Genomic DNA, 72,089 nt, shown 5'->3' with positions numbered 1-72,089 from the left:
TGTACATTCATCTTCAAATAGGATACTGTGGTCAAGAGAGATGGAACACAAGTTCCTTGATTTTCTACATAAGCAAGTCCAACTTGGTCAAAAAGGTGAAGGCAGATTCAAAAAAGAAGGTTGGAGTACCATTGGGCAACTCTTCAATGAAGATTTGAACCAAACTTTGAGAAAAGATGATTTAAACAATAAATTAAAAACATGGAAGGTAAGATTTAGAATCATGAAAGATATAAGAAATACTAGTGTTTTTGCTTGGAATGAAGCCACACAATCTATGGATGTTGAACATAGTGTTTGGAATGACCTTTTGAATGTAAAATGCTATTTGAAGTTCATTTGAGTTTACATAAAATTTTTTCATGTAAAGTTAGTATTGAAAGTGAAATAACCATTTCATTCATCGTGCCAAAATTTAGAGGAAGGAACTCAAAAATGAAAAAGTGTATAAAAGGCAACCATTCCAATACTACAATGACTTAGCCTTTATTGTGGGAAATGACATGGCAGAAGGTACTACAACTGCCACACTGCAAGAAATGGAAGACAGACACATGATGGATGAGGCTATCGATCTAGATGATGGTGGGGATTTCCACATACCAATTGATGATAATTTGGACGATGATTTTTCATAATACCACCAAATCAACGACAACTACTAGACAAAGAATATCACCATCCTCATCAAGGAAGGAAAAGAGAAAGAAGGCGAGCATATCTAGTTCCATGGATACCATTTCCAAAGCCTTGAACAAGATCCACGAGAGCATGTCAAAGCCTTACATTATCAAAGTGGATCAAGAGGATTCTGATTCAGTTGAAGAGAAAATGCATGATTTCCTCAAAGCCATTCCTTGGCTTACTAAAGATACAATGATAAGGGAATATGATGTATTTTTAGTTGAAACAACAAGAGCAAAAGGATTTCTAAGAATGACTATCCTAGAGAGAATCAAATATATATTACTTAAGTATGGAGGACTCTACAGTCTAGAAACAACACAATATATGAATGATTTTTCTTAAAACTATTTCAATTATACTATAACTACCAATTTTGTAATGCTTGATTATATTACAACCACCTTTAAATATAGCTAATTGATAGCATGTATTGCAATAATTTTATATTACAGTCACCTTTAACAATGGCTGCTTGATCATCTTTATAGCAATGCCTTATGACATTTTTATATAATTTTAATCATCTTTAAATACATCTTCCTTTCTTACTTCATGATTGTATACATTATGAATTGGCTTTACATATGGTTTCCTTCAAAATGTGGTTTATTAAACTATTTTGTATATTTGTTATATTATATGAGTTGAATGCCTTATGTGATTGGTGGTATTACAAGTTGAATAGGTGGCATCATTGAAATCCCCACTAGTTTGGGAACATGTATTTCATAAAATAGTACATCATACAATCACACTTCATCAACTCATCCCTTCAACCATGGACCCTTGCAATTGAATGCTCCTATCCTTAAATGATCTTCATTTTGCATTTGGGGTTTTAGAAAATTTTGAACGTGTTTGAGCTACTATGGTTGTAGCAGCTCCTATCAGAATCCATGTTGATGTAGTAAGACACATGTACCCAAGTCAAAATAGTTTTCTACTTTTTTTTTTCAACTTGCAAACATATTTTGAATATCTTAAATCTAAATTATCTTAGCATGGATTTTATTTTTATACGTGTACCCAAATCAAATCAATTTTCCACTAAATTATTTTGTTTTTGTTTTTGAAAAAATGTTCATTGGGTGGTGAAGCATGTTTTAAACTTTAACAACTTCTCATTAATTGATTGTTTTGAATCTCTATGGTGTCCATTTGACTTGTCTATAGAATAGAATTAAACAAAATACATTATCTTAAAACACTAAAAAGTTATATTCCAATATTTTATACTCAATACAATATTGTTTCCTAAATAATGACCACTATCCTAGGGGTACACAAGCTAGAACTAATTTCTACATTTCCATATGATTTCAATGATTTATATGTACTGGTTGTTTCTATTTATTGTTGCTAGAGGGTATGATTAACAAGAATGAATCTATAAAATAGATATCCCCAAGGAAAAATCATTTGACTATAAGATCGTTAGATTTTTGATATATTTTCTAACAACTAACGGAGTTGTTTAGTAATCATTACCTAATAATAATAAACAATTGGTTTAGTAGAAGCTTTTTGGAGAAAGAAGCCTCTCTAAATGTCATCCTTATGAGATGACAACCTTTGTTCCCACAAATTAGGATTCAATTTTGGAAAAGAGTTGGTATCTAGATGCAACTCTAGAGTAGCCTCAATAGTCATAGAGGCATGACTATTGGCATATAAAAGTTATATTATCATATATATAGTGTTTTAAAATATTTTTTAGGGAATATCTTATTAAATATTTCTAGCCTGTTACTTTTATAGACTTGAAACAACCCAATTGATAGATGTGGAAGAGCTAAGTTTATAGCTCAATTCATATGAGATTATGTTGTGGCCTCACAACGCACACCCCATTTTGAGTCACAAAATGGGGACCCCCTAGTTTCAAAATTCCCTATGAGGCATCTAGTCCAAAGCCTTGGTCATTTTGGACCCTCCCCTAGGTCTAGGTCAAACCCCGACCTTTGATCGGGAAGGGTCAAGCAGTCAGACATAGGTAAAAAGATTAAGTTTAAAACTTAGATGGGCTAAGTTTAAAACTTAGATGGGCTTGTGCACATGCGCAGGTGCGCCAAGTGCACACATGCACACTTCACCATCACTCCGAGGATGCACACATGCAGATATGCGCATGTGCACACCCTTGGAGGTGTGCACTTCGGTCCCCCTGGGTGCCTATATAAGACCACCCTTTGCTTGCACAATGCATAATGCACATGTGCATAGTTGCACACATGCGCACCATGTACACCTTATCAAGGTGCGTATGTGCACTAGTGTGCAACTGCACACTTTGCTATTTCCAAGGAAAATTAGCACACTAACACAACTTGGAAGGTGTGCTAGTGCGCAAAATTGGGTTTTGGAGAAAAAAATCCACTATCTTGTCTATTTTGACTAGTGTTGACCCAGTTTTTTGTCAGTCTGAGTCTTGTGGAGTCCTCTTTTGGGCTTTTCAACATAAGATAACTAATGTTTGCTTCTTTATGCAGATAACTTGACATCCTCATTATCCATAACACAAAAAATATCCATGATATTGCATGTGCATGGTATTGGATAACTTGTCAAGGTCATAACTTTTGACCTAGAGCTCAGAATTCAAAACCATTTACACTGTTGGAAAGAACTAAAAATCTAATTTTTGTCCTTAAAACAATGAACCTTTGGCTTCACAGTTTTAAGGATTGATGAAAGTTTCAACTTTAAATTTTTAGCAGAAGACCTTTGAAATATCCAGTTAAAAATGCCTAGAAAAACTTGTTAAAAAAGATATGAAAAAGTTTCCAAAATTTGATTGTTTTGGATAATCTGGATCACCTAGTCTCTGACCAGGAAGGATCGGGCAGTTGGAGAGGAGAAAGAAAAAGGAATAGACTTTACAGTTCATAAAATATGCATAACACGAAGGTGTGGCGCATAACACGCAAGTGCACATATTATCATAACACCTTCATTATCAGTAGCAATAGAGATCTCACTTAAGCTAGTGAAATAACCCTGACAGGTTATTGCTTTCTCCAGCACCAAAAAATACTAAAACTTCAAGGGTTTGACATTTCGTCAAACAATTAGCAATCGAGCTCTGGAATTACTGTGATAACCCTGACTATATGGATCACTCAAAAATAAAATTGAACTGGGACAATTTGACAAACACTTGTTATGCAACCTTCAGTTTGATATTATTTCCAATAAGTTTTATCAAGTGATATAGATGCAACAATAGGTAACATTACCATACTTATTCAAGGAGGTATTTGTAAATTCAAGCTTTTCAGTGTCTGATCACAGTTGAATAACAGACCTGAATTGGAGGGATATTAAAAACCTCAAATTTGCCGCCCTCTATGGAATTCGCTGATACTGTTCAAGTTGTTTATACCCGGTGAATTCAACTCGCACCTCTCAATTCCTGCGATGTCAACTGGTCCTTAAATGCCTGGTCTTGCCGCCGTTTCTCTTCAGCTTCCAGCTTCCTTAACCCTTTGGAACCGGCATTCATTTCTTTGAAATTTCTTTTGGGTTGCAATTGACTGTTTTCTTGACCCGCGTTCCTCTCCAACTGCCGCACAGGTTCTTTGTTCTGTTAACCCATCCTCACCAAGATCGCGCCTTCCACAAACTGCAATGAAGATTCAATACATGACGCCGTCCTCTGGTCTTAATTCGGCAAACCTTATAAGCCGCCTCCCGCCCTTGATTGGTTTCAGCGCCTGCACAAGAATGGATGCCGTAGTTAATGACAACACCCAAACAATGTTGCTGCTTCCGCCGTTGTGGAGTCCCGACAGGGTGCAAAAGTGCTGCGGATTTGCCTACGCTGGTCACCCAATTGGGATTTCTATAGTAGCTGTCAGCTACTACATGTAGATTGCTAGATCCGATAACTCCAGAGATAATGCATCCTCAGTAACAATGGATCAACCAATATATATATATACGTTTAAGTGTGGCAAACTTCGATGTGATGACAGGAGCTCATCAACCATACAAAATCATCAATCCTGCGATATCTGGATATGTTGACCACAATCGGATTCTTGTCTTTAACTCTCTTCCCGACTCCCCTTCGACTTTCCACTCAATACTGCAATAGTTTGTCTAAATGACAATTAATTCCGCTCTAGCTAACCTTCCAATAATCACTGATCCTCAGATTTGACCTTAGGCCACAGATTTGTCCCTGATGAAATGACTGAAACGTCACCTCCAATTTGCAATAATTCAGATGATATTTCACACCCTCAAAATTGCGTACCAATTGAGAGTTATCGTTCTCAATGGCCAACTGTGACAATTGCCGAAACCCTAGGTTTCCACAATGCACCCATGATTGAATCACAATCTGAAAATCAAAGAAAGATAATCAACTGCCTCCCTCGAATGGAGCCCCGTGGTGCCTATTTATTCTTTTCTCTCCATCCTCTCCAGAGACTTCCAGAACATTTTTGATCTTATCCCTCAAGTGACTTTATTAAATATTTCCCAAGTCACTTTATTAAATATAAAGTTATCTTTTAATAACTATTTATTTAATTAAAATAACTAATTAGTCATCCTTGGACAACCATTAATTAAATTAATTAAATCGAACTGTCACCAAAAATTGGGGACATGACAGTCCGCCCTTCCTGAAATCGCTTGTCCCCAAGCAATGGCTGAACCATGAACCAATCAGTATGCCTGGGTCCCAAATGTAAATCTGTATGTCACCCAATCCTCATCATACTCTCGTGGAGAAATCATCAATACCAGTAACTGAGAAACTGTACTCAACATCCAAACAACTAACACTTCTGATGAGATCATCTGAAAACCAACTGTAGATGTCAGTGGAAGAAACCATTCTGCGGAACTCAAGCCAACTGAAACATCAACTCTATCAAAACTCAAGCCCCTGTCAGAATGACACTTGCACCCAACTGCACTGTAGATATGACAACAGCTATAGGTACCTGAATTACTGCCATCAAATTCAATCTCTGAAAAACTGCTCCGAGTGTGTCAATGCTGCAGGCTAAATAACTTGCTACTACCACTTCTTTTTTCGAAAGAAAGTGCCAATCTATCCCCTAATGGATGGTAAGAAATTGGAGCCAATCTACATCTGCGTGAAATAAAATCTTCTATCTCTATGTCAAAAGGAAAATGATGAGCGTACCCTACCGCATAACGCTGATAAGAACCTCCAAAATCTGCTGCTGGCTCATCATCACTGAACTGGGAATCAACAGATGGCTCCAATTTCTGACTCCAAGTGACTGTAGGTCGGATAGGATCCCGTGCATTCTGCTCAACAAACCCTTCCTCGAGATCCCTGTGAGGTAGCATAGTAGAAAGGACCCCTATAATCTTCTCAACCAATCTGCAAATAACACTAGTATCGTGGATGAGAACACCTTCTGTCACTTCATGCGAGTCCAAATGAACACATGCACTGTCTAGCAAATACTCCATAAACGATTCAGTGCAGTAAAAATTATATGAGGAAACATTTACATACTCCCCTTTACACCACATCGGGTCCTCCTGTAAGGATGGCGTACTCAACTGTACCACACTATCAACTATCTGAGTAGAATCAATCTGGAGACTTGACTCAACTGGTATCCCAAATTCATTAGAACCAGCTACTACCAAATCTTGAATATATGTGTCGGCCTTAACAATATGCTCCTTAGTAGTAACTACGGAAGTGTACTTACCATCATCCACCTCAGTAGTCAAATGAACTGGGTCTAGGGCTAGTTTTGACCGCAAATGCTCCAACTCCACGGTCACCTCCTTCAACTGAAACTGTGACTTCTGTAGATCTCGCCTGTGTGTCCTCTAATGCCTCAGTAGTCGCTATGAGCTCTTGGGAAAGCTCACTCACCTCCTCTTCATGATCCAAGAGTGCCCCATAGGCTGTACTCCCCCACTCAACCAAGTGATCACGGTCGGCTACCAATCGTAAATAATCCTGCTTCAAAATTCGAACAGCTTCATGCAAGGCATGAATCTCTGCCAAAGAAAAGTAACCACCGCTGGACTCATCTGTCATAGAAGTACCCCAACCAGTAACAGCCAACAACTGACGAGCAGTATCAAAATGCTCACAAGCGATAGCAATGTCTCGCTCACTAACTTTCAACTGGCTAATCACATGATGGCTTTGGCTAGATTGTCTTCTATAAACTCCCTCTGACCCATTGTCTAAAGGAGTATCTTCAAAGATACTGGTCTCTGGATTATTACCATCCATATTTTTCGAATCAACTCCAAAACTCATATCAACATCCAGAGTGTCAAAATCTGTAGTTCTGCTGTCAAGCTCTTCTGTACCTAAAGAATCTGTCAAGGAAGCTGAATCTTCAAAACTGTTCACTTCATTCTCCCGGATGTCATCAAGGTCAAAACGATCCTGGGACTCATCTGTACATGCTTCCAAATATGAAAAACCTCTGACACCCTTCAGCAAGAATGGTCGACTGGAAATATGAACCAAACCCAACAACGGTGCATAAAGACTAATACCAACATTGGACAAACTGCTGGTACAAGGAAAGACAACACCGTGTATTCTGCTAATCAAATCCATGATAGCACTCAAACAAACATTGCTACTATTAAGAGTTAAAGATCTCCAGTTAACTGAACCCCAAATGCCCCTGAAACATTCTTGAGTCCATATCCGTGAACAAGGAACAGCTGGTAACTCAAGCAAACTCCTTACCTGAGTAATGTGACCAATACCAACTAACTTCACATACATGTCTGCCATTGTCCTTGTATCCTGGATGTGAATGCAAGATGAACTCGTAACATTATCAGCTACCATATATGATCCATCTGCTGCAAGGAGCTGAATGTCAGGCATGTAAGATGAAACTAAGCCCAGCTCCATGCCATGCTTATTTCCATGTCTCTCCCAATCCTGTAATGCCAAAGTTGCTCGAGTGTCCTCAAGCTCGCAAGAAAGCTTGACAACTTCCTCCTCCTTCCTCCTCAAGGCATCTGAATAATCTTTGGTAAGGCTAAGTAGATGGTCACGGTCTGATAGAAGATGCAAATAGCTCAACTTCGTTGTTCCCATTCCTTCACCAATTGCATGTAAGTCACAACAAGAAGATTTTGCTTGAACTCCCTTATGTCTTCCTTGTAACTGAATCATCTGGATGTGCTCTTCTAACATCTCCCGCATCCTGTCATGATGAGATAAAGAAGCCACAATACTATCTTTGCTTACCTTCAGCTGGCTGGTCAAATCATGTGAAGTACTACCAGTTTCATCCTTATGTGACGAAGCATCTAACTGAGCCTGGTACTCTCTCTCAGCAAAATCATAAAAGCTCGATGTCTGCTCATTTTCACCAGGTATCTCATCACCATGCACAATGACATCTTCATCATCATCTGAACTCACTTCACTGAAATCATTGCTTGTCGGAACCAAACTACCCTGAGTACATGAGACATCACCTTTGGGAAACTCGTATTCAACTGTCTCAACTTGAGTGTCAAGTTGACAGTTACTATCCATCAGCATAATATCCTTCACCACTTCTTCCTGTGACCGAACTGAAGCCTCTGACTGGTTGCACACTTGTTTCTCGAACTCCTCATTAAGGTTCCTAGTAACATCTCTCATTGTATCAGTCAACGCTTTGTGAGAAGGTTTGACAAAACGAAGTCCAGTTGATTTATTCACCTTAGCTGGGACGGACAGCCTGTCAAGCATACGGTGGTGTTTAACCAACAGTTCAGACATGTTATGTTTGATTTTTCTGAGCTCATCCTGAATCCCTGAATAGTCCTCCTTTCCACATTTCCAACTCTGAATACTGTGTCTATTACTTGTCCGAGATTGTGTCCTTGGAGACTTTGTGTTGTACCTGTACATCTTGGTTGAAGTCGAGTGCTGATTACTCATGTAATTCGGTTCTCACCTCACAGGATGGCAAGAAAACCGCTCTGATACCACTGAAATAACCCTGACAGGTTATTGCTTTCTCCAGCACCAAAAAATACTAAAACTTCAAGGGTTTGACATTTCGTCAAACAATTAGCAATCGAGCTCTGGAATTACTGTGATAACCCTGACTATATGGATCACTCAAAAATAAAATTGAACTGGGACAATTTGACAAACACTTGTTATGCAACCTTCAATTTGATATTATTTCCAATAAGTTTCATCAAGTGATATAGATGCAATAATAGGTAACATTACCATACTTATTCAAGGAGGCATTTGTAAATTCAAGCTTTTCAGTGTCTGATCACAAATACAATAGTTGAATAACAGACCTGAATTGGAGGGATATTAAAAACCTCAAATTTGCCGCCCTCTATGGAATTCACTGATACTGTTCAAGTTGTTTATACCCGGTGAATTCAACTCGCACCTCTCAATTCCTGCGATGTCAACTGGTCCTTAAATGCATGGTCTTGCCACCGTTTCTCTTCAGCTTCCAGCTTCCTTAACCCTTTGGAACCGGCATTCATTTCTTTGAAATTTCTTTTGGGTTGCAATTGACTGTTTTCTTGACCCGCGTTCCTCTCCAACTGTCGCACGGGTTCTTTGTTCTGTTAACCCGTCCTCACCAAGATCGCACCTTCCACAAACTGCAATGAAGATTCAATACATGACGCCGTCCTCTGGTCTTAATTCGGCAGACCTTATAAGCCGCCTCCCGCCCTTGATTGGTTTCAGCGCCTGCACAAGAATGGATGCCGTAGTTAATGACAACACCCAAACAATGTTGCTGCTGCCGTCGTTGTGGAGTCCCGACAGGGTGCGAAAGTGCTGCGGATTTGCCTACGCTGGTCACCCAATTGGGATTTCTGTAGTAGCTGCCGGCTACTACATGTAGATTGCTAGATCCGATAACTCTAGAGATAATGCGTCCTCAGTAACAATGGATCAACCAATATATATATATACGTTTAAGTGTGGCAAACTTCGATGTGATGACAGGAGCTCATCAACCATACAAAATCATCAATCCTGTGATATCTGGATATGTTGACCATAATCGGATTCTTGTCTTTAACTCTCTTCCCGACTCCCCTTCGACTTTCCACTCAATACTGCAATAGTTTGTCTAAATGACAATTAATTCCGCTCTAGCTAACCTTCCAATAATCACTGATCCTCAGATTTGACCTTAGGCCACAGATTTGTCCCTGATGAAATGACTGAAACGTCACCTCCAATCTGCAATAATTCAAATGATATTTCACACCCTCAAAATTGCGTACCAATTGAGAGTTATCGTTCTCAATGGCCAACTGTGACAATTGCCGAAACCCTAGGTTTCCACAATGCACTCGTGATTGAATCACAATTTGAAAATCAAAGAAAGATAATCAACTGCCTCCCTCGAATGGAGCCCCGGGGTGCCTATTTATTCTTTTCCCTCCATCCTCTCCAGAGACTTCCAGAACATTTTTGATCTTATCCCTCAAGTGACTTTATTAAATATAAAGTTATCTTTTAATAACTATTTATTTAATTAAAATAACTAATTAGTCGTCCTTGGACAACCATTAATTAAATTAATTAAATCGAACTGTCACCAAAAATTGGGGACATGACAGCTAGTAACCTTCACCTTCAAAGGAGTCACATGTAAGTTTTGATTCATGAATTTACACTGAAGACCAAACATACAAAGGTTAGAAACATGAACTAGAACAAGTTCCTCATCTTACGAAACTACTAATGATAAGATTCAACACATGTACTTTGGGAGTTCAGATAGAAGAAGCAGAAGAAGTTCAAGTCTATGACAATGTTGGGCTATAAAGAGAGCATAAATCACCAAAAAGGGAAAAATAAGTACACAAGAGTACTCCTAGACCTCATCTGAGAAAAACTCAGAAACAATTTTTAAAATAGAGAACTTTGATTTTTTGGTGAGTTGAGCAACTTGCACAAATTCTTTGAAGGTGTGCAAGGTGCGCCAATAGTTAATTGTCAGCTCCTAATTTAGAGCTTTTCATGCATCGAAAACACATTCTAATGATAGTTGAACTCCTAGAAACAACCCGAGAAGGTCAACCTTCCATTTTTAGAGCTTCTAGTGACTTGTAGGTCCTCTTGCAACTTCCTTCTTCTTATCTACTTCTTCTTTTATTGTTTTAAGTCATGTAAAGGCTCATGCACCTATTAATTGATATAAACAAGGGTGGACACCTACTTAGCACCATTTAGAGAGTCAGTTTGTATATAATTAGATTTGTTTTATTAGTTTTTAGCATGTGTTTGCATTTTAAGAGCTCTCACTCTTAACACAAAAAGAGGAGATGATTTCTTATAAATACATGGATGTAATATTATTTTTTTGAATTCTTATTCATAATAATAATGGAGCCAATAGTTTTGGTGTGTTGATCTGATTGTCTAATCTTTTAGTTTTGGTGTTTGCCACATGTTGACGAATTCTGCTAATGTACTACATTGGAGAAGAGATCACCCTATTGTGTCTACATAGCTTCTTGTCTTGTATCAGCGCACTTTTCATGGCCTTACATTTCAATGAGAAGTGAAACATCTTTCAGTTTTTACTAAGTTTCCATTGACGATTGCATCAATGAATTTGACAAAGCACTGCTCCTATTTTTATTGGTTTCCTACCCAATCTTTTGACAATTTAACTTGCAGATGTGTTGTTATTGTGGTTTATGTTCATTGGGAATTTTCTTTTCATGCTTTTTTCTTTCATCTCTTGTTACCTTATCTTCGTTATTTGCTTTACTAACACTTGGTTAAATTAGGAATTCATATAGTTGCATGGTTAGATTGTATTCATTAAAAAAGTAGAAAATACCAAAAACATATCTCTTTTGTGGTTACTTTTGAAACAATGAGCAAATTGAACATCTTATCTGAAATTAGTCAGAACCATCAAAGGCCCCCCTATGAACAAACACATTTATCTTTAACTGAGCAGATTCTAGTAGGTTGTAACATCACTCGCAACCTTGGAGTTGATCCTAGATTAGCTTTTCAAGAGAGGAATTCGAAAGGATTCCTGCCATTAAGCATCACGCAAAATGATAGCTCAACAAATTATAAGATCCATTTTACCAAGTATCAAAATATAAACAAACCATCTCTTGATGATAGTGTTTTCTAATTGCTTTCATCGTAAACAATATATAATAGTGGGAAGCTTGCTCAATCATTATAGATAGTTTTGGACATCCATAATTCTTACTCTTAAATGTATATTAGATTGAATAATTTTTTGTTGTTTATTTAATTTGTTTATAGCTATTATTATATCTTTTGGATTATAATGAGAAATGTTATGAGATTTATTATGCACATAAGGACCGATTTTTTTATTGGATACCTACTTTCACGGGGCTCTAATAATCATACACTGCACTCCAAAAAATGATCAATATTTTTCTTTTGATAATTAAGGAACTAGCACAATGCAATTTGAGAAAAAAATGAAGGAATTATTTGTATTGAATTTAAGTTATGATTTAGAAATTAGATTTTACTAATTCGTACTTGAATAATTGCTTTATTTTTTAACTGGATTTGAGTATTATTGATATTGATTCCATGAAGTAAAGAGAAAGTACGATTTATAAACATTGATTTATACTAATATATTTGATGTTTTGTAGGGTGTATTTTCATATAACAAATGTACTTTTGATGTTGTAGGGTTGATGGCTTTAATGAATGTGCCAACATATCGCTGTGGTGTTGACCCATGTTTGTTAAAGACCTCGAATACACAAAAAAATCCTAAACATAAATTTTGGTGTTGCTCGAATAGGAAAAAGGTGGTTATTACAATTAATTTTCTAAAAAATTAGCGTAATGAACAATTAATTATTATGCTAAGATCCAATAAAGATTTTCTATTGTAACGACATGATGGGTGTAGATTCTATGGTTGAGTTAGTGATGCGCACACAACAAGTACAATGCGTGATGAAGGAACAACAAGTACAATGCATGATCAAGGAATATAGTGCAAGTGTTGCAAGGCTCAGAAGCTAAAATATGAAAAAAAAGTTCCATAATTAGAACTTGTATAGGATTTTTATAAAATGATAAAAAAGACTCATATTAGATTTGATGTCTTTTATCAACTTTGATAAAATTATCTTTACAAATAAATCTTGTGTCTAGTTTTTAATTAAAATCACGTTGAAAGATCATTTAAATATAAATTATTTATATTTTAAAAAATATTTAAGTTTTGATTTATATTATTTTAATTTAAACTAAGTTGAATGTCATGTTTTGATTAAGTAAAATAGGTTTTAAAAGACCCGAAACCTTTTACATAAAGTCTAGAGAGAAACAAAGAAGAAAGCAATAGAGAGAGCTACCCAGAGCAAACATGAAAAAAACCTCCAAAAAATACATCCAAGAGGTTGCTCAAAGAATTGTTGGAAAAGACAGCAAAAAGATAGCAAAAAGCCAGCCAACAAGACTTGATCAGGTCAAGCGCCTAGTCCGCAAGGATGTGCATATTTTCAACCATGACCTTCACCTCATATGTTTTGCTCATGTCCTCAATCTTTTTTGAGTGAGCCCTGGTATGCTTACTGGGACCCTGAATCTCAACAACCTAAGGGGAGTCCTGACCTTTCGCATTCTCCAATTTCTTCAGCAGAGTGCCCACATTTTCAACAATCTATTTGAACAGTTTTTCCAAATTGCTCATCTTGGTTTCCAACTTTGAGATCTTCCCCTAGTTGACATTAAACTCTTTGTCTATCGCCCTATTCTTTGCCTCTAGCTGCGGGATCTTCTGCATGAGGTTTTTAACTTCTTTTGCGTTCTCGATCACCTTCGATAGTCTATCAATATGTTGTCCAAGTGTGCGTTCACCACGAGCCATTTTTCTAGCTTGCCCTACATCTTTCCAAAGTACTTGCATATCCCTTCCAAACACTTGCATTTGTTTTTTCATAGCCCCAATCTCCTTTAGTATTGTGCCAGGGTCACCATACAAGTTGAATGTCATGTTAATGCTATCAAAACATTACATTTTAAAATATTAATTTTTTGATTTTTTTAAAAATAATAAATAAAAATATTTAAAAATCAAGTTATATAATACATTGAATATAATTTTAAAGAATTCCAAAGGTTGTGTTATACATTAAACTATAAAGTCAATTTATTTTAAAAAGAGGATACTTGACTTGTAAAATAATTAACCCAAAAAATTAGTTTTTAAAAATAATCTTTGTTATATTCAAAATATTATTAGACCTAAAAAAATAAAATAATTAAAATTTAAAAAAAAAATTATTCCAATTCTTATTTTAATTGTTCCAACCAAATACAAAATATACATCTTCTAACTATCTTCCACGGCAACCAAACATGTTCAAATGATATTCTAGAACTTATTTTAAGAATTTTAGAAAAGAATTTATTTGACCATTGATGAATGTCGCATTCGGCATTGCATAGGCTCTTATTAAGGGGCTTCACTCACCTACCGAAGTACACTAAAAAAATCAGCAAAATCAGAATTAATGTATAAGAATTCGGTGCACTAATTTAACCTAAGCAACTAATAGGTCTTTTCGCTGGTACAAAACATAAATGATAAAGGCACGGGCTAATCTCGAGTGACATTGTATTTTCAATAATTTAAAATTTGGTTAAAATACAATTTGTATGAAAGATAGCCACTCGTATGTTGGGGAGAGATGGATTAGACTCATTCGAAACAACACTTGTGTAAATAATCGAAGAGTTACTAGTTCTGCAGTGCTCTTATAGGGCCTACCTGTACATCAATACCATTGAGTCTTATATACTAGAGTATGCAGATGCAAGCTACAGAGCTGGTTGTGCATTCCATAGGGCTTGGAGTGCAAAACTGTACGCTATTTTAATACGAAATTCCTAGGGATAAACGTTTGTCATTTAATTTTCTTTTCAAGATTAAAAAATATCTTCTAGAGTGTCATGATGTGAAAGAAGAGAAAAATGTACAGTAGGGTAATCCTTGAAAAGATCCCTGAGCAGTTGTACTTTCCTATATCAGGCAGACACCTGAAAAAGTAACATGGTTTTGCTCATTTGTGAATCTTTGAACAGTGCTCAATAGGAAACAATTGACAGAGTAGTACATGTTATGAGAAAAACTGGGGAAGCAAACTGCCAAGTGAAAAAAGACGATTGGCCACAGAGACAAAAGGTACACATTGATTCTCTTTGAGCATGGTGGAAAAAATCTAGACCATCAATTTATGAGGAGAACTTGTGGGATTCTATCATGGAGGTGATGTATGCAACACCTCAGAATCCACCATCGTTTTTTAGCACGTGATTGATTTGACTAACAAATATCATCACGTGGTGAGACGGGATTAATCTTATCAAGGCGTCTGTGCTAAATGTGGTGATGGTACACTAGAAGACGATTTTCATTTTGGACTGCTTATGAGGTGTAACAACCGTTCGTGGTCAGTAAAGTTGTAAGCCTCCCACTGTAAATTGGGATGGTTGTTCATAATCTATATATAAGTGCCTTAAGCAGCAGAGTTTTCCATTAGGGAGCCAAAATGAAGTGATCCCCTTCACGCCACGATCCGCAAAGCAGTCTCATAACCCATATAAGAATTCAAGGCATTCTTGATAACAAATATAGAAATGGGTTTGCCCTCATGTTTTCTGATGTGGATACTGTTTAATACTCTGTGTGTGGGGGTCCTGCCGGGCAAAGACATGGATTGCTCCGTTGGGGATGCGGAGTCCCTGGCCAACAATTTTGGGAACCCATATGGATCCCCAATTGATCAGTATGGAGTTGTAGAGGCCGCGGATGACGTGGGTGTTCATGTGTCTCGGGAGATTCTGGAGGCTGCCAAGTTGCCCGCAAATGTTGAATGGCTCAAAGGCATTAGGAGGAAGATACATGAACACCCGGAGCTTGCTTACGAAGAATTTGAAACGAGTAGGCTCATTAGGCAAGAGCTTGATGGTATGAGCATTAGCTATAGGTACCCTATGGCAAAAACAGGTGTGGTGGCCTCCATTGGCACTGGGAATCCTCCTTTTGTAGCACTTCGAGCAGACATGGATGCTTTGCCAATCCAGGTCTGTATTTTTCACCCCATTATGTTAGATTTCCCGTTTCCCCTACCTAGCCCCTTTTGAAGTACAACACTCTTTATTGTAAAGAGTGGCCGCCAAAGTTGCCTTGAATCAGTTTTAGGAGACATGTTCGTTTACACTATTCCTATTGGCAGACAAATCAATTAGACTTGGGGCAATTTCCAGTAGCTTAAGTTCCACTCAAAGGATATCTCGCATGCAAACCTTATCACATCAACCGTACAAGTTTCTGCTGTACTTGTAAAATAGGATTCGCTCCATGGGTGTGGTGTGGTTTGCGTGTTGGATATCAACTCATCGCTGCCACTTTTCCATTCACGGGACCAATCCATTTTGTTGAGTAATGCCGGAGAGTTGGAGTAATATCTGCAAGTTCTTCCTTTTTGTTCAAGTCTCATGGCCTACGGATTATTAACTTGTTACTCGAATTTAAACTCTCTGAAAATAATAATATCGATAAACATGTACATCCAGACTCGCCTCCTATTCTGGAATATTATTCTACATATATTACACAGCTCTGCATTTGTTTTGACTAAGAGGCACTGCTAAAGTAAGGGCTACTCCCCACTGCTTCTATATCAAGATGGAACTTCTTTGATTTACATGCTATTTCTCATGGGATCCCTTCAACTAGTTTTAAGGACTGGCCAAGGTGCTTGAATTCAGGCCATTATCCTTTCAGGCGATCTGGCGTGCAATATTTATTACAGATTACTGAGTGATTAAATATAAGAATTTTTCTCCCTTTCCACAAAGTAAGCTCAGTCCGGCAACTCCATAAAGTATAATCTGACTCTAAGTAATATAAGAATTATTCCTGTCACTGGAGCTTTGTGTAGGCACTTAAGCCCGCTTGAGTTTATCTAACAGCAGGGAAATGAATGATTTTCTAGAGCACAGTCCCATGAGGTGTTTTAAGTTAGATTTTTTTTGAAAATTCATTTGCGAGAGAGGTATATGATTCATTCAGCCAAATACAGTCCCTAATGGTCCCGTTGTCTCCAGGAAGGATTTCTAGAGTTAATTTGTTAATATATATAAATTTCCAAAGGACTCGTCCAAACCTACGTAGCATTGCCTAGATACCAAGACTTGTTTGATTAAACTAGTAATATTGAATGATGAGCAACTTTCTGAAGTTGGATTATATGATATGCTTATCTGGATTCTGCAGGAAGCAGTTGAGTGGAAACACAAAAGCAAAATTCCTGGTAAAATGCATGCCTGTGGACATGATGCACATGTTACCATGCTTGTTGGTGCTGCAAAGATTTTGCAACAGCGTTGCCATTATTTACAGGTCTGTACCAATCTCATTAGCATTCCTTCAGTTAAAAAGCCAATTGTTGTAGAGCTTCAAAGATGGATATTTTGTATTTCCATTGTATTTATGCATGGAGATTGCTTCTTTTGGTCGTGTGCTGTGGTGGGCACTGGGGGCTAACTTCTCAAAAGACTTCCATTCTTATAATCTTATTATGTTTACTTTTGAATTTTTGGCCTGATTTTCTTGTTCGTAGTTAGGATCCCCAAATTACATTGTGTTTACAGAGGAATTAAATCTAAGATAATTTGTACAGCCTATTTTCTCATTAATTTTGAATATGCAAAATTGTATACACCTGATAAGTGCCGAGTATATGAACAATGTTGGGGGGTGAACTTTGGAAATGAATTTTTTTAATAAAATTTATTCAGATATTTTCATGATTAGATGAGTGACTTTGAGATTCATTTTTTGTTGATAATAGTAGGCGTATCTTGAAGCAGCTCTTGAATCTCAACCGAGTTGGCATTTCACTCTTTGTCCAAATTCATATTAGGCTCTGGACTAAGTGTTCCTGATGATTGCCTACACTATTATTTTTGTTCTCTTAATTTTCCATGTGACTATAAAATTGGGTTTTCAGAGTCATCCTGCCCTGGATGTTAATGCATTTGATTCTTCATGTTTTATACGTATTTTTTGTTTGATTCTGGAGGTTAATAAATTCAAATTGTCATTTCTGTGATGAACTCAAAGCCTTCCTTAACCATTGAGAAAAAAGAAAAACAAAGTTTTTTTATCAGAGCAAATGTCATCTTTGTTTGTGTGGCTTCTCGCTAAAGATGAATAGCCATGCATAGAGATGTGAAATTACATATTGTTCCTATGTCTGTTTGAAATGTAGAGGATGGCTTGTATGCTTTTTAATTCAGAGGAGACAATGTGCATGAAAAAATCTGAAGTAGCTACCATCTTGTAATGGGCACCCTGGAAATTCCCAAGAACTGAACCAACTGCTGATAAAGACTCTAATGCTTTTGCATAGATTTTGAAACCACATAACAATAACATGAACAAGATGGAATTTAAGCAAACTGAAGATTGAACCACTGCTGAAATAATATTAGTTCTCAAATGATAAAATCAAATACATAGTAATGTATTCCAAAGGCCAAACCCCAAGGGAATGACGTCTAGAATTTTACAAGAGAGGATGAACGTCCTCTAATGCCAAGACTAAATCTACACCTCCAAGCTTTTATCAAATGCAATTCACAATCATCCAATGCTCAACAATGACTCTCCCACCTTTATTTATACTTTTCCTACACCCTTCTAGAAGGGAATCAAATATTAATTAATTGCAAGTACTAGAAGCTTCCCCCTTCCAATAATTAATGCACTCTCTAGAAACTCCTCCCTTGCAATACAAAAATTAATTGTGCTTCTAGAAAATTAAATTACTAGAGGTTTCCTGCTTTCCAATAATTAATACATACTCTAGAAGCTTCTCCCTTGTAGTATAATAATTAATTGAATTAATTAAATATAAAGTCACTTTTTAATTTTTAATTTATTTAATGACTTTATAAGAAATTAATTTAATTTCCTCTTATGCTCCACTTAGCCTTTGGAGAACGTGAAGGCTAAAAGATGGGGTCATTACAGTCCGCCCTCCTTGAAATTGCTTGTCCTCGAGCAATCTTAGCCCTGTTTGCTGTAGCACTTGCTCACTCTCCCAAGTAGCATCTTCGTAGATATCTCCATTTGACTAAATATTCTTTAATCAACTTGCTTCGCAGAGTCCTTTCCCTAGTATCCAGAATTGCCTCAGGAATTAATATGAGCTTTCCTTCCTCATCTAATGGTGGTAATTCTGTTGAAGGCACAATTCTCTGATTGATGGCTTTCTTAAGCCTTGACACATGAAACACATTATGCACTCGACTGCGCTCTGGAAGCTCAATCTCGTAAGCAACCTCGCCCACCTTGCGAATCACTCTGTAGGGGCCATAAAACCTAGGCTTCAACTTCTTTGCTCCGCTTTTCTTGAGTGATGACTGTCTATATGGTTTAGCCTCAGGTAAACCATATCCCCAATTTCGAAACTGTGCTCTATCCGGCGCTGGTCAACATACACTTTTTGCTGATTTTGGGCTTGCTGTATATTCTCCTTGAGCACCCTCAAAATATCCTGACTATCTTGCAATAAGTGTTTTGCTTTGGGGCACTCTACTATCCCCCAAAACTAGATCCATGAAACTAGGTGCTTCATAACCATACAATGCCATGAATGGAGTCATCTTGATGGACATATGATAAGTGGTGTTATGACAATACTCTCCCATATGTAGCCATTTGACCCAAGCCCTCTGTTGTGTAGTCACATAGTTCCTCAGATCTCCTTCCACCCATTTATTCACAATCTCTGTTTGCCCATCTGTTTGTGGATGATAACTAGTGCTAGGTGTAAAATTTGTACCACACAACCTAAACAATTCTTGCCAAAAAGTACTCATAAATTTACTATCCCGATAACTGATAATGAAACTAGGTAGCCCATGTAACTTGAATATCTCTCTGAAGAAAAAATTGGCCACCTATGCTGCTGTTTAAGTGGATGGAATAGCAAAGAAGTGAGCAAACTTCGTCAGCCGGTCAACTATCACATAGATGCAATCTTTCACCTATACTCATGGTAACCCGGTGATGAAGTCCATAGAAATGCTTTGCCATTTCCTATCCGGAATGGGCAAAGGCTGTAACAACCCTGCACGATATGTGTGCTCTCTCTTATTCTGCTGACAAATTGCACACTCCTGACATGTTTTTGAACATCATCCTTGAGTCCTTTCCATGTGAATCGCTCACGGATCTGCTTGTAGGTCTTAAAGACCCTTGGATGTCTAGTTGTAGGTGCATCGTGAAATGCCTTTAGTATTACCTCCGTAAACTGTGATGAAGGAATCAAATATATCCCACCCTGAAACTTAATCAATCTGTCCATCACTACATAACGATCATTTTGTATGGTGCCTGCAATCACTCCAAAAGCCCAAGTGTCCCTCGCATACTTTGCTATAATCTTACTTCTCCACTCTCCTGTAATCTGAGCTAGAGCAAAAATATGAGGTCTCCTAGATAAAGCATCTGCCACCACATTCTTCTTACCTTTGACAAACTCAATGTCAAAGTCATAGGCTTGTAACTTCATAATCCACTTTTGTTGTCTATCATTCAAATCATGCTAGCTCATGAAGTATTTGATGCTATTGTGATCAGTTTTGATAACAAACTTTCCCCCAACTAGGTAGGACCGAAACTTAGCCAATGCATGCATAATAGCCAAAATCTCCTCATTATAGATGGAATAGCTCCTCTCCACTCTATGGAGCTTCCTGCTTTCATGCTTCTCCTGCATCAAGACTGCCCCAATCCCATCTCTTGACGCATCACAATGAAGCTCAAATGGCTTTGTGAAATCTAGTAGAGCTAGTATTGGACATGATGACATCACCTTCTTGAAATGATTGAAGCTTCTCTGAGCTGCCCCTGTCCATGCGAAGGCCCCTTTCCTAGTAAGGTCTGTCAAAGGTGCAATGATCTGTGAAAATCCCTTAACAAATCTCCTATAAAACCCGCAAAGACTAAGGAATCCCTTAAGCTGTGTAAGATTCGTAAGAGTAGGCCAATCAACAATAGCCTTAATCTTTTCAGGATCTACCTGAACTCCATCTGCGCTGATGATATGCCCAAGGTATAGTAACTTAGTCATCCCAAACTCGCACTTAGATTCCTTGGCATACAGTGACTCTTTCTCTAGAGTGGACAACACTATCTCAAGATGTTGTAAATGCTCCTCCCAAGTCTTATTGAAGACTAAAATGTCATCAAAGAAAATCAAGACAAATCTCCTAAGTTGCTCCCTAAATACCTAATTCATGCAACTTTGGAATGTAGTAGGGGCATTGGTTAGCCGAAATGGCATAACCAAAAACTTGAAGTGGCCATAGTGACACTAAAAAGCTGTCTTCTCAATGTCCTCCTCCCTCATCTTGATCGGATGATACCCTGACCGTAAATTGATCTTTGTAAAAAAGCATGCACCATGAAATTCATCAATTAGTTCATCTATCTATGGGATGGGATATGTGTTCTTAATGGTCTTCTTATTTAATGCCTTGTAATCGATGCACATGTGCATCATCCCATCCTTCTTCTTTACCAACACTATTGCTGAAGCAGAGGGGCTCTTACTAGGCCTAATATGCCCTATTTCCAACAACTCCTTAATTTCCTTCTCTATCTCATCCTTATGTTTCTTGGGATGACGATAAGGAGTAATCATAACTAGTTTGGCTCCCTCCTCGAGCTCAATAACATGCTCTATCCCCTTGTCGGGAGGAACCCCATGCAGAATCTTGCCAAATACCTTAGTGTGCCTGTCAAGTATCTCTCGGATATCTAGTGGATGACTCTTCACCTATGGCTCTTGTGAAGTTGGCATAGTAAAACATTTTGCTGCCCACTCTATGTTATTGTGCTGAAAAAGTCTCTACATTCTCCTTATGGAAACTACTTTGCAACTCCCATTTGAAAGTCCTCTAAGTACAACAGTTCTTCCCTCATGCTGAAACCTCATCTCCAATTTTGCTTGGTTAACTATGAACTCTACTAGCGAGGCCATCCATGTCATGTCGAGGATGACATCATAGTCTCCCATGTCTACCACATAGAACTCATCCTCCAACTCATAGCCATCTCCAAACCTGATGTGAAGATTAGATATCTTTCGAGTACATAATAGTTTGTCACCATTAGCTACCATGACTCTAAACCCGACATGCTCCTCGGTCTGTGGACCTCTCTTGGCTACCAATTGTGCATCTATAAAATTATGTGTAGCCCCAGTGTCAATGAGTGAGATCACTTTCTGCCCTTGGATAATACCCCTGACTTTAAATGTGATTGCCTTCTGAGCCCCCATTAATCGTGCTAATGACTTCTCATCCTTAGGAATGTTGCTCTCCTCTGTAGTGCTATCCTCTTCTGAATCGGAGTGTTGATCTTCCCTCTCTAACTATGACTCCTCGGCTAAGAAATACTCCATTTGATTTGCCTTAGCCTTGAGAGGACACTTATGAGATAAATCCCAAGGCTCTCTGCAATGAAAACATAACTTCTTCTTTCTTAAATCATTCAAGGTGTCATTATCCAACTTATCTCTTTTTGGCTAAGCATCCTTGTGAGCAGTTTTTTTGTCCCTCTCCTTGTCCTTTTTCATATAAAAATCCCTGTGCTGAAATCTGCTCCTAAATGAAGAAGGTGCTAATCACGAGCCTTTTTAGTGGCCTCCTGCAATGTAGCTGGGTCATGCCCCTTGACCCAACCTCGCAAGGGTTTTGAGAGTCCATCTATAAACAACACTACTAACCTCCTCTTTGAAATATCTGTGACTAACATAGCTAACCTCTGAAACTCACTGGTATACGTCTCAACTGATCCCCACTACTTGAGTTGTGCCAACTCCTTAAACTGTAATTCGAGATCCTTGGTATCAAATCTCTCTATGAGCTTCTCAATGAACTCCTGGTAAGATGTGATTTGATTATGTCCCAAGGTTACCATGCCATGGTGCCACCACTCATGCGCTAGTCCATCCAAGTGAATAGCCGCATACTTTATAGCCTCGTCCTCAGGCATAGGATTCAGTTGCAAGTATGTATCCATCTTCTGCACCGAAGCTCGTGCGGTCATCTTCCTTGAAGCATCATAATAAGGTAAAGAAAGTTTCCCAACTTTCTTTCTCAGCTCAAGGTTTTGATTTCTTCCTCCTGATATAGGCATGTGTCTCATCCTCGAGTCCATGTAATCTCTAAGAGAAATGTCGACTTGAAACTCCGCTTCACTAGCCTCCCAATCCCTCTTGAACTGATCCTGTAACTCCGTAATCTGCGGTTCATTAACTAGTTGAACTAGATCTCTGGGTGGGAAGGTGGGTAGAAGAGGTCTCGAGCTTGCTGTTCGAGCTGGGCGTGCAACATGTTTAAAGTTATCAGCCTCATTCCCATTGTTGTCATGTCCATTATTACCATTAATGTTGCCTCGGCCTCCATTATCATTGCCTCTATTATTGTTGTTTCCATTGTTGGCATCACCTGGATTAATATTGATGCCCATTTGTCTAGCCATAAGTTGCAACATCATATCCATTCGCCTATTCTACTCCTGTTGCATACGCTGCCCCTCATCTAATGTATCCAATAACCTGAACATTACATTTTCCTAATCTGGACCGGTATTCCTATCATCTCGGTCATCCATACTGTTGTCTTGTTCAAAGAATATCTCCTTTGTGTCTATATGGCTGGATTGTATGTCCCCTTGTACGGATGAACTAGACTGTTCGCTTTGCAAGTCTGAACTCCTACTTTGTCTTGCTCTAGTATTGTGGAAATTATAAAGCCCTTGTCACATGCTCAGTCATAAATGTTGTTTCAAATTCCCTATAAGACCTCCACAGGATGTCAGGACTTATAGCTTTGATATTACTGTAATGGGCACGCTGGAAATTCCCATGAATTGAACCAACTGTTGATATAGACTCTAATGCTTTTGCATAGATTTTGAAACCACATAACAATAACATGAACAAGATGGAATTTATGCAAATTGAAGATTGAACCACTGCTGAAATAATATTAGTTCTCAAATGATAAAATCAAATACATAGTAATGTATTCCAAAGGCCAAACCCCAAGGGAATGACGTTTAGAATGTTACAAGAGAGGATGAACGTCCTCTAATACCAAGACCAAATCTACACCTCCAAGCTTTTATCAAATGCAATTCACAATCATCCGATGCTCAACAATGACTCTCCCACCACTATTTATACTTTTCCTACACCCTTTTAGAAGGGAATCAAATATTAATTAATTGCAAGTACTAGAAGCTTCCCCCTTACAATAATTAATGCACTCTCTAGAAACTCCTCCCTTGCAATACAATAATTAATTGTGCTTCTAAAAAATTAAATTACTAGAGGTTTCCCCCTTTCCAATAATTAATACACACTCTAGAAGCTTCTCCCTTGTAATACAATAATTAATTAAATATAAAGTCACCTTTTAATTTTTAATTTATTTAATGACTTTATAAAAAATTAATTTAATTTCCTCTTATGCTCCACTTAGCCTTTGGAGAACGTGAAGGCTAAAAGATGGGGTCATTACACATTTGTTCAAGCCAGATATCTTTAACGGCAGTATAGATTAGCTTCTTGTTGTTCAGGCCAATTGTGTAGTTTGCGGTCTTCCTTTTTCCTTCATTTTTGAATTCATCTCATAGGATGCCCTTGTGAATACTTTTCTTGAAATCACAAAATGTTTGTATTGTGATTTCCTATTGAAATTTTCCTAATCAATTATTCTTATTTCATTTGCTTTTAACTAACATCAAATGTTTGTTTTAGTTGATTACTTGTACCAACATTGCACACAGTGTTAGATCTTAACACTTTCGAGGGAACTGTGTTGTCTTGGTTTTATCTTCAAAGCAAACATGCTATCCACCCTTATAAAACTTTGCATTTAAATAGTGTTCCTACACTCATGTCTATGGCTCTTTTAACTGCTTCAATATGGTTGTCTGATATTTATACAGAAATTATTGCTTTATTATTTGTTAAGTTTTCCATGATTGGTGAAGCCAAACAAAGCTGTCAATGTTCCTCCCTCCTTAACTAATCTGCTGGTTTTGTTTATGAAATGTTGTTAATCTAATATTTACAAATTGTCTCTGAGCACATATTTTGTTGTAGTAAGTTGTCTCAGATATACAAATTATGTTCTCTAAGGCTTCTAATAGTGTCACAATTGTTATTGGAGCAGAAATTCCTTCATTTCTGAAGGTTTTTCATCTATTAGTTTTTAGGTCTCTGTCAAGTTGGTTTTTGAAATCAGTTGCAGCAATGCTAGAAGGTGAGGATTGACAATTTAAGTCATTTGTATTTAAATTTGTCATACTAGTTTCTAATTGTTAATCTACCCACATTTTTAGTCCCCCTTAAACGACAAGGCTTATATGATATCTTTCAGCATTAAGGCATTGAATTTTCACAAGTAAAAGTGCTGAGAGGAAACAGGATTGATTCTTAAAATTGAAAATTTGTTGATAGAAATAAACATTTTTTGATTAGCACATAAGTGCTACTAAAGTCAAATCCTAGAATAAATCCTCTTTTGGACTTTCTGGCTGTTCTCAAGTGTTTAGATTTTTTTGGGACTCTTGAAGCTCCAATTTTAAATTGCCTCTTCTAGAACCAACCGGTGAAAGATAGAGGGAGAATCAACCAAATTTGCTCCTATAGCTAGTTGAACAACTAGTTGGATTTACCACCCACCTAAAGCCCTATTGTTTTTCTATTTATAGATCAATCATAATGACATGGGTCTTCTCTGAACCAAATCTCCTTTATATGGCTGGGCAAGAGAAGGTAATTTTCTAGATTAGGGAGCTTTCTAGATTTGGTCCTCCCCTACCTCTCTACATTGGCGCTTTATCACCAAGAAAGAGATATGACTAGAGTTGATAGTAGGGCCTTCATTCATGTCAGTTTGACCAACCCCCTGTGAGCATTATCTGTACCTCCTAGCTTAGTCTGGAACCTCCCCTATTGATGTTGCATATGCCCCTAGTACTGTTTATTCAACTAGTTTCCTATCCCATGAATGGCACCCAGCAAAGCTTGCCAACCCACCTTCCCTGGTTCCAAAAGGCTCCTCCCTAAGGCTGTGAACATGAAGACTCAGAGAAAAATTCATGTGGATTATTTACCTTATGGTTACAGCTGATGTAACTAACAAATGAAAGCTCAAATGCAACTATCAACAGGAATCATATGAGCTCTTCTCATGGTAAGGGCCCAATCTATAAATTTATGGGGAGAGGAACAATAGCAGCATTCTGATTTTCTTGTTGGCATGTTGGAATGCATCTAGTTTTGATTACTTGGCATAATCAAGTATCATACTCCTGCTACAGGCATACAAGAAACGTAATAAAGTTTCATCTTGTCTAGTGAAAGACGATAGATTCTGTTTTGAATTGTAAATAATGACAATATAATTTTCTGAAACATTTTTAGCTGGCTCCTTCAAGGATTTTCTTCCATTTTAAGTGAGCAGTTCTTTTCAGGACAAAATTGACTAGCCTATGAATAAACTCCTAAAAAACAAGAGGGGCATAAATAGAAAAACTTCTATTTGCTGCTGATGGGTTCTATTTGTGATCATGTCATCATATGCACCTGCATCAATGCTAACCATTCTTTTAAATGAATTATTACTAGGATCTGCATAATACAAATTTATAGGAAAATGATAGAGATCTAACAATGTGAATTCCATGGCCAAAAATTATTTGCTTATTATAGTATAGTTAAGAGAAAATTAGATGCACTTGAAATAGATGGGAATAGTTTCCATGGCTTTCATATTAAGTTCTAGAAAATCTTTTGAATGGTAAGTGGTTCACAAGAAAATCCAATTTCTTTGTTAGCTGCATATCATTGTCCAATGAGCACATGCAAAAATTTAACATTGGTTATTGCAGCATTGAACCACCTTCCAACTTGGTGATTGACTGTTAACTCTTAAACCTCTTGGCATAATGTGTATTAATCTGGCCTAATGTAATTATAGATCCTTGAACACCGGTCAAATCATTACAAAAACCTCATATCCATCACCTTGGGCGAAAGCTAGTATCAGTGAATCAGTTTCTTCTGCTGAGATATCTCTCTTTGTATGTAGGAATTTCTTGTTATTGCTGTTTCTTGTCCAGCCTACATAAACTCAGGGTGAATTAAATTTGATATACTTCTTTTTAATATTCAAATTTAGTCATATGGCAATGTTGCCACCATTGTTTTCATTCAAACCTCTTTTTGGTGTCAACGGATTATATCCCAAGGTACAGAAAGGACATGTTTCTCATTGAACTAGGTGCCTCGTTTGGGACTGGATATGAAAATGGGTTATCACTCCCTTATTAACCTAAAAATCATGAAAATTATCTGTATAGTATATCCATTTTGCCAAATATTGTATCAAAACTTGTCCCAGATGCTTGTATATACTTTAGTTTACCTGGAACGAAGCATAATAAATGTTGAATTATCTTTGTGTGACAAAGGAAATCAAAACCATGTCCTTCGTGTCCAGACTAAAATAGAATGCAACATTGGCAAACCTACACATATTGTAAGATATATAATTGAGAGTAGAACCACATAGACAATTGTACTTGGTCAATAAGGATTTAGAAAAGATAGTTTTTGAAGTGGTTTTGGGAGTTCTATTATATATTTTTACTTGGTTGAATTGAATGTTTTGTTCAGAGGATTATTCGATCCCTTTAGAAACAAATTTAATGTGTGATTGTAATTATCTTGAATTACATCTTTTGAATTCAAGACATGTCATGACGAGGCAGTAAAACTGTTTGTACCATTTGAATTTTTTCTCATTGTTGCTATGTGTATGTTTTCCTCATTGTTTGTTAATCTTTGCAGGGAACTGTCATCTTAATCTTCCAGCCTGCTGAAGAATCAGGTGCAGGGTCCAAAAAAATGATAGAAGAGGGGGCATTAGAAAATGTAGAGGCTATATTTGCAATGCACGTTTCCAACTTTTATCCTACAAATACAATTGGTTCAAAACCTGGGCCTTTGCTTGCTGGATGTGGCTTCTTCAAGGCAGTAATAACTGGAAAAGGAGGACATGCAGCAATTCCACAACATTCAATTGATCCTGTTTTAGCAGGTTCTGCTTCTGTTGTCAGTTTGCAACATCTTGTTTCCCGTGAAGCCAATCCCTTGGATTCTCAGGTACTTTCCTCATCACATAATGCACCTTAATGGAAGCTCATATTTTGCTTAGTTAAAGTGTTGATTATAGAAAGTTAAAAAAGAAGAAGATAATAATTATATGGACTCCCAGCAGGTTATGTGCATCAGTATTATTTCTTCTCGGTAACAGTTACATCACTTCAAAATTAGTTTAGCATGTATCTGTTATTGTTGAAATTAGTTATGTGCATCGGTATTATATCTTTTCAATAATAGTCACTTCTTTCAGAAATTAGCTTACCATGTATTAACTATTGTAGAAATAAGAATGTGAATTGTCAATAATTTTATTTCCAAATAGCATTAAAGGCATGTCAATCCGAAATTAAACGCAACCATAAATAACTCATTTACATGATTAATCTATATCAGAGTTCACATAAATTGGGCAAACACACTATTTTGCCCATTGTGTACTATAGTTGTGTAAGTGTAGACTTGTCATCGATTGGGTAGGAACTGTTTTTGGTATACAATGACTATATATATACACCTCTATATCTAGATAATTATACATAATATTAATATATCAGTGATGGGACTATTTCTGATTGTTGATTTGTATAAGTCTGCTTATGTGAGCAAAAGAAAATACAATGCAATAACCCCAGCTCCGCCTACCTGTAATTTATTTTAATCTACCCTATTAATGATTGCACCAATCCACATGTGCATGGATTTGGTTGATTCAGGTTATATAAGTATAGATAACACCTCAATTATGATGAATATTCTTAACATTTCCAGCATGTTTAGAGGCAATGATCACCAATTGTAATGGATGATTCAGAACCACCTTGTAGCTGCCAAGATAAATGAAAAGAAAATAGAATTTGACAGGGTATGAATTGCTTGCAAACCATTAACATTGTCAATGAAGTCCCTTGATGCATATAATCTAAATGTTGAATGAGTGAATTTGAAACAGTTGGGGAGGAAATTTTCTAGAGTTTGAAATGCTTTGTCAATTTCGAAAGGATCATAACAAGGATATCCGCAAACTAGAAATTGATGGTTGCCATGGAAGAACTTTGTACTGAGGAAATAGAAGTGTTTTGGGGAGATGATTGGGTTCAGGATGAGAAACTATATTATAGGAATTTCCTTGACATTGAAGTTATGATGAGACTATCTTGGAACTTTGAGGAAGTTTTCTCGTAATTAAGAATTGATGTTAGTTGAGGAAGGTGATGAGTGTTATGGAGTTAATTGTCATTTTGTTGAATTTCAAATTGGCTTGAAGAAGAGTGGCTTGTAGTTAGAGGGATAGGAACATGCTTTTTGTGGTATTGATTACCTTGTGCCTTGAATGCAACCACCAGAGGAGATAACAGGATGGTGTTGTGGTGGTTGGAAGGATTTTTCACATGTAGAATCTGTTGCATAAGAGGTGGAGTATTTGGCTAACCATCTGAGGATTGCATAATGCCTCATTGTTAGGAAAGAATGGACCCTACAAAGATTTTAGTGAAGTAGATTACTTAGTTTCCTTGATAAATGGTTGTGAGGAAATGAGCTTGGATGTGTAGGCAGAGCCAAGATGGAAGGAGAACCATAGTGAAGATGTGTGGTTCAGAACTTCAGTGTGAACTTTACTGATTGGCTTGAAGATGCTCCTCACCCTTTTTGAATTAATACGCAGCCAATTTAAGGGGTTGTCCCTTTACAACAACATAACCAAAGAAAAAGTGGTGGCAGACAACATTATGTCACTAAGGGCACATTGTCAGCAAAGTACCTGAGAAGCACTAGGAAATATCAAGGACAAGAACGACCACTTACAATTCAGGTTTGAAAAGAAATCATTGTTGCACACCGCCAACAATCCATAGGGTGAGGTATAGAGGAAAATACAGTGACTACAAAACTATCATGAGGACAAAGAATGGAAACCCTTAACTGAAAGTTCCCTTCTCCCCAATGTAGCTCCTTTCAACCTCTATACGAAAGGAGACCACCCAAATATTCTTTCCCCTGAGCTTTTAGGAAAGAATCCACTTACTTGCGGAGCGAGTAATGGGGAAGATGAAATCTCTAACTATACTTCTATCTAATAGTTGGAAACGGTGATACTAATAAACCAACATCAACTCAGAGGCTGATTAAAAGTGTACCGGTTTGGCTCCAAGTTGAAAATGAAGAAGTTTGGACCTTGTAAGATATTGAGGAAGTTTGATAGTGGGAATTCTTTTGAAGTAGAGTTACCTTAAGACACAGACATAACACCTATATTCAATGTTGCAGATTTGTATGAGAATCATGAGCCAAAGGATGATTTAGAAGTGAAACACTAGTATCCTAAGAAGCAAATGCATGAAATAGAGAAGATTTTGGACAACCACTTTGGGATGAGTACTAGAAGAAAGGAGCGTCTGGAGCATTTGGTGAAATGCAAGGACAAACCAATTACAATTTCTTCTTAGATTTCTCAAGCTGAGTTGGATCGTTTTGATTCTTCTCCAGTTGCATGGTGAGGGGCTCACTTTTGTAATAACCCCAGGTGTCTGATGCAAGAGCATCTTGGGTTTTGAGAAATCTTGCATCAACCGAAAATAGTTTTGGTTAGTATTTTTCTTATTTCTAGTCCGAGAGATAATGTTGGTGATTCTTCATGTGTTCATGTTGGCTTGTATGCTGATTGTATCTTATTATGGAACTATCTTGGATCATGTTTCCAAGATCGCAGCTCATTCGGGTTGTGATTCATCTTCTCTTAGTTAGCGTGTTCTTTCTTATTTATGACTTATTGGTGAATTTCAACCTGTTGTCGGTAGAAATTGTGTATCAGCCGATGGGTCCCTTCGGAAAGGTTCTTGTTATGTAGCCGACGGGTCCCTTCGGAAAGGTTTTTGTTAAGTAGCGACATGTATGTGGCCGACGGACTCCTTCGGAAAAGTTCTTCGGAAAGTATTTATAACCCCTTCGGGAAGCATTGTATTCATCTTATCATTCAAGCATAATGTACTGTTTGGCATATGCGAATAATAATAAGAAGATTTTTGCTGTTCGTGTTCGTGTTCATTGTCTGTGTGCAATTCTTAATTAATCTATGCGGTAAACATTTGGCGCCGTTGCCCATGGACCTGGTACGGTGACAAGCAAATGAAGATTAAATGTCGAATCAGTTGAACAAGAATAAGAATAAATTGAAGGAAAAGGATGAATTACGCACAGCACAGGAAAATTTAATTTTGGCACAATAGGCTGAACGCAGATGGAGATTTCAACAAGTTACCGATGGACACAAAAGCACTGAAAAATTGTTGGAAGAGACTCGACAGCGGCTCGATTTGGTGGAAGAAGCGAGGGAGGAGTTTCTGAACTTGCATAAGCCACGGGAAGAGAATCTTGATGGAAGGAGATCGACTTGCACGGCTCGAAGTGTCGAAGGAGCACGAGCATGGAGTGACCTCTTCGTCCAAGATATACTTTCGAAACGAACAGCTTCGGTTGATGAACCCTCTTCACCAAACAGCACGGAAGCCGAAAATAGCGCGGGTGTTGAAAATAGCGTGGAAGGCGGAAATAGCGTGGGTGTAGAAAACAACGCGGGTGTGCGGAACAGCGTGGGTGTCCAGAACAGCGCGAGTGTTGGAAACAACGCAGGTGCTCAAAACAGCACGGGAGTGCAAAATAGCGCAAGTACACAACAAATGGTAGGTCCGAAAGAAAAGTTGCTTAAATTTGATGGTGATGAAGCAGCTGATCCCATTCGACATTGTAAAACATGTGAAACGATCTGGAGGGAAAATGGCATAACAGATACAAACGAATGGATCTGACAATTTCCCGCTACCTTATGGGGTGTTGCGATTGATTGGTTTACTGATACTGATCCACAAAAGTTAAACAGTTGGGATAACATTAAGGAGGAGTTCATCGCAGAATTTCAACTTCTGCACGACGATAATGAAATTGTAGCGGAGATATTCAATACCAAGCAAAAGAGGAATGAAACAGTATGGGTCTTCGCCAGGAGGTTGAAGGACTTAATCAGTAAAATGGAGAATAAGCCGGTAGATGGGTTCCAGAAAAGATGGTTCATTGAAGGCCTTCACCCGAAGCTGCGGAAAAAGATGAAGATCGTGCCACCATCGACACATACTGAAGCATACAATCGGGCATTGAATCTCAAAAGTGAATAGAAGACAAAGAAGAAGAAGAAGATCAGCTCATCCGATTCAGATGACGTTGAGCCTTCAGGAGAAGATAGCATCGACGATGAAGGTAGCAGCAAGAAAGTTCGTTCTCTTCAAAAGGACATGCTTCGGATGATGAAAGAGTTAAAAAACATGAACAAGGAGACTAAGGGCAATGACCTATGGTGTACGGAGTGCAAGAAAGAAGGCCATACGAAGGGATCTTGCCCAAAAGACCAATTTTGTGAGATTTGCCAGATTATGGGACACTCAGTAAAGGAATGCCCTTTCAATTTGAAAACAAGAACATTGCAACAAGTGTTCCGAACACAGGAGGCATCCTCGTCAAGAGGGAACGGGAATACCAGTACGGAAGGTGCCACATCGGGAGGATATAGAAACAATCAGTGCGGTCAAAACAACAACAATAATGGCATGAGTCGAATCCAGTACGATGCCAATGGCCAGCCGATAGTTCAATGCCGCGCATGCAATCTGTGGGGTCACTTCGCCCGAGAGTGTACAACGGCGAACACACCGAAGTTGTTATGCAGATGGTGTGGACTTGGTGATCATGAAGATGCTAGGTGTTCGAAGTCCGGAGTAAACTTGATCACCGTCAGGACGGACGAAGAAGAGGTTTTGGCCATCACACGGCAATAAGCGAAAGTGTACCCCGACCCGGCGGAAGAAAAGAAGAGATTGGAGGAAGCACGGGCAGAGATCTAGAAAGCAACACAGGCAGAAACGACACACCTAAAGGACACGCCGAGTACCTCTGTACAGAACTGCGCAAAACAAAACATTGTATGGCAAATATTGCAAGCCGAGATACACGTCAAGATAAATGATCTGTTGCTCACTATGCCTCAGCTTCGATCGACACTCACAAACATCGTTCCTGCTGCTAAACTACCAAGAGAATAGGGAAGGGAGCAGGAAAGTGGAGCAAGTACAGAGGACAAAAAAGGGAAGGAAAGTGGCGTAAGTGCAAAAGATCCGATGTTGTTAGCCCTCTCATCCGGACGCCACCCGGCAGTCGTCGAAATGGGAATTCTCGGGACTGTATTGACGGAAACGATTGTGGATGGAGGGTTCAGTGTCAATGTGTTGCTTGAAGACACCTGGAAAAGGTTGGGAGAACCGATATTATGGCCACCTACATTCCAGCTGCTAACGGCCGATCAACATTGAATCAAGCCATTGGGAGTCCTGACAGCACAACCAGTGACGATTGGAACACAGCCATTCTTGTTGGATTTCGTCGTGATCCCATTGAAACGGAGAGGGTATGATGCTATTCTGGGTCGGGGGTGGCTGGTGCAAGCCAAGGCAAAGCACGATTGGAAGAAAAATACTTTATCACTCGAAAGCAAAGGCCGGAAGTATGTCATCGATCTACACACTCAGATGGTTGGAGAAGAAGCTCTATCGTCGGATTCCGAAGGAGAAGACGATGAGAGGAGGTAGAGTATGGAACCCGATCAGGAGGGAGTCCTACAATTGGAAGGAGATGACGATCTGGATTCAGTAAATGGTCTTTACCACTGGCAGATAGAGGATTACGAGCTCTTTCCAAGTTGTAATATGCTAAGGATCGACGAAGGTAAGAAAGAAGAAGGAAATGAATGTCCGGAGGAACACAGAGAAGCCGGAGGAAATGAGTGTTCGAAGGAACACAGAGAAGCTAACGGAGGAAATGAATGTCTGAAGGAACATGGAGAAGCCGAAGGAGGAAATGAATGTTCAAAGCAACACATAGAAGCCGAAGAAGGAAATGTAGGTATGATTGAAGCTGAAAGATAGAACATATAATACGAACCCAAAAGAAGGAAAGATTCTACTGTACGACTGTGTAGGAAGAAAGTATTACGTCGAACCACAGATATAGCAGAAAGGTATCGGCAGCAAGGAAGGCACATGATACGGTCTGCACAAGCAACAAAGAGGAAGGTTTCAATAAAAGTTGTAGTAGTACAAAGTGAATGTGTTATTGACGGACAGAAGGGGCAGTTGACGGAGTCCATGGTAGCGAACTTCGGGAACAAACTGGGCGATATGGAGATGACACAGAACAGGCGTAGCAGGTTTCAACTCGGACAGTGGGTGTTGAAGTACGACGATCGGAATCAGATCAAACCAGGCAAGTTCAAAGTTGAGTGGGTCGGGCCGTATCAGATCTGGGAAGTAGGGGACAATGGAGCAATAAAATTATGGACTTTGGATGGACAGGAAGTGCCTCAGGCGGTGAATGGTTCGAAGTTGAAGGTATACCACGGTCGGAAGACTTTTGCGTCAAAGAATGGCCTTCAGGTGACCCCTTCGTCGTTGCAAATCGACGATGCCGACAGTCGAAGGGAAAACTGACTTTGCTATTGAAAAAAATTTAAAAAAAAAAATTAAAAAAACAAATTATGAAAAGGAAAAGCTACCGTATGGTTTTTGGAAGGAAAGCTACCGTACGGTTTTTGGAAGGAAAGCTACTGTATGGTTTTTAGAAGAAAAGTTGTACGGTTTTTGGAAGAAAAGCTACCTGTGTACCATTCAGTTCCCTCATGTTATAAATTTGCCAAGTGCACGATTTTTCCCTTCCCTGGAAAGTGTACGGATTTTATGCAATACGGTGTACGGATTTTGAAAGGAGCTAAAATGAAGACAATGTACGGATTTTTGAGCTTTGAACAGTACAAGTTTTAATGTATGATGTACAGATTTTATGACAATGATGCACTGTACGGTATGTTAACTCATTACCCATACAGAAGATTTCCATCATTCCTACCGTACGGATTTCTTCTGTAGAAGCAATGTACGGATTTTAGTTACCAGCCACTGTACAGTTCTTTGAATTTAGCAAGGGGTTATAAAATTTGGTTTCCGGCAAATTCATTATTGAATGCAAGGTACGGATTTTTAAGAAAGCAGTGTATGGCCTCTTCCTTATTAGTCACAGTGCGGAATTGTGGAGCCAGGTAATTGTATGGATTACAAGGCGATTTTTCTAGTGTATCAGTTCTAGTCGGATTCAGCATATTATGGTCCCTGTACGGCTGATCATTGAAGGGCATTGAAAATACCACCGTACAGATTCAGGGAGGGAAACTGTTGTACGGATTTGTGGTCTTCTGGTGGTACGGCTTTGTTATTTGATTTTCCTTCTAACTTCTTCAGAGTACAGATTTTCAATCTCCTCTTGCGTGTACGGATTGTGAAAATCATTTCAAGGGTTGCAATTCACCATACACGTGTTTGAAAGAATTCTCCATTGTACGGATTTTCAGTATAATATGGTGTACGGGTTTTGCATAAAGGATAATTATGGCATACGACTTCTACCTGTTATTGCATTCACACTTTGGAGGACATTACAGGATATTGCATAAGGAAGGAGTCGATACGGTGGTAGGATGTATGATGTAGTTGTACATTGGTAGCACAGAAGAGTGATAGGAGGTTTTCTAAAAAAAATAAAAAAAAACAAAAACAAAAATCGACAAATCAAGAATGCTCAGAGATGATGCCACAAGGTAGAGGAAGAACCAACGATTGCCAGAAAGTGTGTCGAATCGGCAGAAAATGATAGAAATGGTGTGTTTCGTGCAGTTTTGTATGGGTTTCAGAGTGCTAATTTGGTTTTGGTGGCGAGGGGCGGGCCCCTCAACCTCGCCTTGTATTGCGACAGGGAGTGCACCCTGCGGGGGCACTCCCCCTCGACCCCGCCGAGGGTGTTGCCCCTTGGACCCCCAGTCGTTGCGGATATCAGTCGTGGGAGTCTGACCAGTTGAGAAGACTTGGAGCTACTGCAGGCATGGAGTGTTTGTGTACCAGAGGCACTGCAAGTAGGTGTTGGTCGTGAGGTTGTCTTGGTGGATGCATAGAGAGCTCGGGAGGAGCTGATCATCCAGTTGAAGGCAGTACAGCGACACTTGGTTCAGTGTACTCAGAATTGGAATGCAAAAAGCGGCATAGGTGGCTATCAGGGTCAGATGTCAGATTGGCTAAGGTGATAGTGTTGAAGACCAGTTAGTCAATGTATTTTGGTTGTTGATTTGTCTCAGAGATTTTGTAATAGTCGTTAGGAGACGACTTTTCTTTTTGGGGGGGATGATGTCATCGGTAGAAATTGTGTATCAGCCGATGGGTCCCTTCGGAAAGGTTCTTGTTATGTAGCCGACGGGTCCCTTCAGAAAGGTTTTTGTTATGTAGTGACATGTTGTATGTGGCCGACGGACTCCTTCGGGAAAGTTCTTCAAAAAGTATTTATAACCCCTTCGGGAAGCATTGTATTCATCTTATCATTCAAACATAATGTATTGTTTGGCATATGCGAATAATAATAAGAAGATTTCTGCTGTTCGTGTTCGTGTTCATTGTCTGTGTGCAATTCTTAATTAATCTATGCGGTAAACACGACCTTGTGATGGAAATCTACAACTTGTGATGATCTTGGTGCATCATTCTATGTTCTTGGATCATGTGTGGACCTAAATCTTGGATTGCTAGATTGTACATGGCTTATGGGTCGAGTTCCTTATGATTTGGGACCTACCTTATCTTGCTGTAATGTGTTTCCTGCTCTTGGGGAATGTAATCCTTCTTGGGGCTGACCAGTGTGTCATGATGCCTACATATTGTAACACGATGTATCTCTTAGGTAGACTGGAGTTCATTAATCAGAAAAACATAGAATCAGATTTGTGGCCGAGGATTGTAAGGTTGCGACCAAGAAGACTTGATTACCTCGGCATTTTGCCGACATTTTGATCTTGTTCAATAAAGTGGATCTTGCAAATTTCTCTCATAATCCTTGTTGTGGCTTTGCTGTGTTACTCTTGCTGCATGGTTGGACTGATTTCATTGAGGTCCCTACATTTTGATCTTGTTCAATAAAGTGGATCTTGCATATTTCTCTCATATTCCTTCTTGTGGTTTTGCTGTGTTACTCTTGCTGCATGGTTGGACTGATTTCATTGAGGTCCCTTCATCCTTTTCTGTGTCACAATATTATTAGCTAGTTTTCTGTGTCACAATATTATTAGCTAGTTTGTTGTAATGACAAGCAGCACTATTCCCGTTCCCAACAGCAAGACTGCTAGTGACTCCATAGAGAAGCCTCATGTCCCTCATTCTCAATTATGATTAAGGAAAGCTATTAGTTAGGGTTGTTTATCTTTATTTACTTTTTCTTGTTTGAATAAAATTTAACTTCTTTATTCTTTTTAGGTTTGACATTGATTTTCACTGGGTTTTCCAGCTTCTTGCTCCCATCCTTTGAATACAATCTAGTTGTGTTCCTTCTAAGGAAAACTCACAATGTCCTAGGGCCAGGATCAGAACCTGGTCCAGACCTGATTGGGTTCAGCCAGTGTAACAACCTTGGTACTAATTGATATGAATCATATTTTTTAAAATTCAATTACATAATAGAAACTTGAATGTATGGGCTAAAAAAATTCAATGATATTCTATTTTTCTAGCTATGTACCTTTTTTGATTTATGTTCATCTGCACTTTTTCTAGTTCTTTCCCTACTTTTAGTTTATAACTTTATATCTATCTACACTTTCAGTAATTTTACCAATCCACCTGCATAATGATTTGATTGATCTAGATTATTTAATTAATTCACACATACTGCATATCACAGAAATCTAAATCATTTTAATATTATAAGGGTCATTGGGTTTTTCATCATCATCATCTTTAATATTTGTCATTTCTTTCTTTCAGCTATTCTTATTAATCTTCTAAGAGTAGCCATCTTCTATGAACTTATTTCCATGCTAGGAGTTATGCAATTTTAAAACATTTTAAACTTGAAGTACAAAAATCCTCTTAAACTTGAACTACATAAATCCTCTCTGACATCGCATTCATTTTCTTCATGCAGTCTTTGTACTGTTTGCAGATATGTTTATTATTTTCCTATTACCTTTTCTTCTTCCGATGCTTTTTCAAGTTCTAATATAAACAATTAAGAGAAGTTGGCAGGTGATATGCATACACTTGACAATATGTTCTCTACAAATTGGTTAAGTTAGGTAAGAGAATCTCTGTCTTCAGACTTCATGAGGTAGAAGCTTATTTTGACTAGGCTGCAGACCTGAATGAGATTTTTCATCAATTCTTCTTCCGTTTTGTAGGCTTCATTCCTTTCTTCTTTGTGTGTCATATTTTTGATTTTCGTTTTTTCTGTGTTATCTTTGCAAGATGGCATGGCAGTTAATTATTCACACATGTGGTTCCCAAGAACAGCAATTTTGTTTTTACACATGGACTGAGCAGTATCTGTGAATTATAAATCACGCCAAAAATGTAAGTCTGATGTCAACAAAAATGAACACAAAATGTAATGGAAGACAGCATAGTATAGAATTATCATGTCACATGGCGAGTATAATATACATAAATTATTAAATAGTGTTTCCATTGACATAAATCACATTGTAGACTATTTGGACCTGAACTATAATAGATGCCCATAGAAATCCTTATTTGGCCAATACATGTAGCGCACACCCTACCTTGACAAGCGAGTATCATGTTTATGGATGACTATTGATACAAGCTCATTTCTGTAATGAAAAATTAAAACAGCCCACAGCTACATCACCATCTGTTGACTCTTTGTTAACTTCACTTCTTCATTTATCAATTGTATGAATTTTCATGTTTTTCTCTTACTAGAGGTGCTCAACCTTTTACTTCTATGAGCATTGTTATAGAGCTGCATGTATTAACTTGACATTTAAGGATTTCAAAACTGTATTTTTGCAAACTGATATATGATCAACAGTGGCCATTGCATGATGGCTTGGAAATTTGAACTACTCCACCCCTATTATTTAACTTTCATCTTTATTGAGCATTTGAGTTTGAATAGAAGATGGATAATCTCACACCCAAGGAAACAGAGAGCAATGATATGAAGGAATCCACCCCTATTATTTAACTTTCATCTTTATTGAGCATTTGAGTTTGAATAGAAGATGGATAATCTCACACCCAAGGAAACAGAGAGCAATGATATGAAGGTGAGTTTGTGGTTATCAATAACAAACGGCCAAAGAAGAAGATTGTCAAGACCCCTCCTAAGAATATTTCGTGGTTTCTTTTATTGGGTGTTGTGGTGAAGAACTCATTGATGAGTCATAAGAATCACTAATTTTAAGAAAATTGATGAAGGCACATGTTGACCTTGCTATAGTTATGTTAGTTGTTTATAAGTACGAGAATGTTTAGAAGGTGACCTTCACAAGTGATGTTTCATATCAAAATTTTGGCTGCTTATTCTCACGTTTCTGAATCTTTGCATGTGTGTATGTTCGTATCAACTGGCTTCAGAGCCTCCATGAGGCATATAGAGCCTCTAGGCTTACGAACCCCAATTTTAGTCTCTTGTATGGATGTTTCCTTTCTTTGTGTTGTTCTTATCTTCTTACAATCCCTTCTTTATGCTGGCCATTCTTGTTTTATGCTTTAATAATTAGCAGGATTTAATCATTATTGCTTTGTCAATCTTGCATTTTTAGAGTTTTCAAATATGACCGGGCTTGGGTTTCCTAGGGGTTATTATATAGAAAAGTAAACCCCAAATGGTGGCTCACACTCTTCCTATTTTCATTGGACCCATTTTATTTTCTTATCCTTGATTTACTGAACATTGTAAATATGGAACTGCATTTTTTGCTTTCTGATTCAAAGGCTACACCATGACCTGCATGGATTTGATCATAGTTTACAGCCTCAGACTTGGAGAGTACTCAGCATGCCCAAAAAAATTTCAAGTACCAAAAACTTGGAGAGTATTTGACGAAAGCTTAGCAAAAACTCGATAACTTAAAAACTAAGTCACGAGGTTCGAATTCAAATTTGAGTTCATCGATCATAAAATTCAGATGAAATTTAGCAGGGTAAAAATTCAAAAAAAAAATTGACATTAGATTTACCTTATATAAATTTATTTATATTCAAATATAAGAAATATATCCACAAAATTGTTAAAATAGTTTGACATTGCTAAATAATTGAGCAAAATTTTATTTAAAAATAATAGTATTGTAAATAATAATGTTATATTAAATATCTAAGTTACCGGTTTGAGTTTGGGTTGAAATAACCGATTTGCTGGTACAACAAAATCTTAAAATGGGGCATGGGTTTGTTAGTACAAAAACAGGTAAATTTTTTTTGTAAAAAAGTAAAAAATAAAAAATATACACACACACATATGTATGCAGCCAAGAAAAATGAATTAAGATTAGAACGCTACATAGTGTCAAAAAAACAACAAAAACACTATAAACTTGTAATCTAAGCATCATATCTATTATCAACACCAAAATATTTAAATAATATAGCGTTCAAGCATCATTGTTTAGACTTTCAACAATTAGAACTTTATGATAAGTTTCAATCATCTAATGGATTGTCTAAATCTTCATCTTCTTCTCCTTCATGAAAGGCATTAGTTGGTTCACAAATATTGTCAATGTTATTGGGATCAGCTGCATTAATAACATTCTTGTTTTCCAAGTTGTCCAATGCTTATTACTTTTTCATTGTACAAAGAGCTTATTTGTTTGTAATTAACATCCCACTTGAAAAATGTTATATAAGTAGCTTGCAACTCCCTTCACCTATTGAAGATGTTATTCAATGTTTCAAATATGATTTATTACTATAAAGAGCTTCCAATTATTTGGACGGTGGTCATTATCAGCATTGGATATAAAAAATTCACTGGAAGAAATCTTGAGGGCTAGTTTACTCTGATGTAATAAATATTTGAACTTTCTTGTTTTGTAATGTTAAAAATCTTTATTTAAATTCTGTAATAATTGTTTTTTGCACTAAATTGTAGAATGTTCCCAATGGAACTGTACCTAGTTCGCACTTGATCTACATAGGTCTGCCCTGGTTTGATCATGGTTTGACCTAGGTTCGACCTAGAGGAACCAACTTGCTTGGGTTCAAACCCAAGTGGAACCCAAAAGGGAACCAGGGCAAGGATCAAGACAGGGTTCGAAATTCACCTAGTTCGATGGGCCAAGGGGAGAATTGGGTAACTAAGTTAAATATCATAAAATCCAATGAAATTTGGAAAGAGTAAAAAGTCGCTGAAATCCAAATTTCATAATTCAAATTCGACGTGTCCTGTGACTTAGCTTAGAAATAACTAAATATTAAAATCTCTTACAAAAACATATTTATTTTGTAAAATTAAATGACAAAATGCATTAAATTAAAAATTCACATCTTGAAATAGAAAATGCAATGGTTTTATAGCAAAAATAGTATATGAAAAACACACTTTAACTAGTAATTTAACTTTTACCTGTATCAACATTTTTGCCCATGGTTTTTTGTGTTTATAAAAATGCGAGAGTTAAACTTGTGAGTACTCACCCAGAAAAATAAATAGAGAATGCTCAACAACTCAGGGGAGTACTCGGAGGGTTTGCAAACTACAGTATTCATCTTCTGCTACTTATGTGACTGAAAATCTCTTGGTAACAAGCAGCCACCTTAATATTGTGATTGTGGCTTCTATTCATCATCATGGCATAGACTTAGGGTAGCATTTGAACTTAGTCTGTGGGAACTGTCTTCCATAGATTGTGTTCCTCTTTGTGGTCTACTTACCACTAGGAGCTGCATCCTCATGCTTAGGTCATTAACTCTCAGAAAATACTGGAAAACTGCCTATAATTGAAGTTTTTATTTTAGAGTTATCAAGAACTAACACATTTTGGTAAAGGATTGGCCGTTAGACTACAGAGGGAGGACAACTGGATTCACTGGTTTAGATTGTTAGGGGATGAATTGATTGTTTTAGCATATTCACCTAAGTTGATGAAAAATTAACACATTAAGAGGGGAATTTCTTTTCGAAACCAGTTTTTTTATTATGGAAAATTAGATTATATGGATAAGGTTCAATGGTGTGCATTTCTGTCTAAATTAAAAGCAAATTGGAAAAGTAAAACAACATGCAAAAGAAATGTGGCTCTCTAAGTGGATGATATTTTTAAAAGGATATTCCTCACCTCTAGAGCATAGTTTAGTCGAGCTGAATGCAATTTAAAGGAGAACAAATACATGAACCACCCTGGCAGTCCTCTCTCCCTGCAATAAAAGAAACAAGACATGGATCAGAAGGATTTAGTCTCATTCAGTGATGGCATTTAACTAAACATTTTAATCATAGAATCTTTTATCCTCATACTATTATTGTTCGTAGTAATAATTATTAGTTATACACCAGATTGTGTAGAAAAACTGTAACCAAATGCGTTTACAGGACTTAATTCTATACAAAATCAAAATTCTGGGAGATAAGGTTTTTCTTTTTAAAATAGAGGAAGATCCAATTCAAGTTTTATTTTGAACATGTTACCGCATGTGTGATTAATTGGCATATTAAGTAAAGAGATTCATGGTTGAATGAAACATACATTCCTTCATGTTTCCTTTTACTCCTCTATCTAGTATGCATTACTATTTTTATATCTAAATTAAGTATTAACCATCAGTAACAGTTTCTGGATTCAATTGTGTTGAATTTTTTTTTGCATCAAGTAGAGCAACATGAAGGAATTAAGTATTAGTCATCATTAAGTATTTGTTTTATTACATAGTAGAGGAACAACCATTTGGCATTGTTGTCTTATAACAAATCTGGTCAGATATAAGACAATAATGCACTCACATCTCAATAAAGTAGGGAAAAGGCCACAATTTGATCAAGATTAACAGATCATGCAATCTCTTAGATTGATAGAGAAAAGAAAATAAAGAAATATACTATGAGAAATCGCCAAAGACGCCCCAAGGAAGAAGTTGAAGTTGGAGTGTTAGCACTAAGCTGTAGCTAGAGACAGTTGGCAAAACAAGAAATATTTCCAGAAAGAATCATGCAAGGGCAGAGTGGGAGGAGATAACAAGTCACTTACCAATACTTAATGAAGTGCGTGTTGATCTTTCTAACCAAGTAGAAAAGTCAATCAATGAATTTTAAACAAGGGAGAATGGGAGAAATAATTCCAAATAGTCCTTGGTAGAAGTGTATGTAAGTAACCTTAAAGCATCAAAGGGTTGTTGATTGAAGAAGAATTGTAATTCGAGGCATCACGCCAAAAATCCAAGGCAAGATAATATACAAATGAACTTGAGGCAACATGAGTGTTTAGAATATTGAACCATAATGAGTTGAGGATATTCATATAGCTAAAAGTGTGAGAGAAACACAAAAACGTACAAGTCAAGGGTCTTCAATGAGTAATTTCTAGGCACCAGGGTTGCATTAGAAGAGAACATGGTGAATCTACCATCAAGCCCTAGCATTGAGAGGTAGGGTTCATAGGCAATGGATTAGAAGATCTAGTACTTGTGAAACAATTTGAGTAGTGAACATCTAAGATGGTAGAGCATATTAGCTATGGTCTTTTCTAACCACCTCATTGGCTACAACATTGCCCAATCACCTAGTGTGGTGAGCCATTGAGTGGGACATTGAGCTTGAAGCAACCTCCACAAACACATGGTAGAGATTAAAGAAGGCCTTTGAGGAAGAGTTCAAATTGGATCGAGATCATAATGAAGCAATAACAGAAATTTACAAGGCAAAATAGCTTAAGCACAAAAAAGTAAAGAGCTTATTATATTAGGCTCAAGGAACTCCTAATAAAAGTAGAAAGAGAATTAGCTGATACTCTCCAGGAAATATGTTTTATTGAAGATCATATTCCCTCATTGAGGACAAAGATGAAGATAGTACATTCTTCTTCGTATGCAATGCCTAAAATCAGGGAATGGACATAGAGAGTGAAAACAAAATATCCTCTTGTAATAAAAGAATTAGAGGACTATGGAAGTTTAGATGACAGCAAAGGTATTGAATCTAGAACCATGCAAGCCTTGAGAAGAAATATGATGTGGACTATGAAAGAATTGAAGTTACAAATAGAAACTAGCAGAGAAAACGAAAGCATGTGGTGCATAGAATGCAAAGATGAAGGTAACATAAAAAATAACTGCCCTAGGAAAATACTTTTGATTTTTGTTGGGTTAAGAGTCATGACTCACGAGTCATTCAATGAAAGAGTACCCATACAATTTGATGCGTAGGAGCACGTAAATTCTCTTCACATAAGGAAACCAATCCACTCCACCTAGCATTCCATCAAATAATAATGCATCTCAAGGAAGCTACCAAAATCATAGAATGGGAGGTTGGACTTGGATGCAATATAACACTAAAGGTTGTCCCATTGTATAATGTTGACAATGCTATAAATTGTGGACATTTTGCAAGAAACTAACAAAAGAATGCTATGGGAATACTGTGTAAATATTGTAGATGTAAAGACTATGAAGATAATGGATATCTAAAGAAAAAGACTAGTATGAACATGATTGATGTAGATGTAGAAAGACATAATTAAGTATTGGTTGTACTCGAGCCCATGGAAAGAAGGCTATGTACTAGGACTTATATACAAAAAGAGACAGACTACATGAAGCAAGAATTGAATTGGAGAAAATCCTATGACTAACAAACAATGGCAGTCAAATGCAAATACACGAATGTTAACAAATCAAATTACAATTTGCTACAAATATTGTAAGGCAGGTACTTCAAACTTCCACACTAGTTAAAGTAGTGGATTTATTCGAAGTATTTTTAAACTTTAAAATGTTACGATCAATATTGCATATAAAAAGAATGAGACAGTGCATGACATGGTCCAATCATAGTCTAGAGAGAATTAAGATCATTGTTAGGAGACCAAGTGACCTATCTTTTGCTATTGGAAGCTAACATAGAAAAGTATTGGCAGCCATGCACATGAAGATCGTTTGAAGGATTTTCATTAATGCAATTGCTGATGGTGATTTTGGTGTGAATGCACTCCTAGAAGACATTTGGACAAGTGCGGGCAAGCCAACCATTTGGCCCAATTTTTCAACTAGTGGGTGTTGATCAATGAGGAATATTATTACGATAATAGGTAGTTTCTATTATCATTACCTATTATTAAATGGTTATCAATTGTAATCTCCTGTAAATATTAGAATGTTTCTAATATTTAGTTTCCTATATCTAGAATAGAATGTTTCTATTCTTTACGATTGTTTCCTAAGGAAACACTGCTCATTCTTTTGTATATATTGATCTCTTGATCATTGTTAATATCAAGCACATATTTACCAATTACTTCATAATATGGTATCAGAGACTAACTCTTTGAATTTTTTCGAAAAATATTATAATTTCCTATTTGAAATTATTAGAGCAATATTTGCGAAATTATTTTCTGTGATATTTGCTTTGTCGAAGCCTTTTTTTTTCAGCAACATACAATGATTTTTCTACAACTGCCTTTTGTTATTTTTTGGTAAAATCTCGCCCAGTTTCATGCGTTTTGTTTTCAGTCTGTTTGTAGTCATTTTTTATTGCAAAAAACAACACCCAATTTTGCTTGCTTTATGGTTTTTTGGCTATTTAGAGGCGTTTGGGGTTTTTACAAACCTCTATTGTTGATTTGCGCTCAGAATTTGTTGTTTTTTCTGCAAATCCGCCATTATTTTGAAGCTTTTTCCAGCCCAGTCCGTTTTTGTTTGAAACCCTAATTTTCTGTACTGGATCAATTTTTTTTTTTTAGAGATTCTTGGTGGGTTTTTAACTTTTTTGAATGCTCAACAAGGTTGTCATTCATTTTTTATGGGTGCCTCCATTTTCATGCCTTAATTTTTAAGCCAACAAATCCAGAATCCAACAACATATTCTTTCTAGGTTTTTCAAGCTCTCTTCTGGGCGCCTCTTTATTTTTTTTGGGTCTTCCACTTTTTTGCCTCGAAGCATGTGCCTTCATAGATATTCAGACTTTTAACTTAAAAACATGCTATGGCATTTTGACTAATATTTTGCTTGAGCGAAATCAGAAGTTCAATGGTTGCAATTATGGCCTGAGGAAACAACGAATGCTAACCATCTTCGAATATCACAACAGCGATCAAGTAGTTCTAGGTACTACAACTCAACCTACTCAAGCTGGTCTTAATCAATTTGCATATGATCAACATAATTGGGAGGTAGTGATGCTTCTCAAATTATCCGTAGCTGATGATCAACTCCCTTAGTTTCCATTGGCAAGATAGTTATCGAGATTTGGGAGCATCTCAAGACACTTAATGAGACTTTAGACAAAACCAAATCCTTCTTTCTCAAGAATACTCTGTTTTCAATTGTCATGGATGAGCAAAAATCGCTCCACGAACACTTGAATAAGATTTAGGAAATCCATGATCAACTATTTGCCATTGGATGCACGATGGAGAAAGAGGACATTGTGGTCATAACCCTCAAAAGTTTACCCAAGTCCTACAAACATTTTATTGAGACTCTCAACATCACTTTTACTAGTGTTGATATGAAGTTCATAGATCTCTGCACACTTTTTCTTCAACAAGATCGGTGGAAACAACAATTTAGTAGGCTAGCTCCACCTCCACAGAGCAAACCTTTGCTACTAAATCCCTTCAGAAGGATATAGGCAAGTCTCATTCACAGTAGTCTTCTCAGCATAAGTCCTCAGCTCCAGCTTTAGAAGGCTCTAGGAAAAAAGAACATCCAGTGCAACTATTGCCACAAGTATACTCACATAAAGGTTGAATGTTGGAAACGCTTAGTTGCCCAATCTAAGCAATTTGGTTCGCAACCCAAAGCGAATAGTGCAGAGCACATTGAGCAGACAGAATCTGCTTTTACGCCTTCATGGCTAAAAGACCTGCAGATCATGTGAAGTCATCTTCCTGGTACATTGATTCAGGTGCCTCTCGTCATTCCAACTACCATAGAAATTGGTTCATTGACTATCAGACTTATTTAGATTCTGTTATTTTTAGTGGAGGGGAAGAGTGCACCATTGTCAACAAAGGCAACATTTAGATTCAGTTTGTTGGGAGGAATCTCATTTCATTCGATGTGTATTGTGTTCTAGGGATGGAACTAAACTACTCTCAGTTAGTTGCTATAACACTTTCCATAGTTGGATGTCACCTTTAGTTCATGTGAGTGCACCATCACTAATAGGGAAATTCAATCTATTGTTGTAGTGGTTCTTGAGGATCATGGTCTTTTCAAACTTATTGATTCTAGTGATTCTCGGGACTTCTATGGCTGCTCGACAATCTTCTATCAGCACACTTTGGCAACAACAGTATGGGCACTTAAATGTGCACTATCTTTGTCATCTTGCTTGGGAAGAACTTGTCCTCAGATTGCCAGAGATTCAGACTCAATGACTTGGAGTTTGTGATGCATGTCAGGCTAGGAAGCAACATCACACACCTTTTACCAGTGGCGATTCATGGTGAGGTTCTCAGGTACTTTAGCTTGTTCATGCCGATATCTGTGGCCCTATGGCCACTCCTATTCTTGGGTCCAAGTTTTGTTTTTTTGTTGATGATTTTAGTATAGAAATGTGGGTATATTTTTTAAACAAAAATCAGAAGCATTTAATGTTATTCAGAAGCTTAAACCTTTAATTGGAAAAGAGTCTGGGAAATCTATTTTTTCTCTTAGGTTAGACAACGGGGGGAATTTCGTTCTAATGAATTATCTAGCTTTTGTGATACTCATGGCATCAAGTGCCAGTTAACCACACTTCACACACCACAACAAAATGGTGTAGTTGAACATCTGAACAGAACAATCACTGAGATGGCTTGATCGATGCTCGAACATAGACATGTTCAGAAAAAGTTTTGGCCAGAAGCAGTTAGCACTGCAGTTTATCTTTTGAACTGGTCACCCACAATAGTGGTTAGCGGTAAGACTCCAAAAGAGGCTTGGTCAGGTTGCAAGCCTAGAATCAGTCACCTAAAGGTTTTTGGCTCTCTTGCTTTTGTTTGGATCCCTGATGCATAACACACCAAGTTGGATGCCAAGATTTAGAAACTCATGTTTGTTGGATACAGTAATCTTCACAAAGCCTATCGCTTGATTGACACTGAGACATCTCGTCTCCTGTATAGTCGTGATGTAGTCTTTGATGAGAAACGAAGACTATTCATGCCTCTTTCTCTTGATCCTGATCTAGCATACTAGCCTACGATGACTCATGATTTGGGACTTCAGCTTCTATTAGGTGCACCTGATGGGAGGGCTCTTGTAGCTCCAATTATACCAGTGATTCTTGTATAGACGGCTCCGACTTCTCCAGGATCACCTAGATATGTAGATGCTTCACCTAAATTTGATCCTGATTCTTTTGATGAGGAACCTGATCATAGAGCATCTCCCAATACTAATGTTGGTCATTTTCCTCTCTGGCCTAAGTGGTGGGCTAAGACAATTGCTAATCTTTGAGATGATGAGCTCATTGATGGGAGAATTGCACAGAAAAAGAGAAAATCTACAGAGTCAGTTAACTTTTCTTTCGTGGCCAACATTCACAGTGTGTTTGAATCTCAAACATATTCTGAAGCTAAAGGAATTCCATAGTGGGAACAAGCCATGACATCTCAACACAGATTTTGTTGAAGAATAACACTTAGATCTTCCACGAGGGAACCCATTGATTGGAAATGGATTTACAAAATCAAATACAAGTCTAGATAAGTACAAAACTCATTTAGTTGCAAAGGGATTTTCTCAGCATCAGGGCATTGATTATGAGGAGACCTTTGCTCCTATTGCAAAGATGAGCACAATCAGATTAGTCCTAGCCATGGCAACACAATTTGGCTGGAAGGTCAATTAGATGGACGTCAAAAATGCTTTCTTGAATGATGACCTACAAGAAGAGGTCTACATGACACAACCTCCTGGTTTCAAGGTTGCTCATAAAGAGCGCTTGGTTCTTAGATTGGTGAAAGCTCTCTATGGTTTGAACCAGACCCCTAGGGCATGGTAGTACCTTAGTGATCAAGGCTTCAAGAGGAGTAATTTAGACTCAAATTTGTACATCAAGACTACTGACAGTGACATCATCCTTCTGGTTATTTATATGGATGATTTGATCATCATTGGAAGCTCAGTATCTTTGATTCAGCGAATCAATCAGAGTTTATACCAGCCTTTTGATATGATTGACCTTGGGCTCATGCATTATTTCCTAGGTGTTGAGATTTGGCAGTATTGTACTGGTATATTCATTTATCAGTCCAAATATTCCAAGGCTTTGTTAGACAAGTTTCTATGCAGGACTGCAATCTTGCATCTTCACCCCTAGAGAAAGGTCTAAAGTTATTAGCCAAGTCTGATTCTCCCCTAGTTGATGATACTACATACGTGCAACTAGTAAACAACCTCATCTACCTCTCTGCTACTAGACCTGATATCAGCTTCGGAGTCACCTACATCTCACGTTTTATGACAACTCGTAAGACTGATCATTGGATGGCAACAAAGCGTGTGCTTTGTTATCTGAAGGGTACTATTGATTATGGACTTCTTTAATCTCAAAATTCTAATCCTAAACTTAGTGGGTTCATAGATTCAAACTAGGTAGGTTTTGTTGATTGTTAAAAGTCAACTTTGGATATTTGTTAAGTTTGAGTTCCGGTGCCGTCACATGGACTAGTAAGAAGCAACATGTAGTTTCTCTCTCCTCTATAGAAGTTGAATATAGAGGAACAGTTAAGGCAAGTTGTGAAGTTGTTTGGCTTCGTTGGATGCTTGGGGTTATGCAGATGTCACAAGCAAGCCTGACAACTTTGTTTGTTGATAACCAAGGTGTTATCAAACTAGCTTGAAATCTAGTCCTCCATGAACAAACCAAGCATGTGGATGTTCATTGTAACTACATACGACAACTGGTTGAAGACAGGACAATTTACTTGCAGTGGATTCCTACAGCGGATCAGATTGCAGACATTCTCACCAAGCCCCTTGGTCTAGATAAGTTTGTCCAATTCAGAGGACAGCTTGGTTTCGTGGATAGATTAACCATTAACGAAGGGTATTATGATAATAGATAGTTTCTATTATCATTATTTATTATTTAATGGTTATCTATTGTAATCTGCTGTAAATATTAGAACGTTTCTAATATTTAGTTTCTTGTATCTAGAATAGAATGTTTCTATTCTTTACAATTGTTTCATAAAGAAACATCGTTCATTCTTTTGTATATATTGATCTCTTGATCATTTTTAATATGAAGCAAATATTTACTAATTACTTAGTAATAAATATAGTGCTTGAAGTTTTCATTTCTCAAAAGATAATTATTGGAACTCAAAATGTCTATTAATTCTTGTGGTAATCTCATTAAGAAAAAAAGCTTATGATGCATTGTTGGGTCAAATTCAATTGGTTGCAGCAAAATCAACCACAACTGGAAAAAAACACTACATTGAAAACAATGGCCAGGAATACCTAATTGATTCAAAACAACAAACAATAAGTGAGGAAACAACTTCCATAGATTCCTTAGATTTATCAGATTCAGACTTTGAATAAGAATGGGTAGAGAAGAAAGATCAAGGATCAGTGGATCGAAATGCAAAATGAATTTGGAAATTGCAGTTATATTCAAAAGTGGAACGTATTCTCTGTGTTCTGTTTCATCAGTGAATGGAGGACTGTGAGATATTTCTATTAAATTACAATTTATTAAAGCCATGGGGATCAGTGAAGAGAAGCTAGTGAAAGACAATGTTGAAGAGCTGGATAGCTTATGCATGTTGGACACTACAAGATTTGTAAAAGTTCGTAGTTTTGGTTACAGCAGATGCACCCTAATCTACTAAAAATTTACACATGATATAGTCAATATATAATTAGGTTTTTCTCATATGATTATGTCCAACTATCTATTAATCATGTCTTGACTTTCAGGTAGCTATAAGATTTAGCCGCTTGACTCTTGTGTTCTACTTGACAACATTGAGTCATTTAACTACCTTTTGCGCAGTCAAGAAAAGTAGTCTAGCCCTTGGATGACCATCTCTAGATTACTTCTATAATAAGTTCATGTGTGAATAAAAACGTACTCTTACTTTATGTGATGTGCATTGGTATTTCTGTCACTAATTCAAGTACTAGTTTTATCAGATGGTAAAGCAGCTAACACTCACCCCTCTTTCTCCTTTTTTCAAAGTGTGCTACAAGCCCTTCGATTTTGGTTTTTTCCAAAAACTGAGTGGTTTGGTTACTCACCTCTTAATTTAACTTTAAAACCACTTGAAAGCAAGAGGTTTGTGAAATCTCTACTGTAGGAGGGGATCTAATATTCCTAGGAGAGCTTAACTTTCTCGGAAAAATCATCATTATGCCTCTCCTGACCATTATTGCAAGAGAGTGTTGTTACATGTGAGATCAAGTTTTTCTTTGCCAAAAATGAAGGCATTGTTTTAGAAAGTGAGTTATGACATTTATGTGACATGTACACATGAAAAAAGAAAGACCAGCAAAATACAAGAAGTTAAAAACTATGTATAATAATCATATGAATTTAATTCTCCTCGTGTCAATGTCTATACTTATACTGTGGTGAATCCTTTGTGAATTGATCCAAAATTTTGTAAGAAGACCCATGTGCCAAGACTAACATTTCCAGTGGTATATAACATCATGCAATTTTCGAGAGATTTTCCCACCTAAGGCTTTCTCAACTAATTATTCTTATTGATTTTCACTGTTCCTCAAGGCCTGTTAAATAAAAAGAGACCAATGGATAACTTAGTAAACTTCTCTACCCCAAGATCCGTTAATCAAAAATTTCAAAATTTATAATAGAGTTTGCTTATATCTTGATAGAACAAGAAAGCATACATTCAAAGGCAAGAAACCTTGAAAGAATAGTACATGCCATAAGCATGAGAGATATGAGACTACATGTCTACACCTTGGGAAAAAGGCACATATTCATTGATAAGGTTTGATGTAGGAGCATCTTGGGTGTAAGAGCAATCTTGCGTCAACCAAAAATATTTCGTTTCAGTTGTTTAAATAAGGGTTGTCTTAATGCAAAATTGTTGTCTGTGGAGTCTTGCTACTTAGTAAGTCAGCCACATGAGCTCGGAATGCCCTAATTTCAAAAGTGGATATTCATCTTGGATATATCAGCCTACCAGTTGAGGCTCAATGCCATATCATGTGTATTCATGGATTTGTTACGGATTTTTGGTTTGCAATTTTGGTCTAAAAACTTCAGGCGTACCATTGAAGGCCTAAATGTGCCCAAATGAGGCACGAAAACTCGACAAATAGGTGCTTGTGCAGACCCAAGCATGTAGATCAAAAGCTGAGGGTTTTGAAAAGTGGTTATAATAGCTAATCGGAGTAACGGTGCAAGAGTTATGGCCTTCTGAAATTGGGCCGACCAAAACTTCCAAAATAAATGTAAAAAATGTATTTGGCCGACTGTACATGTATTGTTAGGGTTTGTCAGCCCTAGGTATAAGTTTGAGTGTCTAGAACCCTTCCCGGACGGCATAAAATTGCCTATTTAAGAAATGCCAAAACATTGTCTAAGACATCTTTTGGTGATAGTTCACAGCTTTGTGTTGCAGATTATTGTAATGAAGGCGCCCATGTGGGTTAGCATATTGTAATTCTGAATTCTGCAATTCCGCATTTGTGGCGATAATAAGAGGCCCATATTTTGTTCTCGCAAATTGTTGTTACTTCTTTGTTCCTGTTATGTGTTTAAGGTCTTAAGGGGAGCACCCTTTGGAGCACCCTTCATCAAGGGTCCATATTCAACGTGACGCATTTGGTGTATCCATTAGTTAGCATTTGTTGTATCCATCAGTTAAGTTGTCATGTCTGTGATAGAGGTCATTAAACCCTAAACAATTATACACATACGACTTACTGCCTTGTATTTACATATCAATTGGGCATGAGCCTAAAAGTTGATCTTTAGGGTATATGCATAATTTTTAGCTTACAACCATGCCTTGTGAATCCATAAGTGCAGAATTTTACGAATAATAGGATCAGACAAACAATTTGAAACAATTAACAATTACATTAAGAGTTAAGACTCGAGTGTACAAAGGAATTCAAGGGCCAAATAAGTCAAGTTTCTTACAAGGCCCATCAAGATTGGAAGCATGTAAAGTAATGAGAAACCAATTTCTCGCTATCTTCAAACAGAACTATACATGGTCTGAATCTTTCCAAAATAGCAGAAATAAACGATGATAAAATCTAGCATCCCTCCTTATACAAACCCAAATGCTCCACATCTACGAGCTTTTTCAAACCAATCACTGGCTTTTATATGATTGTTGCCACATCTGTTTGATAATTAAGAATCTAAGATGGACAAAGTAAATCAAGGGCCAAATAAGTCAAGTTTCTTACAAGGCCCATCCAGTAATGAGAAACCAATTTCTCGCTATATTCAAACAAAACTATACATGGTTTGAATCTTTCCAAAATAGCAGAAATAAACCAAAAAAAATCTAGCTTCGCTCCTTATACAAACCTGAATGCTCCACATCTACAAGCTTTTTCAAATCAATCACTGGCTTTTATAGGATTGATGCCACATCTGTTTGATAACTTTGCATGTGTTGCTTTCCTGTAATTAAGATGATTAAATTATGATAAATTGATTATGAACTTTTTGGAGAGATTTTTAAGTTAATTTTGTGCATTCCCATGCATCAAGTAGGCACACTATCTGTTGGCAGACTCTAGATTCACTTTTTTAACCAGTTTGCCTACACACGTGATAAAATAGACCGAAGAGGTTTTACTTTTTAACTCCCTAAATGTGACTGTCTCACCCACCAGTAGGATTCTTTTCAAATTTTGAAATATTCTAGCTTTTTGTTTCCGTCCATACATCATGGATCATTTCAGGACAATGGAGCAATTCAAGTGACATTTTGATATGAATAATAAAATATCCACTTTTTATATCCATCAAATGTTGCAACTTCTTGTAAGCTATGTGTTCACAAGATTTTAAAACACGTTAAAATGAGCTCTCTTAATAAATCATAGAAGTTAATGTTTTGCAGAGCAATTAAAAGAAAATTATAGTCCCTTATTCCAAATTCAAAGCTAAAACAAATAACAGAAAGTGGAAAATCTTATCATGCATCTAACTAAAGCTAGGCTAGTAACGCCATGTATAGTTTCATTCAAGTTCCACAATTCACTTAAAAGAGAAGCTCGTGCTCAAGTTGTTCTTAAAGGATTCCTGAACTGAAAACCAATGAGTTGTGACCTAGATTAAAACATGCTAAACTTTACTTTTTGAGACAAAAAGGGCGGGTTAGTGCTATATTCATGAGATGGATGTGCTATAACCATAATCGTTGCTTCCCACTGCTATTTTGCAATGGATGTTAGGAAATAAATGGAGCTTATCTCTACAACTGCTTTCCATTTGTTTATAACATGAACAATCTATTTATATATTTCACTGCAACAAAAAACTACAATATCCCCATTCAGATATCCACCATTGCCAAATACTTTTTCTTGAAAGATCTGGGTCAAACTGCCTCTTGCATGCGTTGTAAAACATAGTTCACCGGTTTCAGTATCCACCATTATACATATGAAGCGGCTTGATTTGGCTGGTTCAGTGCTTGTAGGAATCATGCCATGAAATTTACACTTTCCTATTCATGAAGTGGAGCAATATTATATTATATTACCGTGTTGTGGTTCAAGAAATATTGTGGCTAATTTTTGCATAGCTGTGAGATTTGATAATTAGAAAACTGGATTGAAATACAAGAAAACAAATTTAACTGAAATTTTGTTCCATGTCACAGGTAGTATCTGTTGCTGCATTTAATGGAGGCGGTGCACTCAATGTTATTCCAGATTCTGTTACAATTGGTGGTACATTTCGGGCTTTCTCAAATGATAGCTTTTACAAACTCAGACAAAGAATAGAAGAGGTGTGTGCTTATGATATTATTGACAAAAGATAAGTTTAAGTCTGTATTTTGTTGCAACTAGCTTTGGAAGTCCAAACTGGTAATTTTGTGCAATATCTTATTGTTTCCAAAAACTTTTCTGTTTCCTAGTTTTAACTTTTTTCAGATCAGCACTGAATGCAACGATGCTGAGATATGCTAACTTATATATGTTTAGTGAATAATTTGATTTCCAAAGTTGGCCTGAGCTTCAATAATGTCTTTATTTTGGTTCTAGTATGGACCTGATCAATCTTGTGATAACAGGTTATTTTAGGACAAGCTTCTGTCCATAGGTGCTCTGCAGTTGTAGATTTTTTTGAAAAGGAAGATCAATTTTATCCTCCAACTGTCAATGACAAAAGTATGAACAATCATGTATTCAGAGTTGCTGCTGATATTGTAGGTCCGCAGAATGTTAAGTTAGTGCCCCCTATGATGGGAGCAGAAGACTTTGCTTTCTACACAGAAGTTATTCCCGCTGCATTCTTTTATATAGGAATGAGGAATGAGACAGTTGGATCAATTCATTCAGGACATTCCCCTTACTTTATGATTGATGAAAATGTTCTCCCAATTGGTGCTGCAATGCATGCTGCAATAGCAGAAAGATACCTTAATGAACATAAAATAAGGACTAAACAGTTTAGCTAGTCCAATGGAATCATGTTTAATTCCATTTTTGTATAGTTTTTTTCTCTAAATGAAAGGTGTATCTTAGAGATGCCATTTCTCCATTTCTGAGTTCCAACTACAGAAACTAGTGCACCAATCTGTTTTCACATTTCATCATATGTGTACAAATTCATAACAGGTTTGAGAATCCAAATTGATATAGATTAAATATCTTCTAAGTAATAATTCACCCAATGAAAAAAGTCTTCTCCTTGGTAACTAGTTTCATTTTGAACTGTTAAATGTTATTCTAGCCTCTCAGATTATGGTAAGTTCATGAGGTACCATTCGTAGTTATCCACATACAGGCTATAATTGAAGAATGTATAGTTGCAGCTTTGTGGATTCAATTTCCCAATGAAGTTCACTATTTGGGCTACCTTGTATGTTTTCTAAAATCATTGTTCTTATAAAGCTGATTATGTATAATAAATGCAATGAATAGAGAGCAGAAAGCACAATGGTCACAGCCTATGGAGATGTTTTATTACTAATTGGAATGGATAGCGTCTTACCATCTGAGCCGATTGATTCAATATTATAAAAAAACACAAACAAGTACAGTACATGCAGACATAAATCTTGATATGCTTAATCTGGGATTCAGTTATATTCATGAGACAAATTAAGAAATACATTTGAAAATACTTTGGAAGTTTTTGGGTTTGGTGATTTAGTTATTGCAAAAAACATACTATGTATCACCACCACTGTTATTCCTAAGATTTTACCCCTCCTTTTTCAGTAGTTTTACCTCTTAATCCATAGAATGCAGTTTTTATCATTCTTGAGTAAGCTTAATTATTTCTTGTGCTTTGTTCTGTAGTTTAAATGCTTCTTTGAGAGTTCTTGGCTGACTAATCCACTGGTTTGCTTGAAATGCTTTCATTCCCCTTTGATTATAATCAACTTTTGGTGTCATTGCTCCTATTAGCTTTGTTCAACACAGGATAAACATGTTTATTGGGTTTTTAAATGGATTGTCATCAAAGATCTATTTTGCATTTTAAATATACAAAATTTTACTTTCAAGGATTCGTAGTAGATCAAAACTATCTTAGATCTCATAACAGAAATTACTATGATTACCTTCCTTATGATGATTCTTTCTTCCATGCCATCAACCATTGACTTCCCCTCCTATTTATATCTTCATGAGTGCACGTCAAAACCTTCCTTTTTGACTTCCTTTATTACACCCTTTCACAAGTTATAACCATTCTTTCACGTTCTTTGAAAGAGACAAACTTCCTTAATGACCACTTTTTGAAAATGTGACAGCCCGTCATTAATTATTTCCCTTCCATCCCTTTCCATTACTCCTAATTTACTCCCTTGTTAAAGTCCACGATTGGAGACATTTGAGGATCAAACATGTAGTTTAAAGGTAACGTGTGTAGGAGCAGTACAAAATTCTGAATCACATTGCTACGGACACCTAAGACTTTTAAAAGGTGAATAATTTTTGATCTTGGCTATTTCACGTTGGGAGACACTTTAGTACTTATATTTGATAATTTGACAATGTGGAAGGCAAATGGTTTGCGGTATGTGAGAAGAGATCTTAGACAGATTTTAAATGTTATTCTACGGAGACTAACATGGTTTCAATTTTCATAGTATAATAATTCGTCAAACATTGTGGCAAGATTCATATTGACTTAACCAATGCTTAACCCATGGTAGTTAGTTGCTTTTATTACGGTATGTTTGGAATCCATTTGGTTCCTGGAAGATGACAACAATTGGTTTTTTCAAAATTCGGATTTGAATTTTTTGCATTTGTTTCAGAATTGACAAAATGGAATTAGCATACCGGACTTCTAATTTTGCCTCAAAACTAGGTTTTCCAACTTCCTACTAGCAAGTAGTAATTGAAAATCAAAACTTGGTTATATTTTTTAAGGAGTGTAAAAACAATAGAGTGGACTACTTTTTGAATTTTTCCTTCAACTTGAAGCTTACGCATAAAAATGTCTTTTCACACACATCTTACGAGTGAAACAAATAGTTCAAGTAAAATCCCAAAAATTGGATGAAGATTTGCAAAACCTTGATTTTACTAAACCCCAGTTTGTAGAAATCTCGGTTTTTAAAATTTCACGAACCAAACGGACTGAGTCAAAACTATATCATTTGTTATGCTTTTGAAGCATGATAATATTCACTCGAATTTTTAATGCCTCTTATTTTGAATGGGTGTTGGCAGCATGTGATTAAGCGTGCAAATAGTTTTCTTGAATCTAAATAGATATTTAACAGCATCATTAGCTAGCAACCTGACATTTAGATGTGGAAAGGCATATTAAAAAGTATATGGGAGTATAGGACGGTAAACATGTGCTTATCAAGAAAAGCAGGGAGAAGATGTATAAGATATAGTTCCATTCTAGCGAGTCTGAGAAGTATCCAAGTTGTTTGATTCAACCCATTTAACATATCCTTGGAGTTTTTGAATATTAGTTATCAAGTAATACATTTGTGTTGTTAAAATCTTCAAATTCCCAGGGTTGCTAATCAAAATGCAATTATATTTATATATTTTGACTTTGTAATAATTTTTTAAATCAACATTTTTTCTCTATTAAAATTTAAGTTAGCCACATTACTTTGAGAGTTCATGATCCAAAATATTTTAATCCAAAAAAGAATGTTATATCCTATTTATATGCACATCTGAAGTATTGCCAAAGTAGTATTTGTCATATGTATAACCAATTTCGATTGGCTTGTACATAATAGAAAGAGAACTTAGAAAAGAACATATCTACAACATCAACTTTTATCTTTCCTTAAACCATGTTGCCTATGGAAGTGGCCCATCTAACCACTTGTAGACTGCAACCTTTGCATCAAATACACCCTCTTGCACAACCAATGCAAGTGGAACTACATCCTCAAGAACCATTCAAACAGGATTTGCTACCTTTGCTTGTTCCCCCCTTCTTTTCTCTTCAAGCTTAACCATGATTTTTTTTCTAGACTAATCTCAAATGGGATTATGTCTTGAGACCTCCAACACCACATATATCCATGAGATATTGCACTTTTATAGGCTACTAGATGTCCATCTTGTAGTAGCCTTTAAAAATTTGATCTTGTGATTCTTAAAGTAATAGTCACCTACCAAGAAATGTTATTGACTATCAGGGATAACTTTAAGAAACACCTCTTGAAAAAAATGCCTAAAATGCTCCCAAATCCAACATTTTGTGGGCAAGAAAATTTTAATGTTGAGAGTGATTTTTTTTGTTCCATATAGGGAAATAAAATATTATGTGTTGGTGATTTTTTCTTGCCCTAGCAAAAATCGTTTTAAATTTGGTGAATTAATATTTTTTTTTCCTGACAAATAAATAAATGATGGCTAGTTTTTCCCTTGCTAAAAATGAATTAATAATGTTAGAGGTGAATTACTTGTTTTCTAAGAAAATGAATAATAATGGTTGTGGCTAATCTTTAGTGGTAAACTGAAACATTGTCTAATCTGAAAGCAAATTTGAACATGTATTGGCTAGCGAATGTACTGACTATTGAGTAGTCACTTCAAATTTCAACTTGTGTACTGTCTTAGGCCTATTATTAATAATGTCGTAACATCATTACATCACTATCACTATTACCAAGTTGGCTATTGTCACTTTTGTATTGTTAATACAATAGTTTTATCAATCATTGATTAATTAGAGATCAACGACAAAAAAAATATTTTGGGGCTACTCGCTTGAAAAGACTTGGAGTCGCATGAAATTCTCCACAATGGAGATACGTGGAAAGTTTTGCGCGAAAACCATTAACTGGAATGTACTCAATGTAGTGAACATCACATCAAGATTAAAATCATAAATGTTGTACTAACAATTACAATTATTATATTCCATTTACAACCACCTTGGCAGGCACTTTTGATTGTCCAACATTAATGCGAGTACATTTCACACATTTGAAAATTAATAGGAATATAAAAAAATAAGATATGAAAGATCGTGAATGCCAAACAATTTAATACAACTACCATTAAATAGCATCTTCAATTCCTTTTTCATTATCATTTCTCAATTTCTTGAATTTGAATTCGATTTGCAGAGTTTCTTAGTCAAGGATACACCAATTCATCTGAAATGCACTACAATGGCTCTGCAAAAGCCCTTTTTGGGCATGATTCCTGACAATGTCCTAGCCATGGTTTGCAAGTAAGATTCCCAAGATCTTTTTATCTGGCATGCTTTATTCATGGTCCTTGGCCATAAATTCTTAAGAAATGTTAAGAGGTACTGTGTGTCCACAGATATTACCTCTTGCTACCTCGCATCTCTTCTCAACTTTGGAGGCAATCAAGTAAACATTCTGATGCTTTTGCATAACATTTTTAAAGAAACATTTTTAGAAGACAATGTCAAAATTCTTATTGGTTGAGCAGGTATAGGGGCTGGGCATTGGCATCCCTTTTGCAGACATAGCAGACAAGTGATGGGAGCAAGGCACAGGGAGCATTGTATAGAAGCATCCCTTCTTGCTCAGCATGAATGAACGACAATTGACTTGCCATTAGAAGTGGGTGTGGCTCGGAAGGGGTTTTTACGGAAGTGGTCGTTGTTGGACACGTTAGCAAGACTAACTTCACATGGCTGGATGAGCTCAACGACATCATCTTCTCCAATAGATTCTTCACGGAGGGACTTGAAGACCTTTTCTGATTGAAGGCTTCAAGCCCTCAACCCCTCGGCCCACTGATGCTTCCAACATCCCTATTCCCTATTTTTTGAATCATGTTTTCTTGGTCCTTGCCCTTTGGGCAAACAAATATTTTTAAAATATTTGTTTTTTCTTTGGATTGGACCTTGCCCTTTAATGTAAATTACAAAATAGTAAAACCAGGGTAATATAATTAGCTATTTTGAATATCTATGCTTTGAATCAATCTTATGTACATTGTTCACTCTAAAATATTATCAATGAAAACAATAGTTTTTGGCTTCTCAAATCGTTGTTCCTGTTAGTCTATGACTATGTTTTTGACATCTCAATGCATTGTTGAAATGTTAGTCTGCGACTCTATTATAAAAAATTAATTATTAATAGTTATAAAGTTAGAAACAAAAAAAAGGTTTCAACAATCCCTTTATGGTTTCATATTTGATTAATGATTTATAGTAAAAATTATCCAATGAAAATTTGTAAATTTGTCACATATATATGTATGTCCTTTAAATTCAAAACCTGTAAATTAAATAATATATGAATGCAGGGGACAGGGCCATGCAAGTTAATAGTTAGTAGTTATAATAGTTTTAACTATTCTTAATTTATTTAAAAATATTAAATAAATAAAAAAATAGTTTGTTAAAGTTAAACTTATGATACATGTAAAACATCATGAATCATTAATCATGAATCCTGAATCTTGATCAATGATCATGCAATTTAAATTGTATAGATAATATTGAAATTTGATTTGAAAGTAAAAAGTTCAAATTATAACTTATATATAAATGTTCGTATAAAATATAAAATATAAAATTATTTATTCATTTCTTCCTATTTTGATATATAGATTTATTTAAGTATCATGATGATCATAATATTTTTAACTTTTTATCATATTTTGAAACAAACGAAAAATGCCATGGTTATTTACATTTAAATTAAGTTATCAATTATTATTACCAAGTTGAAGCAATTTAGCAAATATTGGTTATAATCTAAATCAGTTTTAATTAAGTAAAAATTCTACGATTATTAAATCAAGTGATCATTATCAAGCAATTAATGATGGATGAATGATAATTGATAACAATTTACAAATTATAATTTTATATTTTTGAAAATTCGATTTTTCATTAATTTTACATGTTTAATTTTATTCATCCAAATCATGTATTTTGGAAATTGTCAAGAATTTCAAATAATTGGTATGTTTGCAATTGGTTATTGCACTTTGTGATTTAAGTTTTAATTTGCACTGTGCAACAATAGGATAGGGGAGAGGAACCAGTAGTCATGAGGGATAACTTCATCAACATGTAGTTGCTTCATGGTGATGGGATATCATAAGACTTTCATTTTTTTTAGATAAGTAAAATAGACATTGAACTACCTATAGGCTACAACTAAGGTTTGAAGCTGTGACTTGTTACACAACTCATTAAAATAGTGCACCTAGTGAGATGTGTCAAAAAATAACTTTTTAAACATTCGACCAAAGCTTAATCTAAAAATATCTAATAATTAAATTTAAAATTATTATTTGTTAAATAGAATATTGTCTATATGAAATGTAACATAAATGTAACTTAAATGGACCAAATAGTTATTATTAATCACAAATAATTGTTATATATAACTTTATATATAACACAAAATGACAAATACTTCAAAAAAAATTTATTTGTTGTTATAAAAATAACACATTATTATATAAAATACAACCTATAACCAACACAAAGGGACCATTAGTTGAACACTAAAAGTTTTTGACAATCTCACACATTTCATAAGAAAATACAAAACATTTATTAGTATTCACCTTTTATATTTGTAAGACATATTATTGATATGATTTACTCTATGCATATACATTGCTATTTGAATAGTTGTATACATAAGAATAGTATTTGTATGCCAAGGTATCAATGTTTATTTAATTGAGCATATTTTGTTTTGAGTGACACACATTTATGAAATACCTATGATATTTTAATTTTTATTTAAGACAAAAAGTCATTTATTTCACTAATTAATGAATTCATATATTTATTTTTTCTATAACATTCATAAGTTTTCATGTGTTCAAGTATTGGTATATTTTTTATCAACATTTCAATTTTTTATATGTACAAATAGTTCAATTAATTGTAATATATAGTATAATAGTAAAAATGTGTTTGAAAATTGGACTCTATGTTCACGATAGGGTGATTGTAATTAGCTCATGCCATAGGCTATAGAACTATAGACATCAATTTTTTTAACTATTGATTAAACTATTGAACATCAACCAATCAATTTTCATAATTTTTCTTCTACATATCAAATTTTAATATTTGATAAAGTAAAATGCACAATTTTTAAGTTTTGTAATTTCTAAAACTATTTATCTTTAATCTAATTGGTTAAAACAAATGGAACAATAAGAGCGGATTTCAAGGAAAACTAAAAGATTCTAACCTTAACATAGCAAACAAAATTTTGATAATTTATGTGTCAATTTTTATTTCATATCTATCTTGTCACCTAACTTATTTTCATTATGAAATATTTTAAATGATGAAGAATAGTTTATAAACAATTATCACATGCACATTTTCAATATATATTATTAATTTATAGATAATTAAACTATATTACATTTTAATTTTGAGACTAATTAATAAATATAAATATAGTATTTGTAATTATATTTTTAAATTTTAATTATTTTATTTAAATTAAACTATTGTCATTATTATTTCATATCTTGCATTAATTTTATTTTATAAAATTTAATATATCTTCATTGAATTTTTCATATCTTTACAATAAAAAATTTATGATAGAAAAGAAAAATATTTTTCAATACTTTTATCTACATTAATTAATATGATATTTAAATTCTTTTCATGCTAATATTTTTAAATCAATTTTTTTATTAATTCTATCAATTTTTTGGGCACAAACTTAGTTGCTATGCAACCTTGTTTAAATAATTAATATTAGTTATGCGAAAGGTTTAAGTTTTAACGATTCACGATTTGATTTGGACCATTCAATGAATGATAGATCAATGACCATGACTCTATTTTGGGCCAAATTTTAAAATATTAAAGTTAAATTCTATTTCTACCCGAAATCGAGACATGTGTAGTCGAAGATTCTTTCTTATAAGTTATAGTTATGTCTGACTCTCAACTCCTAACCGTTGACTAAAAAAAAGATTGACGACCCAAGATGAAGATGTTGTTGAATCTATGCAACAACAATTACTAATGATTACTAACTATTAAAGACTATGGCAGATAATGTGAGCAGTCTCCTAAAAAAGCATGAGCAAGATAAAGGACAAGATTCCCCTACTGTGGTTGAGAATTAGGAACCTAGCAAATGCACTTGGGCTCATTCTAAGAAGAATGAGGATACAAACAAGATGGAAGAGGTAAAGGCCATTGCGGAGAATATGCACATCTTGGTAGACTAGGTTGCTGACCTGCTGAAGATTATGTAGTTGTTTGGAGCAGTTTTTTGTTGTCCTTTTGCTGTCTTTTCAACTCTATTTCTGGCTAGCCTCTTGTTTCTCTATTTTTCTTTTCTCTTTTCTGTGGCCTATTATATGGTGAACTTTGCTATTAGACTTGGATGTTTGCTTTTATGCTTCTCTTTAAAGACTTTTTGTTATTTTGTAAAAGGTTTCAGGTCCTTTAAAACTTGTTTTTACTTGATCAAAAAAATTACTAATGATTAAACAAAGTACAACTATAGGCAAGATGAAGAAATTTAGGTTCATAAGTTACTTGTGCTACCTTCTTTTAACAAAGCATCACTCAATATTTGAGATAGAGAACAACAAGCTTGATATTGAGGTCTATAAGTCTGATGAGGAAACCCAGAAGAAATCAGAGACTTCAAGTCCAGTATATGAGTGGACACATATGATGAGGATGACTACTAACAATAATAACTACAACCATTTTGTAGATTTCTTTTTGGCACTTATTTACCAAAAAATTACAGGCACTTCGATGCCTAGATTGCCTGTGTCTTGTAAAGATTGCATTCAACTAGGAAGTCAAATTCAATTGGCAGATTGGTTATTCATGGAAAAGTACATTGTCTTAAAGTTTTATGATTAAGTGGTTGAACCGTGCAAACTTCCAATGCATGTTATAAAAAGGGTTTTTGCATTGGAATATGTACGATAGATGGAGAGCGCAGATGAACTTTTCACTGGACAACAGAAGAAAATGATATTTCCTTCCTTGCCTTTCGCAATTGGAGGCCTCACATTTGAGAGAAAGGCTTTCAAAATGGCAAATGAATTGGTAACTTTTTTTGGCTTTGATTTTTTCAGTCACTGGAATTATGATCCACTGAATATAATAAAAACAAGACTAATTGCCAATGGAAATTTTGCAAGAAAATATCAACAACAAGAGATGCCATTGATAGAAAAGTTAAAAAACAAGGATTCGTGGGATGAGATTAAGAAAGAGATGGAGAAACATGCAACATAGAATAATATTTCAATGCAAGAATTGTCATCCCAAATTATGACATTGTACATGTCAAGTCACACAAATCAAAGCCTTTAACATACTTAAATTTCTAAAAGAAAGCATCTCAACTTTCTAATAGATCTATGCCGGAAGCAATTAAAGAGGCATGCACATCTGAATTTTGGTGTCAAACCAAGATGACTGATTTTTGGAAAATGAGGCAAAATTTGGGAGAACCAAAGACATCAACAGGTTTTGAGGAAATTGAGGAGGATGAACTTTTCAACAATTATTAGAATAAAGAGCATCCAACTGTACTATATGATTTTGGCAGTTGCAAGATAGTGATATTCAAAGACAGAAGGACCTTGAGTGTGATGGAGACATTCAAGGTATTTAGGATTCTAGCTCAACCAGGGGTAGACATATTTTTAATCTTTAAGTGAGTGATTCTATTAAACAAATGTATATTAAAGGAGAAACTATGATGCAAAAAATGGATTATGTAGGTATAGGGCCCATTGGTGCAAGTGGTGAAGGGATTTGGAATCTAGTTCCAGTACCAAACCCACCCAAAAGAGGAAGTAAACCAATCATTGGACTCTCCGATGAGATTGAATATGATTCATCTAGAAAGGGCAAAAAATATTATACTTTTGCTTCTAAAGGTCATCTCAACACATTATTTGTTAAATCTTCAAATTCAGTTGCAATTGATCCCACTAGCACTAGTATTGGCACTAGCATGGTTGAACCTTGTACAAAAAAGAAAAAATTTATGACAATTACAACACAAGCAATGCTAGTGGTTACTTTACCAATGTATGCACCGGTAGCTTTTGTACAAAACCCTGGAAATAGTTCTAAAATGCTAAGATTTGGAATGGACCATCTTCAGTATGTTGGCAATCCTCAAAATACAATTATAGGTGGAATAAGTTTAATTAGAGTTGGAGGAGCATACAACAATACAACAGATAATTCACCTTTCAAACACTCAATTGTGTCAGCAAACCCAAATTTTAGTTTGATGGAGTTTGCATCAAAGTTTGACTAGACAAGCAAAAGAAATAGGAAAATTATGAAGACTTTAAAAAGTGATGTAGTTGCTGTGTTAGCATGAATGCTGATGCTATGGGGGAGCATTGCAGAACATTCTTATGATGTATTTATAACTGTGTTTGTCATTGATGACAACATAATAAGTCTATAAAAGATTGGTAGAGCAGCAAATTGTGATTTCAGTATTAAGAACATTATATTACTTATCTGATGATGTGTAGTTACTAGCGCATACTATATTGTGTATTTGTTACATGGGCAAGTGTGCAAAACCTGCATCGATAGTGTATGAAAGATATGATTGATTTACAGAGAATTGTATAGAAACAAAGTATCAAGAAAGAAATTCCTATTGCATAATAGCTATAGTTCATTACAATTGTAGTGAAGGGTTGCACAGTGAACTGGAGATAGTTTATTGACTGTTGATGATGTTAGAGAGTGCGCATGTACGGAAGTCGCACGTGTGAAAGTTTGTATATAACTGTGAGCTGACATTATTGATTAAATGTGTATTTCATTTAATTAATATAAAGTGTGAAGCCGACTCAAGGATTTATTATTGAGCATGGTATAAAGGAAAGATGTTTTTGTGTTTTACAAACATGGTGAAGAAGTGAAGACTTGCAAACTACTAAGCAATAGAGTAGAGTGATTTACTAATGTGTGTAAGTGACCTTAAGGGTTACTGATACTGATCACAGAGTTCTAGATCTGATTGCATGATCTAAAGGTGAAGGAGTCTGACATACTAGATAGAGGGAGAAGTAAAATCTTGTTACACATTTATTATTATGAAAGGAATAGTATCGAGGTCAATTGGACAGTGGGTTCATTGATCTGGTCCTAAAGTTGTTTGGACAATGGGTTCAACTACCTTCCACAACTCCTAACAGGGATTCAAAGTCCCCTAATAGGGACTCTTGTACTAAATGTTGTAATAGACTCCTAACAGGGTCCATCCTCTAACAAGGAACATTCATATTAGTACATCATTTTGTGGGCATCATTTCTACCAGGGTTTTGCCTCCGATCAAGGGTTTCCCTAGTCAACATATCTTGTGTAATTGTTTATGTGCATCTCTTTATGGTTGTTTACTTTGAATGGTCAAGATTTTATAAGAGGTTAAATGTTTAAATTGTCATATAACTAATTCATCCCCCATTATATTGGTGGACTATTGTTTCTAACAATTGGTATCAGATCCTCAAGTCTTTGAAGAAAAAGTCTAACAACTTTGGGAGGTCCATGGCGAATTTTTTCCAAAAGAAAAATCTAAGATTTGATGGAACAAATTACGATAGCGAGAAGGATAAAATGAAGACTCATCTTTTGTTCGTGGGTCCAGGATATTGACTTGTAACCAAGACACCTAAAAATATTGCAGAAGAAGACAATCTTGAAAGCTGTACCGAGAAATAAACAAAAGTATTTATGTGCAACATAAGGGCAAGATAAGCAATATTGTCAGCTCTACCTAAAAGTGAGTATAGCTAGGTAAAACAACTCAAAACATCTCATGAAATTTGGAAAACTTTAAAAGCTGATTATGAGGGTGACACAAATGCAAAAAGAGTTAGATTATAAAATCTGTATTTTACATTTCAAGATGCTAAGATAATGGAAGATTAATCTGTGAGAACCTATATTGGCAGAATATCTGAGATTGTTGTAGGAATCACATCTCTTGGTGGAAAGAAGTCTGATGATGAAGTAATATGGAAGATCTTGAAAATTCTAACACCACCTTTCAAGACAATAGCATAGATGATTCACGCAATGTTACCTTGCATCACTAATTTCACCAAAGAAGCATTTCTTGGTAGATTGGAAGCTGAAGAATTAGATCTGAAACAAACTAGAGAATTAGAAAAAGTTGAGACATCATTTACTTCATTTAATATTAAACCAGGTCTAGCAAGGAACACAAAAGCGCAAGGAGACATTGCTAGTAGCAAAAAGTCTATTGAGGAAAAGATCCAGGAAGGAATGACTCTTCTTGTGGAAAGAGAAAAAGATGGTAAGAATATCTTTAAATGTTGGAGATGTAATGAATATGGTCATTATGCATCTAAGTGTCCTAAAAGAGAAAGAAAGTATAAGGAAAGATTTAAATCTAGAAGACCTAAAAAATGTTTATATGCTAATGAAGAAGAAGAGGAAGAAGAATCTAATAAAAAAAAAGTGAAGATGAATTAGATTCATAGCTATAAAGGAGGATGATCTTGATAGAGAAATTAGAGATGAAAGTGCACTGATCTCACAATTGAAAGAAAGGATTGGATCATTGATAGTGGTTGTTCACATCACATGACTGGTGATATGAGAAAATTTGTCAAATTTAGAAGCCATGATGGAGGAATTGTTAGAGTAGGGAACAATGCAGCCTACCACATTACAGGAATTGGATCTATCACACACAAACTCTTCTTATTGATGGACTGAAACATCACTTGTTAAGTGTTGAGAAGCTTATGAACAAAGGTTACCAATTGCAGTTTGGTAATGACACATGCATTATCAAGAACAAGGAAGGAAAACTACTTGGTACTGGTACAAGAACTAGAGGTAATGTATTTCAGTTAAACTCCACTAAAACATGTTTGGTAGCTAAAGTTGACAAAAATTGGTTATGGCATAGAAAAATTTGTCACATTAACTTTGATAACATTGTGAAAGCCAATAATACACTTGTTGTGAGAGATTTACCTAAGATCACTAAGCCCATTGACATTATTTGACATTATTTGTAAGGAATGTATCTTGGCTAAGCGAAAGAAAGTCTCATTTCCTAGCAAGCAGTTTGGTATTACACAAAAGATGAAATTGGTTCATACAGATTTGAGTGGTCCTGCAAGAACAAGAGGATTCTATGGAGAAAGGTATTTTATGATTTTTGTTGATGATTTTACCAGAATGATGTGGGTAGCTTTTCTTAAGGAAAAATTAGAAGCATTTAAGAAATTCAAGATATTCAAGAACAAAGTGGAGAATGAATGTAGAGTTAATATCAAAAGCTTAAGATCTGATAGAGGAGGAGAATTCACTTCTAGAGAATTCAATATCTACTATGAAGAGCATGGTATCAGGTGACAATTATCTTTACCCCATACAACTAAGAAAAATGGGATAGCTAAAAGAAGAAACAAATCAATTGCTAAAGCAACAAGAGCTATGTTATTTGAGAATGATATACCAAAAACCTTTTGGAGAGAAGTAGTCAACACAATAGTATACACACTAAACAGAGTATAGATTAGAAAAGGTATGGAGAAAACACCTTATGAGTTATGGTTTGGTCACTCACCATCAATCAAATATTTTAGAATATTTGGAAGCAAATGCTAAATCAAAAGAGATGATGATATTAGTAAGTTTGATCCAAGAAGTGATGAAGATATGTTTCTTAGCTATTCATTAAAAAGTAAAGCTTACAGATGTTTCAACTATAGAACAAAAACTATAGTAGAGTGCGCAAATGTGAGTATAGATGAAAAGTTTGGCACTAAAGAAAAGATAATGGATTGTAACTCTAATGGAGATGATTATTCTAGGATGACTAACAAATGTAATGAATTATCTCTCAAGACTAATAATGACTTGTAGAATAATGTACAAACTAAAGAAGTAAGAGAAGAATAGAGCATAGTACCTGAAATAAGAGTTGAAGTAGCAACTCCTACCCCAAATAAATTTATGATGAGAAATCATCCTGCTGATCAGATAATAGGAAGTAAAGAAAAAGGAGTAATGACAAGAAGCAAAATCAATGAAGAACTATGCCTAATATCTCAAGTAGAACCAAAAAGTGCAGATGAAGCAATCAAGGATGATCATTGGATAAAAGTAATGAAGGAAGAACTTCAACAGATAATAAAAAATGACACATGGGAATTGGTTCCTAGGCCCAAGGAAAAAAATTTGATTGGTACAAAATGAGTATTCAGAAATAAAATGAATGAACAAGTAATAAGAAAGAAAGTAAGACTAGTATGCAAAATCTACTCTTAGTAGGAAGGAATTGACTACGAGGAAACATATGCACTTGTAGAAAGAATGAAAGTAGTTAGAATATTCTTGGCATATGCAGCAAATAAAAATTTCAAGGCATATCATATGGTTGTTAAGTCAACATTCTTGAATGGAGAACTTGAAGAAGAAGTTTACATTGAGCAGCCAAAAGGTTTTCTTTTGACATAAGAGAAGGAAATGGATTGTAGACTAAATAAATCCTTGTATGGATTAAAGTAAGCACCCAGAACCTGATATGCAAGGTTAGATAAATACTTAGCAAAGCATGGATTTGCTAAAGGAACAATAGATATCAACTTATACTTGAAAGAAATAGAAAATGACTTTTTGATAATCATTGTATTTGTTGATGATATCATTTTTGGAGGAAATGATGAAGCCAGTAAAAAATTCTTAGAAGATATGAAGAATGAATTTGAGATGAGCATGATAGGAGAAATGAAATTTTTCTTAGGATTGTAAATTGTTCAAAACAAAGAGGGAATCTTTATTTCTCAAAAAAAGTATTTGAAAGGTTTGCTGAAAAGATTTGGTCTACAAAATTGTACACCTATTGGAACTCCTATGGTAACTGGTCATAAGTTATCCAGCAAAGATGAGACACCTATTGTTGAATAAAAGAAGTATAGATCTATGATTGGAGAATTGTAGTATTTAACTCATAGTAGACCTAATATAGCAAATGTGGTTGGAATTGTGGCAAGATTTTAGGTTGATCCTAAAGAATATCATTACGTAGTAGTAAAAAGGATATTCAGATATCTGAAAAGGACATTTGATTATGGCATTTGGCATGATAGAAGTAATCATTTTACTCTTTGCACTTATACTAATGCTAATTGGGCTAGAGATACAGATGATAGAAAAAGCACCAGTGGAGGAGAATTCTTTTTCAATGGAAGATTGATTTCTTGCTCAACAAGAAGCAAGATTGCACCTCACAAAGCACTACAGAGGCAGAATATGTTGCTGCAATGAACAAATGTAATCAAGTCATATGGATGAAGTAGATCACGAAGGATATTAGAATTAGATTCAGAGAACCTCTACCATTTACTATGATAACACAAGTACGATTAACATGTCTAAGTATCTTGTTTTGCATTCTAAGACTAAGCACATCTCTATAAAGTATCATGTGTTGAAAGAGAAAGTTGCAGAAAAATTAATCAGACTGGAGTACATTAACACTAAGGTATAGATTGCAGACATTTTCATGAAGGCCTTACCAAAGGATATTTTTGAGTACCTAAGAGGTATGCTTGGGGTTATGCCCCTACCTATTTTAGAATAAAATATGAAAAAGTGCATTAGTCTAGGGAACAGAGCACCATTGATAGACTAGATTGAATGTTAATGCTTCCTATATGGGGGAGTATTTGTGATGAATAGAGTCAACAAAGGACTCTTGGTAATTGGCAATCGGTATACAATAGTGTCTTTAGACACTTGAGTTGTTAATGGACTTATATACAAAGTTGTAAAGTAACATACCGACTTGTGGTTGTGCTGATAACTTATTGGATGTTTAAGAAAATTGAACCATTTGTGTACTATCTTTGACATTGATGTTAATGGGGGAGACGCATGGCATGAAAGACATTGTACTATGGGGGAGAAGTATTGCAATAAAGGACTTGCATGAAGAAAGATTTGATCAATGAAGAGGATTTGAAAAGACTTGTTGGTATTCTTGGAACTAGATGTTTTTCATCTATGTTGCCATCAATGCCAAAGGGGGAGATTGTTAGCATGAATGCTGATGCTATGGGGGGGCATTGTAGAACATTGTTATGATATATTTATAACTGTATTTGTCATTGATGACAACATAGTAATAAGTCTATAAAAGACTAACAGAGCAATAGATTGTCATTTTTGTATTAAGAACATTATATTTCCTATCTAATCATGTGCAGTTACCAGCACATACTACATTGTGTATTTGTTACATGGGAAAGTACACAGAACCTGCATCGACCATGTATGAAAGATATGATTGATTTATAGAGAACTGTATAGAAACAGAGTATCAGGAAAGTAGTTCCTATTGCATGATTGCTATAGTTTGTTACAATTGCAATGAAGGGTTGAGTAGTGAACTAGAGTTAGTTTACTAACCAT

General features: G+C 35.9%; 1 protein-coding gene across 1 annotated transcript; it reads left to right on the top strand.

Moving 5' to 3' along the window:
- The first annotated feature begins 15,220 nt into the window (after nt 1–15,220).
- Nucleotides 15,221–55,744, top strand: LOC149529174 (IAA-amino acid hydrolase ILR1-like 1). Its single transcript, XM_089811549.1, has 5 exons — nt 15,221–15,766; nt 16,962–17,087; nt 27,631–27,945; nt 54,861–54,989; nt 55,275–55,744. Exons 1-5 carry the CDS (start codon nt 15,320–15,322, stop codon nt 55,659–55,661), a joined length of 1,404 nt encoding a protein of 467 aa, XP_089667675.1. The 5' UTR covers nt 15,221–15,319; the 3' UTR covers nt 55,662–55,744.
- The last annotated feature ends 16,345 nt before the right edge of the window (nt 55,745–72,089 follow it).

The sequence above is a fragment of the Cupressus sempervirens genome, chromosome 11 (assembly GCF_028749045.1).
Source record: "Cupressus sempervirens isolate cs-2001-9-10 chromosome 11, ASM2874904v1, whole genome shotgun sequence".
NCBI classification, from domain to species: Eukaryota; Viridiplantae; Streptophyta; class Pinopsida; order Cupressales; family Cupressaceae; genus Cupressus; species Cupressus sempervirens.
This window is presented reverse-complemented; position numbering and strand designations above follow the sequence as displayed.

Excerpts from the sequence above, each read along its gene's own strand:
- LOC149529174 (XM_089811549.1), top strand. The coding sequence starts at position 15,320 with ATGGGTTTGCCCTCATGTTTTCTGATGTGGATACTGTTTAATACTCTG. Across the intron at positions 17,088-27,630 it reads AGCGTTGCCATTATTTACAG|GGAACTGTCATCTTAATCTT; the intron begins GTCTGTACCAAT and ends TAATCTTTGCAG. Across the intron at positions 54,990-55,274 it reads TCAGACAAAGAATAGAAGAG|GTTATTTTAGGACAAGCTTC; the intron begins GTGTGTGCTTAT and ends TTGTGATAACAG.